General features: G+C 42.8%; 1 protein-coding gene across 1 annotated transcript; it reads left to right on the top strand.

Moving 5' to 3' along the window:
- Positions 1–27,128: 27,128 nt before the first annotated feature.
- On the top strand, positions 27,129–30,208 carry sox11a (SRY-box transcription factor 11a). The gene has a single exon (XM_041061487.1). It carries the CDS (start codon positions 27,297–27,299, stop codon positions 28,389–28,391), a length of 1,095 nt encoding a protein of 364 aa, XP_040917421.1. The 5' UTR covers positions 27,129–27,296; the 3' UTR covers positions 28,392–30,208.
- Positions 30,209–72,089: the final 41,881 nt, after the last annotated feature.

The raw sequence follows: 72,089 nt of genomic DNA on the forward strand, positions 1-72,089 counted from the left end.
AAAAAACTTGTGATTGAATTATCAAATAAATAAATAAATAATATATTTTGCCCTAGGCACTTTAAATTTTTTCCAACTTATCTGAGGACAAAACATTTAGAAAAATACCCTCTTATTTCTGAGAGTGGTCAGAAAACTTTTAATTTTGAACATTTACAATTCCATGACAAATAGGGAAACTCCACGGACTATGCATCGTGTGGCGAGAATTCTTTCCAACACCCTTATGTCATTTATTCCAATACAGCAACATCCCAAACTACAACCTCAAAAATTACCATACTGTTGAGTCAACAGTTTCAGCAGACTGTTTATTGCAGGGGGAATGTAATGTGTTACATTACATTACACCGTACAGGGGTTTCTGTATTTCTGGTCACTGTGTGTGTGTGTGTGTGTGTGTATTTATATAAAACTCAAAGCTTAATAATATCCATTTTTGTCAAGCTGTTGTTTCCCCTGTAGAGAAGGAATAAGAGAATGCCACCTGTGCTGACAGTATTGGTTGACAAGGCAGATTGACAGCAAGAGGGCTGAGTGGTCAGACCATTGGAGGCCGCGGCAGCATGGTCCTCAAGCCTCGGCCAGATGGTAGGCTTCAGGTGTGTGTGTGAGCGTTGCTCAGGGATTTCTGGAAAGGAAGGACAGCATACATCAGTGTCTGTGTATCTCCGAGGAACACTCTACACAGGTAGCTAATGGATACACATCCTCAGACACCCGCGGGCATCCTCGGGCAATGCACTGGCACAGCGCCAGCAGGAATCAAGCCTGTCATCATTCAGGCCACAGGCAGAGACAGGCATAAGGAGAGTGTTTAGTTTTTTATCGTATTTTTTTTTTATTTTTTGACTTTTTTTTTCTCAGTGGTTTGGGAGGAGACAGAAAAGCCGTGCCCAGTCCTAGAAGGACTAAAAATAAATAATAAATAAATAAATAAATAAACCTGGATTTTTTTTTCCAGCCATCATCCACTTCAGGCAGACTCTACACCAGCCCTGAAAACACAAATTATTCCAATTTGCAGGGACAGTCTCGAGCACTGGTGTCTGTTTTGCAAGCTAACCGAGGCCATTCCACTGTGCCTAATTATTGAATCCATTCTGACAAGAGGAGACTTTGTTTTATGTTGTTGTCACCTCATTCCAGGCAACTTGTGACCACAAGGCATTTGAATTGTTATGGTGTTGGTGTCTGTTTTTTTTTTTTTTTTCACTTCTCTAAATCTGATTATAAAGTATGTTTCTTATTCTGCCGAGATTAGCCATCTGGCTGTGGGATGCAGGGAGGGAATCTCTCTGCTTGTTAGTGACTGGCTTTCACAGCTCTCCCTCCGCTGAGCTCAAAGCTTGCTGAGTGACACTGCTGCCCACTCACACAGACAAAAATACCCCGCTAACTGGATGGCATATGTGAGACATTCACCACAGGGTACAGCTCTGTGTGTGCCTGTGTGTGTGTACAACAGAAAGACAGACTGTGGGTGAATGAATAAGAGAGACAGCAGGAAAACAGACAGAAAAGTGCCTTTTTTCCCTCTCCATAGACTAATACCTTGTCTATGGGGGGGGGGGGGGGGGATTAACTCACATGCAGAGAAAACTTGGCTGATGGCTTTCCTAGATAAACTGAACCCCCAAGTGAAAGTCCAGGACATCTTTTCCTCAGAGGGTTTTGTGGGAAAGTGTGAATATTTGTCCAAACACGGTGCTGAAAGCTGTGAGTAGCGAGCACATGTGGGAAAGGTGGGCTGAAATATGTTGGACAAATTGGACTTTGTCAGCTCTGCCTGCTAAGCTCTTCAGATGGTCTAATTGAACCTGACATGACTTTACTTCTGCGGCTTCCTCTTTGGCTCGGCCTCTATTTGTCTTCTCACTCATGTTATAGTCATTAGCCGTGTTCGTCTCATTGTCCTGCTGTGCTGCTAAAACACACATCCACTTAATAAAGCCTTCATTGTGAGTGATACAGTATCACCTCTATGATCAAAAATAAATTGTCTTTTTTACTGGAAAGTGTGAAGCTCTGCTGGAAAGTGTGAAATCTTCACAAATACTGGTGGAGTTAACTAATGCCACAATGAAGAATTCATTTGGCTGTCATCATATTTTGAGTTCCTGAGGCAGGGAGATTTAGTTTTTGCAACTTTCCTTGCCAATCAGAAATCAAAACACAGACTCATTCTTCCTCCAGAGTGTACATAAACAGTATCACAGCCTCAGAATACACACAAAAATGTAGCTGCCACGTCTTTTGTGAAAAGAAAATGCATTATTTAAGGTAAAAAAGAGAGAGAGAGAGAGAGAGAGAGAGAGATACCTTCAAGTAAATCACAATGTCAACAAAATGGTAAAAAGGAAACAGCATTTCAACAGGGGGCGCCACACTGTAAATCCAGACTTAAAATATTGTACGGCTCAGTAAAGTGAGGAAATGCTCAGAGGAGGCAGCTGGTTTATTCAAACACACACACACTTACACACACACACAGGCATTCGGTGCCTGCTAAGAGTTAAAAACAAGTCACCTCTCTGACATTTACGCAGGGCTGCTGCTTCTTTTCAGATGCACTGTGGGATATGACAATACCCGCGGCAGGAGAGGCATTGAAAGGATTTCTGGGGAGACAGGAAGCCTCCACGAACATGGTGCACCTGGACTACCTAAACAACCAGCACAAAAAGACCCACTTGATTGAGTGAATGTGGGAGGACAATGAGCACAATAAAATAAATGGAGTGGTGAAACAATGCCAAATGATGTCACCTGGCAGTCAACTGGACCCCTGCCACAGTGCTGGTTTGGTTGGCCTGAGCTGTCTGATACAAGTCACTTATTCTGTGCCTTGTTTATGCCCCAATTTCCCCCACTACAAAGCACCATTTTCCAAATCTAGTTTTTCTCTTTTTTTTATCTGAAAAGGCTGAAAAGGCACAGTGAGTGAATAGGCTTTAATTCTGGCTGTTTGGATGGCTTACCAATGCAATTTTTCAAAACACACTTCACAGCTACTACTGGTGCCATCAAAGACCCCCAGAGGAACATTAGCATAGAGGAGTGTTTATACTTTGCATCGATAGTCCATTTACTCTGGCAAACATCAAAGAGCAGGATATCAGCTTTGTTGAATGCCATTTACTATGGCATGAGATATTTTGATGAAACAAGCTGAATGTTATCTCCATGTCTCTCCTCCTGAGAGGAAAACTACAAGAGAAATTATAAGGACTGAAGTTATAAAGCAACATAATCAAATAAATAAAAAGGAAGTTGATCTTGACATCACTGGCTGATAAGGATTCACTTTTGCTCATGTGAAAAAAAAAGTACCTGTGTCGGAAAAGGAGCTTAAAATCTCCTCCTCTGTGCACTAAACAGATGCCACATCATGGGACTGACTACATTTGAAGAACATCATTCACAGCCAGCACTGCCTAACATATGCCAAAGCCATACTAACATACTAATCCTCATGCAGCTGCTAATCACTGCAGCCACATTCTCAGCACTTTGCTGTTCTGCGTCCAGGTTGGCTGATTTGATGAGTATCAAATAGCCTGGACCTGAGCTTCCTGTGTTGCCTCTCCATTTGGTTCCCATTTAACCTGTCTCACAGCCAATAAAAGACCTAGTCAATTACAACAAACCGGGAACTTCATATGCAGGAAATAGGCCAATTACATTAAACCCGGAGAGCTCCTGCAGCCAGCGAACTAGGGGTTAAAAGGAAGAAAAGAAAAAAAGGAAATATGTAAAGAGGCAGGGAGTCAAACAGGAACGACGGCAGTTTTGGGTTTCAATCTGCCAGTTAATCTTCAAACAGCAAGCTGGCAGTGTGCTGGTCACTGATAAAGGCCCTGGTCTGTCATCACACAGCCTCACCTCCAGTCAGTCAGCCCTCCTGTCAGGACGTCATCTGGAATCTGGGAAACAGCTAAGGGCAAGGAGAGGAAGGCCACAGAGAGACAGCGGGTGGGTGGATGAGGGGTGGGGGGGCAATTGGTGTTTGTGTGTGTTAGCGTGCATGTGTCTGCTCAGCTCCCTGTCTGCTCACCGTAGTGTTTGTGTCTACGTGAGCCTGCCTGTCTGTATATAAATGTGCTGTTTTTGCTCGCACATGTCTGTGGCACGACCCCTGTCCAGGCCCTCCCTCCCTTTCCTCTCACCTTTCCCGACACACTCACACATATACATACCCACAGCTCAGGTCTGAGTCATAAAATCAAACGCTGATTGTGTGATCATGGGTAATTGTGTGAGGAGAGGCCATAAAGTCTAAAAAGTGGGTGTATTAGTGTTTTGTGGCTGTGTTTTATGGGAAGGTGCGCTTTTACGTCTGGGGATGGCTGTGCTGAAAGGTGAGAAGGGGAGGTATCAAAGAGCTGACTTTGTTGTTTAAAGGCAGTCCCCCCCTGAGGTAGACTGCTGCTGAAAGACAATGTTTACTGTCTGCTGATTGACACTGTAAAGGCACCCAGACGGCACTGAAGAACTAATTGGATATGGCAGAAAGAGTCACCCATCTTGATGTCTATAGAACTTCATTATTAATTTTGACATTGGCTGATTCAAGGTTCACACATTTGATTTGGAGAACTTAATTCACTCTGCAAACATTATTTGAAACATGAATTTACAGCTGATTGACACTTCCAAAGATGCTTAATTTCTCCTCAGTGCTTGATGTAAATTAGAAAAAAAAAAAGACTACATGTTTGCAGATCAATTCTCCAGCCGTGAACTAATATTGCTTTTCTGTCAATTGTACTTTTATGTTGATTTGATACATATGATCTTTATATATCAGGGATCAATACAATCTCTATCACTGTTCAAGTGATCCTGCAATAGTTTATGTTACGTTTATTACTGTAAATAGGAGACGTAGACTCTGTGAGAGGAGAAAAAAAACACTGTTTCTGATTTATAGCCTGTGTGTAATACAAACTGATTACTGATGCTTCTAATTATTACACATAATAATTATGGTCTTTTGTTTTTCTCCCTATAATTTTCTTTTCTTGAGCACCTGAATGGGTTGCTTTCATGTCAGTAGCTTGCTGCTTATACATGTAGCCTATTTGCATTCAGTGAAGATTAGTTGCTTATCTTTGCTCTGTGACCTCCAGCATAAACATTAATTGTGTGATACTTTTAGGAGTACCAATCACGTCTGAGCTCTTCAAAACATGGTGCAGCATGTACAAATGATTTATACTCTCAAACCAAGGTTGCTCAGTGTGTGTTCTGTGTGTAATCTCCCCACTGTATATACACAAATGGACCATTGGCAGGGGGTGGGATAAAGGCTGATTTACTGTGTAAGGTCTTGAAGTGATGCCATGCTGCCACAGGAAGAATGATTGACCTAGAACTTTGAATATTGAGTGGTGTTGGTGTATTCACAGAATGAGTGCATACATGTGTAGTTTTACATGCATGTTCAGCTGTAGCTTAAAAGCTTGAGCCAGTGTACGTATGTGTATTACACATTCATGCATACTGCTACTTACTAACACAAATTAATACCTGTAATATATTTGTTTTAGTGATGTGTGTGTGTGTAAAGACAGTACAGTGCTTTTGGATACTGCTTCCCCTCATGAATACATATTAGTACCATTCTACATACCTGTATGTGTGACACAGACTCTGGCCTTTGCTTCCCTTCCTAAATCACAGACTGTGATCTGCAGTAAGATCAAAGATTACACCGAAACCTTGTGTCCAGTTCCATATCAAAGCATTGGCATAACAGGACACAAACAAATCTCTTTTAATTTTTCTGTGCATCCTGTAGCACAGACCCACAGTTCACTCTGTGATTAGTCGACTGAACGGCCCCTGCATTCAGACAATGTTCTGCGATGTCCTTTTTTCCTTCCTCCATAAGCTCCTAGATCATTTCCAGGCCCTGCATCCAATAATATTTGGTCGAGCATACGTATATGCTGGCATAGGGAGGTGAGTCAGTCAGTCAATCTTTCATTAGGCCTGAGGTGAACAGGGTCACACGCCACTCGTTCATAGCACAAGACAAGCAGCACATCTGCTGTGGGGTTGATGCTTGGAATGATAATGCCTCCTTCTCCTCCTATTTCATCCTTTCTTCCCTTCCCTCTCTCTCTCTTCCTTCTCCCTGCTTTCTATCTGTCTGTCTCTCCCTCCGTCTATCTATCTCCCCCTCTCATCAGGAGGCTACCGCGGAATAGGGCAGCAGCATTGTGTGGGAGGTGATTATGTGTGATCTGCCGACTCAGACTTGACCTTTTCCATGTTATCCCTCAGATTGAAACCAACACTTATGGACTCGCCTCCTCCCATGCTTCCGCTCTGTTAATGCTACTTTTTTTTTTTTTTTGCTCTTGCTTTAATGTTTCATACATATTTCGCACAGAAGAGACTTCTGACCACACGCCTGCAGTAATTGCCCTGCACCAGTAGCATTCCATGGCAGGTTTGTGGTTTGCTCTGTGTGTGCATGAGTGTGTCCGTGAGCACTATTTTAGCAGCTGAGGATTATAATTACAGGTGCGGCCATTTTAAGTGGACTATAAATTTGGTAAATGGTCTTAAATTGTACACTTATGTACTGGGGAGCCAACTGGCTTGAACATGGAAGGACGTCAGGGAAAGTGCATGGCTTTCTAAAGGCAACCTATGTAATCAGTTAATAATATACAGTTCAAATGATATTGTGCAAAACACAACCAACTGTTAAGAACGGAGCTTACTTTCACCTTGGGTTTCTGTGAAACTGACAAAGCAGCATTTACAAGCCAAGTCTGAAGACTGAGTAATTCTGAATTTGTGTTGTTAGCATAATTCAGATGGTTTCCTCAATCTTAACTGCACAGAGCATTGTTCTTGGTGCAGCTCCACCATCCAAAGCAAACGAGACCAACTTGTGTGCAATTTACTCTGTTGTCACGGAGAGATGGTGAACATACCTCTCCCTCTCTCTCTCTCTCTCTTTCTGCGAGCTTTGCTGTCGCAGCAGTTGCTGTCAGTTTGAGCGGTGCCTGCCCCCAAATATAATAGGGTTTTCTTGACTGCCTCCCCAGGGATTGACTGGCGGTGAAGAATTCACCATGGCTCATTTGGAGCAGTGCAGGGACGGGCTTCATAAAACTAGCTCCTCCATGTCTCCAGGCAGGTCTGTGGCATTCCAAAAGAAGGTGTTAGTTTCACTGATAATACTTTCATGGAGAGACAGCACTTAGGTTTACTGTGTTGTCCAATGTCTCCAGCTCTGTCTGTGGCACATGTCACAGGTTTCAAGAATAAGACTGTGGCATGTGGATGAAGGCGCTGTTTCATAGATTGTACTTCATGTAAATGAGGTGTCTATTAGAGGCACTGTAGATTTCAAACACTGATAAATGACTGTCATTGCTGCTTCACTTTTTACCACAGAAGATGTGAAAATAGTGATTCATGGTGAGGTCATGAACTTTACTGGCAAATAAACATTATCACAGATTTACTTACTTAACTTTCTTTTATTCAGGAAATAGTTCTTCAGCCTTCCACATAGTGGAAGTGTCTCACCTGGTGCGATATTCATCAGCGGCCCACTTTCACAGATTCAAACCCACATGTTCAGGCACACAATGTGAACCACATACACACTCACACACACACACACTTCTTAACCACAGGCCAGTATCTGTGGTATGAGGGGTTCTTGTTGCTAGACAGCTGCATGCCTCAGCCTCTTCACAGCGGTCGACTGAGCTCCGAGGAGCTTGACAAAGAGGCTTAAAGTCCTCCCTAAGTCTCCAGCCCCTAGGTCGTCTGCATACCCCGAACCCAGCTCTGGAAAAGGCCTGAATGCAAGTTTAGCAGCTATGGTTACACCCCGGCAGACCCCTGCCGCCGCTCTCGCTTGCATTACCATTTTTTCCCTGGGCTGCTTCAGTCTTATAGCCCAGCAACAGGTTCCTCTGGTGCTCTCCTCTTATTTCATAAAATGATGAAAGAACTGACAGACACACTACTGCTGCTACTGAGGGACTCCAGTTTTACTGCTATGTGTGCGTCTGTGTGCACGAGCATGTAGATCTGTTGTTTCTACATTTCTACCAGGCCGCATACAGACAGTGTTCGACAGTCATGTTAGAGAGTGATCTGAATCTGGATTCTCACTCATTGTGTTTTTAGTTTTCTGTTTTGTTTTGCTGGAGTCTTGCTGGAAGGAGCAGCTTGCTGTGAGGTGTGTTTCTTGGCCGGTTACCTGCTAGTGCCTGTGCCACAGCCTCAGTGAACAGGCTGGAGGGTCTATTATGGATGTGGACAATAAATCATCACCCATATCCACCCTATCTGGGGGCACAGACACAGGAGGGTAGATGAGGGTGAAGGGAGCAGCGTGCATGCAGACATGTAGACCCACACTGTAAAGGCAACACATATAAAGGCAGGAGAAGGACAAATGCAGAGGCAATGAGAAACTACAGCAGGCATTTCAGTAAATGAGGGAAGTATATGTGTGTGTGTGTGTGTGTGTGTGTGTACAAGTGTTCTATACTGAACCAGTTTGTACCTGTGTGTATGTCAGTTGTGAGTGTGTGCGTGTATGGGAGGTGGTATTCAATGTCGGCAGCTGGAAGTACTCAAGCTGCTGCTGCTGCTGCTGCTGCAGAGAGAGAGCGAGGGAGAGAGAGAGGGAGACAGAGAGAGAGAGAGAGAGAGAGAGAATGAAAGAGAAGAGACGCCTGCACAAGAAAGAGAGGCTAAGAGAGGTACCAGCACAGGCTCCCTCTTTACAGGGGCTGAGCTCTTGCAGAGTGAAAGCCCCTATAGAAAGAAAGCAGGGTCATCTCAACAGCGCTGCGGCCTCGCACACACAAACACACCATCGCGCGCACACACCACACATGCTGGAGCAGAACAACACCAGGGCCAGCGTGAGTGCAGTGAGTGCACAGCAGTCCTCCTCAGGAAGCGGGTCTTGTTTAGACTTACAGCTATGTGCAAAGAATAATAAGGACCAGGACAATGTTGGTACAGACATGCAACACTCCCCCGTTAGCCTTTTATGTCTGCAGAATCTCCCTCTTCACTCGGACAGATACTCCCTTTGTGTAATATTGTAGATGAAAGAGGATTAGGCATACCTATGTTATGGTCAGTGCCGAGGCTCCCACCCGGCGATGCCAAAACAGTCAGATGAAAGATCTTGTGGTTTTTGAAACTCACTGCAGGTATTTTGCCATGCTCCTTCTGGAAGTTATTCAAGTTCACATCCTTTCTTTCTCCCTCTTTTCAAACCTCGCTGTCATTCCCTTTTTTTTTCCCTCCCTTTTTTTTTTTTTTTTGGAAAAAGGTAATGAAGGGGAACCGAGTTACTCAGCTTAAGAGCGCCAAGCCTGTGATTTTCACTGTGAAGTGTTAAAAGTTACAGTGCACAGCTGAACTTGTATATTCAAGCATTTGGCAGAGTTACTGCTCCCCAGCTAAGCCACATGTTTCAAAGTTTCAAACTTAACAGCAAAATGAACAGGTGTCTCAGACAAGGTTTCTGTTCTTCTTGGAAATATGTGTTTGTGTATGTGCGTTGTGCGTGTGTAATGTACGGACCTCCTCTTCTTTCTGTCACATTAAAACAGGCCGGCCAGGCTCAGGGCCCCCCCACTCCACGTTTTTTTCCCCTTCCTTTTTACACAGATCTTCACTGTAATGGACACCTCTAGTTTTGTGGGGGGAAATACAGTCCTGTACTTTGTGCTTCTCCCTGACAGAAACATCAGTGAATCAACCCAGCGATTTCAGCGGGTCATTCCGGAAGATTCTGTTACCTTTCAACAAGCAGAGTGGGCCCCCAGGCTGAGGCCAGGGAGAGGCCAGGGAAATATAGGGAGACAGAGAGAAACGAGGGCACAAAGAAACACAGAGACCAAAGCAGAGATGGACAGATTTTGATAAAGTTTGAAAAAGGAAGAAACAACAGCAGAAACAAGGCAGGAGTGTTACTCAGAAAGCTTAAAGAGAGAACGAGAGTGTGGCGGGGTGAGAGGAAAGATCTTGAGACAGAGTGAGGGTGTGAGAGTACTCAACTCAGTAGAAATCCTCGAGTTCATACCGTGTTCCAATCAAAGTCCATTGACCTGGCAGGCCTGTGACAAATTATCCCAGCGGCTCTACATATGACTCAATCAGCATGGCGGATAGTTTTCTGATGAGCAATAGGTCTCCTCGTATATCAGCCAAATCACCCCCTGATGACTGCATCAACACGCAGCCCACACTTCTGTAAGTGGAAGGCAAAAGGAGATCTTGAAATCAACTCTTACAAAGGCACCTGTTGTCTAAAGAGCACCTTTACACCCATGATGCACTTCATTCTTTTGCCACTTCTCCGCAATAGTTCAAGACTAAGGTACATAATGTTCCAGTCGTGAACTTGAACATGTGCAATCTTTCAAGTAGAACATGCACCTTCAACCAGACTACTGGGGACAGTCAGTGCCTGTGTTTCATCTCAACAAGAACATGTACACATTACAGAATTGTGCAGCAGAAAGAATTATCGTATGAAAAAAAAAGAGTAATGGACAAGACAAAAATACCCTGCTCTATAAGCACTAACCCATAAGACATAGCGGCTGCGAGGTTTAGTTTGAACCTCTGTTAGCTGTCTATTACATAATGTCTAGATTGAATGGATATTGGATGCCACCACATCAAGCAGAGCCCCATCTGCGACTGCAGGGTAGGTACACACCAATCACACATGAGAGACAAGCTAGAGGACACCTGATATGCCGCTCAAGGCAAGTGAATGGATTTACTCTCTAGAAGCCAACAGACCCAGCAGAGCTCTGAGCCATGAGTGAACATCTAAAGGCCCACCTCTCCTCTTGTAATTGAAAGTGCACTCACTAGCAGAGCAGCAAGAATGTGTATATATATCTTGCTTGAGAGATTCTCCCGGGAGGGTGTCTATGGGGCGTTTCATTTTAAGTTGCTATCTGTCAAATGGGCAAACTAATCAGAGAGACAGATGAAAGGTGGGGGCCAGAGGAGGGGTCAGCTACTCAGTGATGGCTTCCTCTGATGGCTGGATGACCCCTCACCCCCTGCTAGAGGATCCTGGGTAAGGGCTAAGCCATGTGTGATGATGAAACTCAGACTGCTAGCTCCTGGGGCTGCGTGTTTGAAACTGTATTGATACAAATAATCTTTTGTTTGCTTTAAAAAATTGTTGCGTCGTTGGCTTGTGCCAGTCAAATGTTTAATACATTTTAACCTTAAGTACAGGTGAAGATCAAGCCCAAAAAAAAAAAAAGCATAAACAGAAGCTACACATTTCCATGTTTCCCATTTAGGCTTGTTTGGTGTAATGAATTTTCCATCTGCCTTCAAAGCTGAGATCTAGTCATCCACTTATACATGTATAATTAGACATGTTGCATAAACCAGATTCCTGTGCTCAATGGAGCCTTTCATTGCACACTAATCAGACCAGATACCATCAGACAAAAGCTATATTTACTTGTATCATGTTAGAGCAAGCCCCACTTGAAACAAACTACTCTTACATTTTGGATTAGGTGTCTGTGTACAGCAGCAAACAACAAGAGCCTGGGTCAGGAAGTTCAGCACCATGATATGTTTACTGTCACAGCACCATCTCCACATTGCAGGTCAAATGAACCACCTTATTCATACTACAGCTACAGCTCTGCGGCAGAGGAGCTGTAAAAAGTTAAAAGAAACCCTCCCCCACAGAACCAAAAGCGGATTTTCACTGCCTTTCTTCTCTGTGTGGAAGCAGTATGAACTTAATGCTCAGCAGAGAGGATATTAGACTGTTTATAGTTTATTAATTGTTTCTCAGGGAGTGGCAGTCCAAGCGTGACCTGCTGTTAACTACCATATAAAACATCCACATGTTCACAACATCTGGGGGCTTCTAAGTAAACAATACAGTGAAATATACTTTCAACATATAACATGTTTTTGGCTCAACCAGAAGGCACGTCTGCCTCTGCAGCTGCTTGGCCCTTTTTAACTCCCTTAGTCGTGTCGGCACAAGTCCACTGTCAGGGAGCAGTGCCAAAAACGACCACTGTGTTCAATTATATTTCAGTAATTGTGTATGATACACATTAATCAAATCTAATAATCAGTTTTCAACGGCATATGGTTAGCAGGGCTGCACTGTCAAGTGGAAAATATCTGTAAAATACCTTGGTGTGCGAGTAAGTATTCTGAACTTAAGAATACATTAAGTTAAAACGTCATAATCAAGTTCATAATTACCATAAATATAATTTCAATGGCAGCTGAGGCTTACAGATGCAAACCAGAATAGTAAACAGTTGGATGAGATGTCCGTGTGTGTGTGTGTGTGTGTGTGTGTGTGTGTGTGTGTGTGTGTGTGTGTGTGGCATAACACATAGAGGTGGAATTAAAATCTGATGTCATTAAAGTCTGGCAGAGTATCACATTATTTACATGATGTAACCTTCCTCTGCCAGGATGTGTCACTCAGGACTCCATCTGCTGTGAATACAGCGCAGAACATCACTGTGTTTGTGTGTGTGTGTGTGTGTGTGTGCGTGTGCGTGTGTGTGTGTGTGTGTGTGCATTTGTGTTTGTGCAGTCACCAAGCCACTGCATCTGGGCCTCTGATACGTGACCTAAGTGAAGGCCTAAAGCAGTCAGCTCTTTCCTGTGGGAAGAAGAAGATAGCTAAACAACTGATTATCTGTTCCAGTCACCCACAAATACTACCTCTCTGCCAAGAGAAAGTGGTCCAAGTGTGACAGAAATAACATGCGTGTGTTTGTGTGTGTATGTGCTTGTGTGAGAGATGAGCTGCACTGTTACACATCTTCAATTCATGTTGTCTCATTCTCTCACTTTGTTTGGATCTACTGTAAAGCATAATGAGAACAGATTTTGATATGGTAAATATATTAATGCAGATGGTACAGGTCATATGAATATAACCTCCCTTAACATTTCTGTTAGACTGATTTTGAATTTCAAAGGATGGAACTTCTCTTTTTTTTTTATTTTGCAACTGTGAACAACTTGAGTCCAGAGGCATTTATGAATTGACTGAGACTTCATCTGTTGGAGCTTTGATGTTTTCCTCATTTTTTTTTTCTGTATTATTCTTTCATCCCACTCCTTTTTTTTTAATACCCTCAGCATTTAATGGCTTCATGAATGGGCTACTTCATTGAGAACACCTGTGCAGCAGTTAAAATAAGCAGGCCTATCTAATACTTCTACCATGCCATGTCTATCTTTGAGCTTCTTCTTTTCCAATGTAATCAAACAGGAAGGCACACATTTCCTGCCTTTGGCCCACACGGACTGGAAGTTAACCATCAATATACATGTACACTGCTGAAACTTTTTTTTTCATCTTACCCTCACTGTCTCATACTTACTCACTCTGTCTGTCTCTCATTCTCTCTTTGCGAGGTATGTTTCTGTAAGAATGTATGCTCACTTTCAAAAAAAAAAAAAAAGGTAACAAAGTTTGCTAGAGCTTTGAGCTTTCCCTTGATCTGAATACAAAGCTGTAAGGTTCATGTTGGCTCACGTTTGGTTTCCACTGCAGCTCAAAGAGCTAATTGTGTTCAGCAACATCACAGTGTGACATGATGACTGACTAATGCATTAGCCATCGTTGTGTTTGATAGAGACAAACACACACACACACACGCTTGCAGAATGCCCGGCGCCGCTCAGAACACACCTCACCCCCTTGTGATGTAGCTATGGGAGCCTTGTCGTGGCTGCTCACTTGTTTTGATGGTGGTCGGTGTCACGGCTGGTTCACATGTTGTTTTGATCCCTGCTGTCAGAGCCCAGTGAGCTCACACAGACACAGCTGGCTTGGGTGGAGCCGCCAGGGGTACGCAGGGAGTTGAAGGACATGGATCCTTGCCAACACATTTCATACATAGCGCATATCTTACAAGTGCAGCTGAGAATTAGAGATAGGGGACACTCGCCCCTCACTGCCCACCCTACCATCTGCCCGCCTGGGGCTGGGGGCTCTGTGGCTTAGCTTCCACATTACCAGGCATGACAGCGCTGCCCTCAATCAACCTCTCATGCGCACCTTCTCCTCTCTTTTCTTCTCTTCTCCCTTACAATTTTAATGACAGGAGTATGTTGGTGTGAAACTTGCTTCTCCTTAATGTCAGTGTAAATGAGAGATTACTGCCCTTTAACAGCAGCAAAGAGGGGGGACATTATTTTACTCTCGCCGTCTAATTTGGGTCTTGCTCGGAGGGGACTGCAAGGCCAGCAAAGGTTAGGTCTCGGCAAATGGTGTGTGTGTCTGCAAATGCTGGTAAATGTGTGTCAGTGTGTGGCTGAGTGTCTCAGTGGAGGTTACAGGTCTCCGAGTGGATATAATTAGAAACTTCCGTGCAGCTTTTAGAAAAATAGTCAGCTTCCCCTTGCTTGTTTTCCTTTCACCATTTATCTCTCTTCTCTGGTGACACGATCAGGGAGTTAACCACCATGTCCATCTTTGTGTCTCAACTTGCCCCCGTTTTTCTCTGCTGGTGTAAGTCTCACATCCTGTTCCCCATTAGCCAAATAAAACAGTGGGACTGGATAAAACACATGGAGGGGAATCCCTCGAATCAGCATGCATGAAGCTTCACAGATCCTCTCCTTTCCTAAGAGGAATGAGGAATGAAGGGAGATGAAACAACTGCCGAGCGGTTGTTTAGAAGTCATTTAATTGCTTAAACTTAGATATGTCAACAAAGACAGTCAAACAGCAAGAAATTCTAGCACGCAGTTTGGCACCACTTTTTGCTTAAATTAGTCATTTCCTCAGGTCATGTGTCTGAAGTTGAGTAGTAGTTTGGGAGCAGTCTGTTTTATACATCATCACTGTTCTTTCTAAGATGTGAAGATACTGTACATCAGGTCACTCCTACCAACATGAAAGCCCCTGTGCATTTAGGAATGACAGTTATTAGTAGAAAGCTGTTGGCAGATAACTAAGAGAGACTTCTCCAGTGCCTTTCATCCTCCTACAGTCTGCTATAAATAATGGCAGGTTACTAAGGATAGGCTGAGTGACTCATACAACTTCTCCTTGCTGCCACTGGCCTGCCTCTTCTCTTATAGCTGTCACAGAGGGCTTAGCACACACACACACACATGCATGTATAGCTTCACATTGTTTTATGTTGTCTGAGCCACATGTGAGGGCTGCAACAAGCTACAGAGCAACAGTTAGCTCCTGACACCCGCTGATGTAAAATATCCCCACAGCTTCTTACACAGAAGAGAAAGGATGTTTTCCCTTCTCTACTTAGCTTTGTGTTGCACCTTAATACAGCTAATTAAACATTTTAATCAAGGTTAGCACTCTATTGATCTCAATCCGTGCTAAGGGGGGGGTGGGGGGGTTCGTGTTAACTACACTACACTGATTATTCCTGCTCCGCTAGAGCTGTCACTCACCCTCCCAATGATCCCATCAGCTCTCCCTCCTGCCACTGTCAAAACAGCAGACCAGTTAAAACAATGAGTTGAAGCCATCCCGGACTTATAATTAATCTCTTGTCGACTTCTATTGACATGTCCACTCTTTGATTAAATAATTACCTAAGTGCCATAAGCCTCAGTGATTGAGTCATAATCCTGAATAAGCTGTAACCAACTATGGTAACCTCCTTCGCTACGATTAGCTCATCGTTTGCTCGGCTGCCAGAGCAGCAGCCCCCCCATCTGTTATGCTCTGGTTCTGTGACAGCAGTTTTGGGTTTTGGGTGTTTGTGGAGCCTGGTAACAGGTTCTCATTTGACTCCTGGTACAGTTAGAGTGTGTGCAGGTACAGACACGTGCACACACATATGCCCATGTATGCAAATACATTCACACGCATGTCTGCACATTCTGACAAGTGCATTTTCTCACATTATACTTCTGCGCTAACCCACACACAACAAACCACACACACCACCCTCCACACACACAAACAAACACACTCGCAAACACACACACATGCATGTTTGCCCACCTGCCCACCCAGCACTCCCACAGCTCACACATAAACAGCCTGGCATCTGTCACAGGGGGGTCACACATACGCACACACGCAAACACAAGCACACCCAGGCACACAAACACAGTCCTGTTGTCTGCAGCGAGCGTACCCTTTTGACCCTTTGACAGGTACACGGAGGATCTCAAAGTGAGAGGAGAAGCCTCAGAGCAGGTCTACAAGTCAGAGATGTGCCCTCTCCATAGGTAGCTGTCGAACTGCTCAGGGCTCCAGGGGACGGCAGTGCCTCTCCCAGGAAGCCATAACTCTCCTCTCAGGAAGTGAGGTGTGTCTGGTGCGTTATCTACATCTGTCTGGGTGAGAAGCAGGAGGACAAGAGGTCAGACAAGAATGGGACCACTTACATCATGTTTTATGTATGACGTGTGGCATGTGTTTGAATATTTACATGTGTCTGAAGGTGATGCAAATAGAGAGGAAAAAAGCGAGAGGAAGTTCGGAGAACTGTGCTCCCTTTGTCAACAAAGACTCTCTGTAAACACTTGAGCATGATGCAATTCCAGAGCGGGACTGGTAACACCCACGGCGCATATCATCTATTGATCAGAGCTCCACCTGCATTTATTAAGGTTTTCAAAATCAGTGATCAAGTCCCCATTGAGTATTCAATTAACTGTGTTCTGAAAACTGATTTCCTACTCAGTAAGACTTGGTAAACAGATTTTCAGAAATATTTTAACATTAATATTTTTTTGCATTGGGTCATTTAAGTTTCTTTTCCCCCATTTTATCATATCCTTAAACAACAGCTGTGACCTTCAAATGTGAACACTGATTTCAACACTCAACACTCCTCCTTTCCTCCATACCTATTCCCTCTGGTCCTAGGTATGTTGAATGACCCCTGAAATAACACGTTTGAAGAATATAAATGATCAGCCCCCACAAAGTCAAGTTAAAAGCTCTGGGGGTGATCCATGTGAACTCTTAGAACACTCCCAGGCATATAATTAAAAGGTAGTTTCTAATTTCTATGAGAGTAAATTAGCGCCTCAGCTTCATTGTTAAATCATGGCTGGTGGCACATAGCCTGGGGAGATGGATTGAATGGATCAGAGAGGGCTGGACAGTCACTGGATAATTTTGACAATGGGGTTTGGGGGTATCATCCATCACTCAAGTGCTTACATGAAAGTTTTGACAGGTAGAGGTCATGGCAATGTGGCAGGAGCCAACAGAGATGGATGCCTTTAATTTGGGTAATGAAGAGTTAACCATCTTGGGAGAGCAAGAAGAGCGTTAAATGGGAGAGCCACCCGCCATTAAAAGAAAGTCTTATTTAATTCCTCCAACCCTAATGAAAGACATCGAAACACAATCCTTGATTGACAATGAGGCCCCAGCTGTAATTCCCTGCAGACAGTTCACTTAAGTTCCCTCCCTTGTTAATCTCAAATATAATGAATTGCAAAACTAAGGTTAAATGTGGCAGCGTGAATTCATTATCACTAATACATTAGACCATAAGATGATTTACAGTGCGGTCTCTCTCTTATTTTCATTAACGGTGAATGGCTTTGATTTAGCTGAGATTCCGCTGGCCTGTTCATCCTCACCATCAATCTCACTAGCTTGGTCATTGTCCTCCTTTATATCTGACCTCTTCACTTGAGAATGAAGCAAAGAATGAAAATATGTAGGAGCAGACAACCTGGTGAAAAAATTATTATTCTGCTTTTTAGTGTGAGTACAAGACCCCTCTTTATCGCTTCCTCGGAAATTATATTCATCCTGAGCTGTCATTCAACTTCATCCTTGACCCTGGTCTTATTGTTGCAGGCTTAATGGTGGTGCTTTCGCCAAGATAACAGTTAATGCCCCACTGTCTACCAGCAAGGGCCTGCAAAGACTATCTCGCACTAAAACACCAGGGACCCTATCTGCATACTGAGCTGATAGTTATATGGACATTCAAAATGCATGTACATGTTCCCCTATCATTCATTAACCAACAGAAAGGTATCTGAAATGCATGTTTCTTTCCAAGGTATAATTCTAATGCGTCAACTACAGAGTACATTGAACATGGCATAACATTGCGGGCACTCTGTGGTTTGGGCAACACTCCCTGTCTTTTCATATTAATGCTCGGAGGAATGTCATACATAAATCAGCCTATTAAGGTTACACACCCGCAAGCAACATGGTGTATGCCCAATTTGCCTCACTGCAAATTGCATATATGCATTGACTTCCTGTATCGCCGTTTGCTTTCTGAAATGTGAAATCAGTGTATGTACATTTGCACATATGCATGCAAGTGTCAGTCTTATGGGCGCGAGTAAGCACATGTGCATGCGACCGTGTGCTCAAATCCGCACAACTGTTGTGCATAAATGTGACAAATTGTAACAGTGCAGTAAGTAGAAGCCTCAGCAGCTACAGTGAGTGACAGGAAGGTTATGGGCTCCTAATGACAGGGTTTTAAAGCTATAGCTACTGCTAATTGGGGTGACGTGTCCATCCCGTGTCCCCCTGAAGACATGTCTAGCTACCAGGGATTAGCCATGATTAAGGTACTGGTCTTCCTAGTGCTTTAAGACCTTTCACAGTATTTATCCGCAATGGTCAGATTACTCCAGTGATGGACAGATAGAGATCACAGGGGTTGAGATATATCTAGACAGTTAGTTTGAAGCCTATTAAAGCCACCTTCGATAGTGTGGCTTTGAAAGTTACATATATCACCAGGCGTGATATGAGATGGTGCACTATATCCTGCAGACAGAAAGCCAATGATTTATTTATGCAATCAGCTTGTTATATAGAAGTAGTTCAAAAATAATGCCTCGGGATATTTCACATTTCTTGTTAAAATAAAAATGGAGGCAGCTTTTACACAAAGCACAATTACAGAGTGTAAAATCATTATGTTCTGTTGGCAAACAATTTAGTCTAGCATCACACTAAGTATGCTATAATGGTTCTCCCCAATTAACAAGACACTAATTATGTGTTGCTTCCTCTACAGGTTTATCGAGAGCTCAGTGTTTTATGTGCTGCCCTTTTCTACTTCAAATACGTCTGTGGAAAAAATGCTATATTACTTGCTATTGATATGAAAGCACAATCTCAAGTCTTTATGGCAATAGTTACACTGTTCTTAAGGGGAATAAAAACTCCCGAAGTGAAAAATGAGAAACAAGTTTCCGCCTAAACATGAAGCATGAATATTTATTGAATGTAGATTTTTACGGCTACTTTTCACCAGGAAAACTCTGGGCACCAACTGTGAGCCTCTTAGGTCATTGTACTACTAAACACTGCAATGGTCGCAGCAAACTCATTTCCAAGAAAAACACATTCACATTTAAACTATTTCTGCTAGTCGGGGGGTTAGAAGTGATCAAAAGTGCTAAGCCTTATTCTCTTTTCCCTGTTAGGCCATGTCTGTTCCACAGGAACCTCTCATGTGTTTTCATTTGTGAAGAAGGCTGCGAATTTAAAGGGAGCAGGAAACTCTACCTTGTTAAAATGAATTGTCATGTATGCTTGACAGACACTCATAATGAGATTAGTGTAGGGACGTATCAAAGAGGAAATGTTGGAAATAAGAGAAGAGCTAATCCGCTCACACTTTTATGACTAAATTCATTTTTTTTCTCCGTGGTTTCTTGAAACTTTGCTTTCCTGTTCATTATCTGAATTGTCTTACAGCTCTCATCTTGTAATCCTGAGCTCCTCTACTGACGCTAGAACTCGGTTTAAAAAGACCTCCTGAGACTGGAATAATAAATGCCAGATTTTGTGTTGACGATATCAGATTTATATTCATATTTTATATGCTGATATAAAGCCTGCTTCATTTTGTTTTTTGAAAAGTAAATTACTTCCACACATTAACATAATCAGTAAAGAAAATCATACATACATATTAACATAATCAGTGTCTAATCACGGTGCTATATGCAATCAAGAGTGAGAGGTTGTGACTATTGACACATACAACAATGTCTAACACTTGATTTGAAGTGCTGAATATTTTTACAATAATCAAGAACTTCCAAAAGCCAGATCTTGAACTTGCTCACCAGATAAAGACATGAGAAGACTCTGATGAAAGTGCCAAGCTCTGCCACACCTGAGTTGGTGTGTGACTGTGATTTGACACACTCATTACCAAACCTTCTATTATTGATTTCTAGATAGTTGTTAAACACTATCCCATGCACACAGCTTAGCCTTTCCATATCCCTAAGTCTCCTCCAACGACCTTTACTGTTAAGATAGAGATAGCTCTCGGTGCATACAGAGGGATGTGGAGGATTTGCAAAAGAGGACATTTATGAAAATCTTTCTTGAAGCCTGTCTAAGAAATCCTTAAGAGACATGAAGGAAAGGGCAGTGAGTCGGTATATGGAGAGGACATACTGAGGCTCTGATATGGATGGAATGCAGGGGAAAATACCAGTCTATATGTGCATATGTAATGCAAAGTAAAAAGGAAGTCACAGGACTCTATTGAAGTTTTCCCCTTTTCTGTGGCACCATTGGTGTCTCCAGACATACACTCAGAACATAAATACATTTGAGGAAAAATTTACTTGTGATTCAGTCAGTGTATTAAGGTTGATATTGAAGTGACCTTCTCGATAGACTTTAGTTGGTATTTGAAAGGAGTTCAAATCTACATACAAGACAATACATTGTCTAATACCAGTTCTCGTATTTACGTCAAAATGAATGAGTGAATGTGAATGAATGAGGGCGGAAAAAAAGCTAGAGGCTATTCTGTCTGATTTCAAAATGGTGTGCAACAACACCAGAGCTGGCCCCACAACTGGAAAAAAAAAACTAGAAGTATGTTTTCATTCTGGCCCACATGATTATGATTATGTTTACAAAGTTGTGCAGTGTTTACTTGGGCTGTTTTATCGTCATGCTGGAATGACACATCCTTTACATCTTTTTTTCTTTTTAGACTTGCTGGTTTTTGACTGAATAAAGCTGTTGAGGATACAAATGATATCGCCTTCAGTTTTAGGTGGTTATTTGTCACATTATGTGGTTTGAGGGATTGATTTCCTCCCTCCCACTACATTGATGAAACCCCTGCTGGGGGGTTCCTCTGGGAATTCATCTTGTGCTGATAACTTTGAGCTATCTTATCTGCTCACTGTTCAAACAAGAATGAATGCTCAGATTTGCTTCAGGTGTTTGTCTCTCCATGGGTCCATTTCTTCTTGTTTTTGTTTTCAAGGTTAAGGCCTGATTGATGTGGCTGATTTTCGCAATGCTGTTTTTGTCCAGCCATGTTGAAAGCTTGTGACTAAAACCCTTTCATTCATTTGTTGCAAAAATAAAACACAAGGGACGATTGACATGTAAGCCATGGTATTCTTGCATTAGTATGTATAATATACACTCTTTGTGTTAGATATGATTTCAACAGATCTGATAGAATTAAAGGATAAAAACTTCTTTTCGGAAATTCCCTTTGAAAATTAATTTCTGTGATTGTTCACAAGCATAAAAACGTATCAGATTGTAATGGCAGTAAAGTAAACATGAGCATGCACAGAGCTCAATGTGTGACCGGTGCACTACCTTTTGAGTTAAAGCTGTCATTGTGCGATCTTTATTTTAGTATAAGACACTTTACAGTAATCAATTAACCTCAAACATCAAGAGAAGGAAGGTGAGGAAGCCATCAACAGAAAAATAAAAACCAATAGTCCCTGACTTTAATTCTCAGCTATCCCACCTACTAATTATAAAACCTTAAGGACCTAACACAATGCTGCCTGAGATTTGTCCACGGGGCATGGATTCTCAATTTGTCATGCTGCTTTGAACTGTCACTATTCAACTGGTGGTGCAAAGATCATAAACCAGTAAAACTTCAGAGCACAGGATGCGACTGAGGGTGACTAAGCACAGCGGAGGCCCCTCACCAGTCTTTACACAGACTGGCTTGTAGTCAACACTATCTTATCTCGTGAGGGGGCAAGTCTGGGCTGGCCAGCAGGGAAGCAGAGCAGCAGAGCAGCACAGCTTCAGTGGGAAAAGTCCCACACTTCTTCCAAATAAACTGCTTAGGGAAAACGTGATCAACAGATCTATTTCTCTAAGACTGATGGTGTTTTGGCTTTATGTTTGACTGCAGCAACTAAATTAAATTGATGAACTATTCTACTGCTAAACACCGATTATAAACTCCTCATTTTGTAATTTCTTATGGTAATGATGTGTAGTTTTCATCTAGCTTGTATTAACATGGTGGTAATAACTTTATGTTGGATTGTCATGCATCATGTTTCACAGTTGCACAAATGAAACTTTCCCTTGCTTATTCTGTAGTCTCCACCAGTATGAGAGAGAGCAAGACCTGACCTGCAGCCATACAATCCATCAGCATTAGTCCTACACAGTCTCCAGACTAAACACACTCTCATTACAGTGGCTGTGAGTGCCTCGAGGGCTCTTCCTCCACACAAGTTTATTAACACAAGGCACAATGTACAGTGCAAAACTAGGTACACTGGACTCTTACAGTAAACACCGCTTCGATGCTGCTGGTATATAATTAAAGGATTTAGATGGCCGGAGCTTATGGGGAATGACATGGCAATATGATTACTGTAGAACATACTGTACTGTGTAAGCCAGAGTTTCACCATGATGATGTCATCTCCTTCAGGCTATAGTGGATTCCCGTTGCTTTGTGAGGCAGCGTCTGTAGAGAAGTCTGGGAAGAGAGAGAGAGAGAGAGAGAGAGGGGAAAAGAGAGGAACTGAGACAGGAAACTCTTCACGCTTTCTTACAGAATTCAAACAGTTGTCACCTGTACAGACACTGGCTAAATGTAACCAGCTAATAAAAATCTTATTCACATATCTCACATTCCTGACTGCGATAATTGCCTTAGCCGCACAGTATTTAGTTACAAATTTCCTTGTGTCCTACACCCACACTGGCCCTCTTGGCTTACATTGGCTATGCTCAGACTTTATAGTCTCCCTCGGGGTTTAGCGCATGCTGAAGTGGCTGGGTGAATATTTACTGTTGATGGTGCTGAATTTGGTTATATCATCAGTGGTGGAGGCAGTATGCAGATCCTTCACTTGAAAATAAGGAGTATAATCAGCAAACTGTAATTAAAGTATCAAAATTAATGTGCTGATTGTCCTGAATGCTGAGTGCTATATTATTATATGTACTATATTATAGTATTGGACCAAAATTTGGTCAGTTAAGCTACGTAGCTTGCTGTTTTTGTTAATCTGTGTGAGCAGAAACTTGCTACTTAGTTACTTTCCACCACTGAGAATCCTAAGAAATTCAGCAATGTTACTTTTACTCAGACATCAGTTCTCATTTCCTCTCTTTCTAGCTGTGGTTAATGTGCAACAACACAAAGCTTGTGTGCAGCTTTTGGATTTTGGTGCTACAACATTCAGTGCACCAGATGTATAGTCTGACTTCAGAATAATGGTTGCTCCTTTTAAATAAGTAGAGGGTTGTACGAGTGTACACAAAGTACCAGCATCTATGGCTTCTGATTGTATTTGCGTGTCCCTGTGACAAACATTCCAACACAGTACTCAAGCATCAGCCGTTTACATTCACGACAAGATACTCCAGTCTCAAGTATCCGCTAAGCATCAGACCTTGAGAGACAGAGACCACATCAAGGAGGTCAACAAAGAACCTGACACCCTGGAGATACATTTGCATTGAGTCGAGAATGTAAAACAACAACAAGGCATAAAATGGCCTCAGAGGCACCAAACACTTGTGGTGAAACAACAACCTCCAAACTGCTGTGAGATCCTCCTTGTTGTCAAAGCTCTTCTTATCTTGAAAGACGAGGAAGACAAGTATGATCCTTGAGGAATGAGACCTTAGCGACAGGCAGCCAGTGAGACGAATTCTGCTGCAGCTGACATAGCTCGTTTTAGTATCATCTCACAAGTTAAGACAACAAAATGGGTTGCAGTAACTGGCAACGGACGCACAAACCATAAATCTTCAGATATATAAGCTGATATTAGGTTTCACCTCTAGCCACAGCCTGGATAGAGAGGAGTTTAGGTCTGTATGGAAAGAGACAAGAGTGGATTTACCTTGTACTTGCAAACTGATGGAACTTGTTACATACATGCTCTGCATAGCAGGAGATTACCATTAAGTGACTCTGCTATATGGGCTAGAAAAACACCAATTCATGGCGTGGCAATAAACATTGTAACCTGAGTACACAGGATACTCAAGAATGTGTCTGTCAAGTGAAAAGTTAATTTGCGTTTTTATGTGCTACCAAAACACCCCTCCCCACCCCTCCACCCCCCTTTCCTTTACCCATTGTGAAACCATCAGATAGTGGCTTCCAGAAGTCCACACCTGTCTTAGGGCTATGCAGAGGAGATGGATCCATACATTTTGAGCATCAGATAGCCTCTAGCCAGGGTTAGTATTGATCTAACGCTTCACTGGCCCTTTGTGAGAGCAGCAGCTGCTTTGGGGGGCTTTTAGATAAGCAATGCAAAGGGAATTGTTTCTCCTGAAACCCTCTTTCAATGTTTGTACATGAAAACCATCACTTAATTCAACACTCCATCGCTCTGGAATAAAATGTCCTCTCCCTTGACATGTAAAATAAGCATTAAAACATCTGCCTTTGGGGTATTGGAAAGCGTATGGTATTAGAAATCACACAGTGATAATGCAGCTCTCTGGATTTTCACTGTTTAATCATATGTAATCTCTAGAGTGAAAATGAAATGAAAACACAACATGTTCCAGTATCCCACAACTCTCTCTCTCTCTCCTCTTCACTCTGATCACCAGTCACTGAGTGAGGCAGTCAGGGTGGGGCGGGGGTGGGGGGCGTATATTACTGGTGCATCTGTGTGAGGCTGGCATGGCGATGAGACCCTCCCTAAGATGACTCATAGGCTGTATGGGCTGACACCAGCACCTCATTCACAGCCAATAATGAGCCATGCTAATGAGCAGGACAGCCACCCTGCATGCTCATCATTAAGCAGTCTTGTGATTCATGTCCAGTATGAACCCATCATATAAAGAGATAAGGCTGGCTGGAGCGGGCTGGGATGAGATATGAATAGACAAGGGACAAATAGTAAGAAAGGTTCAAGCACTGTGCTGCAGGTAGCTCTATGACTTTATATGATATGACTGATCAATATTTTTTAAATGTTTTTATTGAGGGATAAGTACATTTTAAGCAAATTAGGACACAAAATACACAGTGATTCAGCTTGTGTCTACCCATTTGGAATTTTCAAGAATTACACTCAGATATGCAGTGAATATGTACTTGCAAATTGTACCTAGATGTGATACCATGCTATCAGTTCATTTAAAATAATCTTTTACCCACGTCTGCACTGATCAGAAGATCAAATACCACTCAGATGAATCCATCCTGAAAAAAAAAACACTGACAGTAAAACATGCATGTGCATGCGCCAACCTCCTGAGACTCCTGCTCCGACACATATATCTGATAAGGCTTAATCAGCACAGGGTGGTCATGATAAAGCATTTCAGCCCTATCTCTGTCTGAGAGAGACACAGACAGAGGGTTGCCTCTCTTCTCCAAGGATGGAAAGGCAAGAGCCCCTCTATCTCTCAGCATTTCTCTCCCTTAGACTGCCTCAGTCTCCTTAGCTTTGTCTTCTTTCCCACTGTGTGCCTCTTTTTCTTTTTCCTTCTCCCTGCTATCCTCTCTTTGCCTTTCTAGCTGCCTCTCTCTGTATCAGTAGAGACACTTCTTAAGCCCCAGCTGGGGAAAATACGGTGGCTGGGTGGGGGGAGGGTTTCAAAAGGGTAAGTGATTGCCCTCTAGGGGACGAAGCAGAGAGAAAAAAGCAGGACGCCTTATCGCCCCAGCCTCCAATAGCACTGCTGGCTACCACCCAGAGCCGGCGGGGAGGAGGGCGGAGGGGGTGCAGGAGACGCCAGCTAGATGCTACACTGCCTCTTGACACAGCAAACTCAGCAGGGAGCCTTCCATCCATGCCTGGCTCTATGGGCTCAACTCAGGGCTGCACAGCCAAATGTTGCCATCTGAATGAGTGTTGCTGCTTTGCATACATGCTTTATACTGTACCAAATGGAAATCATAGCATGTGCTTGAACTTACTTTTTGATTCTGAATTTTAAGTGAGAAATCTTTTTTTTTTTTTTTTTTACATAGTAGTGTTATCATAATTACTTAAATTACTTGTGTGTGTGTGTGTGTGTGTGTGTGTGTGTGTGTGTGTGTGTGTGTGTGTGTGTGTGTGTGCATTAATGTTTCCTTAAAGAAAAATCCTTATCAGTGAAGGTATATGGGATGGTGCTGATGTGTTTTGGGAGCTCGCACACTATAAACAAGCGCTAAAAAGCAGAATGTACTACTGACCTATTTCCCTCATTCAAATGCGGATATGGAAACAAACAGGAAAGAAACCATGCCAAACAAAAAAAAAGAAAAAAAAAATATAACACTTGGCTACTCAGAGTTAAGTGTGAAATGCATGAGGTTATACTAAAGTTAATGATAGCATCGAGTCTTCCTCTAAAGCCATTACCAGCTGCTAAAATGTATCCTTCTACGGCAGGCAGTCAGGCAGGCGGGCGCACCGACGCATCCAGGCGCCTGCAACAGTGTCCAAGCGCCACCTTCAGTATCCAACCTAAGGCAGGAGGGGGCGAAAAAAAAAAAAAGCAAATAATAACACAGCCTACATCTTTTCCTCCAGACACATCTGCAAAACGAGTAGATGTCTGCCTGGAGAAAAACCTCTCCTGTTACGTGTTTTGTTTCTTCACTCTTAAAATAAGAAAATATACTTTAGTCTTATGTGCGCTTTGGTGTATGATGTTCATCTCAGGAGCGCATAGCGCTAACTGTGTGTTTAATATGCCTGTCTCGCCCGGCGTGTTGCCCCAGACACTGTGTACCACAAATCCCCACCTCCACTCCAATGAGAGCTCGGGAGGGAGGAATAAAAGGGTTAAGGGGAGTCTTGGATGGAGTCTGCAGGGCGGAGTGGAAGGGACGTGATTGGATGGCTGTGCGTGACGCAGGCGAAAAAAGAGAAGCGATAACTAGTTAAGAAGGCAGTTTGTAACTCTGGAAAAAGAGTGCAGAGCTTGAGACACACATTACGCAGAGGACGTGTACAAACCGGCGCAAACACAGAGAGCTGAGAGGTCTTGGCAGTGTGGGGCTGTTAGACACTGCAGCGTCCGGACACAAAGTGACTTGGAACAGAGGACAATGGTGCAGCACACAGACAACAGCGAGACGGACGGGAGCATGTCCAGGGAGGCTACCGATTCGGAGGAGAGTGAATTTATGGCATGCAGCCCCGTAGCGATAAACCCGGACTGGTGCAAGACAGCCACCGGTCACATCAAGAGACCCATGAATGCTTTTATGGTCTGGTCCAAAATCGAGAGGAGAAAGATCATGGAGCAGTCGCCGGACATGCACAACGCAGAGATTTCCAAGCGCCTAGGGAAGAGATGGAAGATGCTCAAGGACAGCGAAAAGATCCCGTTTATCAGAGAAGCCGAGAGGCTGCGGTTAAAACACATGGCTGACTACCCCGACTACAAGTACAGACCCAAGAAAAAACCAAAGCTCGACAGTTCAAAATCATCAGCACCGTCTCCGGAGAAGTGCGGTAAAATAACAAAGACTCCCAGCAAGAAGTGTTCAAAGATAAAGACTAAGAGCGGCTCCAAGTCCTCTCACGGCTACGGAGAGGACTGTGTGTTTCCCAGCTTAAAAGTTACAAAGACTGTGAAAAGTGAGCTCACCGATGAGGACGACGATGACGACTACGAAGAGGACTACCGGATGGGGATTAAGCCGGGGGACGAGGAGCGCCTGAGGCCGTACAATGTAGCCAAAGTTCCCGCGAGCCCAACTTTGAGCTCCTCGGCCGAGTCCGAGGGCACGAGCATGTACGAAGAAGTGCGGAACAACAACAGACTGTTTTACAATATCAAAAACATTACCAAGCAGAGCACATTGCACGCTGCTTCCGTCTCACCAGCATCCTCCAGGTCGGTCTCCACATCCTCCTCCTCCTCCTCCAGCAGCAGCTCCTCTTCCGGCGAGGACGCGGACGATTTGCTGTTTGACTTTAGTTTAAATTTCGCCCCCAGCGCCCCAGGCTCGGAGCTGGGCAACCCCAATTCAGGAAACCTCTCCCTGTCTCTTGTGGATAAGGACCTGGACTCTTTCAGCGAGGGCAGCCTGGGCTCTCACTTTGAATTCCCAGACTATTGCACGCCAGAACTCAGTGAGATGATTGCCGGGGACTGGCTGGAGGCGAACTTTTCCGACCTGGTCTTCACATACTGAATTGAGAAAAAAAAAGTTCCTTTAGTAATAACAGAGAAGGGAGAAATGAAATTATATATGTGTCCTGGTCAAGTTGTCCCTAGCCCTGCCTCCTGTGGGTTTTCAGAAGGGTCCTGGAGGGAGGTTGAGGACCAGGAGGCGAGGTGAGGTTTGAGGAATGAGATGCTTATGAAGCTGGTAGCAAAAAAAAGAGAGAGGAAAAAAAGAAAGAAAAAAGCAAAGTCTGCAGACGTTTTTTTCTGGCAGCATGACAGGGTTTTATGGATTTTTTCCCCCGTAGGTCTGCATTTACTGTTCAGCTTAAACGGACCACAAAGGGAAAAATACGTGAACTTCTATGCATCTTATCCTCTTAAAAACAAAAAACTGCAGGGAGCTGAAAACGGACTGTGGACTGACTCAAAGCAAATCTGTGAACTGACAATTGTTCAGGATGTTACTTTACAACGGTTTATGTAATTTCTAAATGCCGCAAATGTTTGTTTGTTTTTTTTGTAACTGATTCCGTTTACCTCCTGGTTTGGAAAATTAAGCAGCCTAAACCTCTGCAGAATACAGGTGTGGAGGAAACATTTTGATACATAACAGACCTCATCTTTTTAAAAGAAAAGTAAGATATTTTCAGGCATATTTTTGTACAGTTAAAAGGGAATGTTCTTACTGTGCTTTCAGTGAGTTTCAGGCACTTCTTCCCTTTATCATTTGTTTTTAGCATGCAAGGGAGTCCTGGTTTTAAGGATTAAGTTAAATTAAAACTTGCATCAAAAATGCCTTGTGATTTTAAACTAGGTTTTGTACAGTTGTAGAGCAGATTTGTTGAGTATTTGTAGACGATACAATGGCATCATGGGGAACACATACCTCAGAGCTGGAACTAGTTTCAAGATTGTATATGTACTGTAATATAGTAAAGTTAGGAGTTTATGTATATCATACTCGTGATATGTGGATGGGTCCCAATCGCAGGTGTGAAACTGGATTTTGGTATTTTTTATGGCACATACTGTTTTTCCCCCCTCTCATTTTTTTGTGCAATATATACTCTTAAGATACAGACCATCAACAATTGTAGCAAGTGATGGAAAAACAGACTTGTGCACTGTCAACATCATTTCATGTTATGATGCTGAAGCCTGTCCAGGCAGAAAAATAAACAAATCAGCTGGAACTGATACAAAACAATTTAATATGGCCTCATGGTGTGATGCATACTACAGAAACAGATGAATATCACAATTTGAATGTTATTTGACACATAAGATTGGGTAATGGGAACACCTGACACCAAAACAGTACGAATCTGACTGAAAATTGGGCAAGAAAAAGAGTTCTGCAAAAGGGCATAGTCTGATAGAGTGGTGGTCTGGCATTAGTTTAACAAGCAAGCAAAAAAGAACATTCCATAGTCCTGTTTCATGAAATGAAACTTTATTTTAAAACTGAAGACTGCCTTCTTTTTTTAAAACATTAACCATAAACCTGTATTTTTTATTTCTTGCACTTAAAAAAGCAGATATTGTTTATTTTTATGTGGGTCGTACATATGAAGTCTGTTTGATAAAAGGTTTTGGAATATGACCTAATTATATGCCAAGACATTTTGTTGGAAGTTCTAGGCAGTAGTTACTTCACATTCCAAGTGTGAATCTGTCTTTGACTCATCTTTTAATAAATAAGTACCTACCACCATCGACTGTCCTTTCAGTTTGTGAATATATGTACACAAATGTGTTATTTGTTGCGTTTGAAAAGGATGTGATGACAGAATGATGCCTATTTTGTATATAGGCGGATACTCTGAAATGGATGGGCTCAAACTAACATGTGAATTCACATTTAATAAAAAGGAAAAAAGGAAAACTTGTAAACTGCAGTGTTGAGGTGCTTTACTGTTTCGAATGTGCCGTTTGTCGCTGAACTTTCTTTCCCCAACAGCCCTCTAAAAATGGACACTGCAGCTTTAAGAAATTGAATTGCCCGCTTGCGTGCGCTGAGCGATGTGATTGGTGGGCTTGGTGGTCCCCTTGGAGACGGAGCTGGAAACAGGAGCCGCTCCTCTCAGTGTGTGGGAGCTCTCAGTCTGTCTGGCTTCCATTCAGAAAAGTAGCACTCTGTCCAGCACAGAACGGCTTGAGAGCTGTGCGAACAGAGGGCTGAAAAAAAATATCTAAATGTGACATATGTTCAGTCAGGGATAAACAATGGCATGTATTCCAAGCAGATACTGTTTAATCTCTGGGAAATATGGGGGGACTTTTACGGAAACATAATTCATATGTGAAAGTAAACTCAAAAAGGGCCAGAGTCCACTAATCCTTCATAATGTCAGTAGTACATGTGTATATGGGGATCAGGGGTAGTAGGTCAGAGTGATCAGTGAAGATGGTTTAAAATAATTGGTTGGTGGTTGTCAGTTGCAGTCCTTGAGTACCACAGCTCTTCTTACCACTTAATGCCTGATTTTCACCTGGGATTTCGGATAAATAAAAGCAAATTGCTGGACAGAAAACCAGCAGGGATGCAGATGATGAGGACTAAATAAATCTAAAGACAAACATAAACAGAAGTGAGTAAAATCAGACGATATATGTCTCGCATAGACTAATATAATTGTGCTACTGCTTGATTGTGCATCACTAAAGCTGATCGTGTTGTGGCTCAGACTGATACAGTAGCTACAGTCATAACTGTTGCCACCGGATCAGTACGTTAGTCCTCGATGTGGCAGTTGTTCATTAGAAAGATGAACAACAATAGTGCAAAACATCTCAGGCATATATGATGCCGTATAAAATACAACTTGTGTAAAAACATGAAGTAAAGTGGCTACAGCTTCACAGTGCTGGACAGCTGCCTCCTGTATACCTCCAGAGGACCACAGATGCAGCCTTTTGTCTCCTCTGAGGTCTGGTTAGAGAGACCCACCTTTAACAGATCATATATAAAGAAGCACAGGCCTTGGCCACTGAGAGATTTGTGTTCATTACAGCAATAGAATCTAATGATGAATATTTTCTATGCATGACTGCACAGGTACAAGCCCCCCCATTAAGTCAGTTTGCAAATCTGTAATAAAACATTTATCTAGCTATTACTTTACCTGACCTATTGGTCAAAGTTGCTAATGGGTTTTAGGGCTATTCCCAATAGAATCTCAACATTGATTTTGTGTTCCTCTGAAATATCTGCTCAGGGCTAATGCCACTGGTACATGTTGAAATGAAATTAGTGACCCGTTGAAATTTCCTTCTATTTCCTCCTTAAATAAATAAATGGAAATCTAGAATGCTCAGGAGACGCTGAGTGAGACACTGTCCTCCCAGGAATCCAAGCGGTGGGTGGATATTGTGGCGACAAAAGAAAGTAATTTCCAATCCCGCGAGCGTTTAAATCATTCATGTAACCCTGGATGTCACAGTCAAACGCTGTACGTGACACCTATACAAAGACCCCTGCCACAGAACTGAGGGCTTGGAGGTTTATCTCCCAATTTGCAAGTTGCTTAAAGTGGACATCTAAAATATGTCAGTGTCGTCTCAGTGCTCAAAGATAAAATTCCTCTGTGACCGGTCTCTGTCTCAGCGTACTGATGTTAAATCCAGTCATAATGCCTGTTACGATTTCCTCACATCTTTTTTTTCCCTTTTTTTTCTCCGCGGTGACTCTCACCCAGTGAGCTCAGATGCATTACATCACTGCTTTGCTTATGCCGCTGCGCAGTAAGATTCCATGTTGTGTCATCGTTGATCCACATGTGCTCTTCTTCTCCCCATGGGAGACTGTCTAATATTGCTGTGGGAATACTGATATATGCTCTCCATGCTGGAGGTTTCATAATAACAATAACAACGGCGTGTGCCTAAATTTAAACCTGTTTACTGTCTGTTAATTGACGAGGAGGCAGGATTTATGGTATCTGCTCCAGATTTGCTGTCTGAGATCAGGATGGTGTTGACACCACTCCTGTCCAAGCAGAGCCCCTCTCCTGCTCTGTTATACAAGCGTGTCATGCTGTTCGACACTGCCAGTGCTTTACAGATCCTGCAAGCTGTGTGACAGAGTATTGAAATGACACACCAGCAGTTGGTCCCCTGTGCAACAGAGAGTCCTGTGATATGATCCAAACAGGTAAAAAGCTATTTGGACCATAAATATCATTTATTATCTTATGAATCCAGATGAGAAAACTACATGTTTATTTCCGGGATGCCTGTTTACCATGAAATCTCAGATATAATGACATTATATGTCGTCATTCCTAATGTTGTGCGGTTTTCTTGCTGATAGTCAGGGAGAATTTGTCTGTAAAATTGCCTGCCTGAGCAACAGTCCAGTCGCTGTGTCCTCTGCTCCAGTCTTGGCCTGGGGCGACTCCTGCTGCTGTTGATGGCTATCCATTTGCTCTGCCCTCCCTGAGTATGGGAGGGAGGCAGAGAGGGAGCATCGGCTCCATCTGCTGCACTGATATTTACTATCCCTTCACATTTGTGAGAAGGGGGGTGGCAAAGGCCCAATTCCCTCATGGTGTTTTAGCACTCTGGCAGATACACACATGTGCGCACACATACACTGGAAGGGAGTGAATGAGAAAGAGAGAGAGAAAGAGATAAGAGGCAAATGGATAGAGCGGAAAAAAGTGCTGTTCATATGAACCAGAGTTAAACTTCAGATTTAACTTGATGTGGCCTGGATACAAAACAGGCAGTGTAACGGATAATAAGTGTGTAGCTGGAAGCAAGTAACCCGCACGGTCTGCTGCTGCCTAATTTTCCATTCACAACTTCATTGCAGGTTTTCATTATTTAGCAAAGGCAATGAGACATTGAAAAGAAGTTTGGGGGGAGCTGCTGCACTGAAAGCAGACACAGCAGGTTGTCGTGAGCAGTTTAAGCCGGCAGTGCTATAGTCTTGTCGACACAGAAACAAACAGTTCAATCACTCCTCCCCGAATCTGTTCTGACACGTGGTAAGATCTCATTGGGAGAAGGTCACTTTTTTTTGTGGGGAGCTGCTGGAGGTCGCACATCACTCATGTGAATTATCTCTTGAGAGGGCAGGAACTCGGTTTCACACCTGCTCCTCTTTTCAAAACAAACTCTGAGAATTATATTAATTGAATGGAGTCTCCTGGATGACATTTTGCAGATTTGGAGTTCAATGTGTGCTGGGCAAACATTCCGTATGCACCACTCAATGTGTGAGAGAAAATAAATTGAGCTTTTTTTTTTTCCCTCCCGTTTCAAAAATGCCACAATAATGGGCTCAGTGTAATTAGAGCCAACTTGTAATGACATCTAGCTCTGTTTAGAGTGCAATCACACAAGTTGGTTGGCCTGATTGCGGTCAGTTTAGGATTTACACAACCTTGTTTGGAATTAATTGTGACTCTGTGCTAGATATTTATCTTAGAGCTTTACAGCAGCTGCGGGAGCCCCTTGCACTTTCCAAAAAGAAAAAGGTCATGAGCCCACTATAGTGGTCCAGCGATGTCATAACATATGCAGCGTGTTTGTGGTAAATTGAAATCATGTTTAAATCCAGATTAGAATGTATGAGTGTGTTTTTTTTTTTATTAAATTACATGGATTTGGTTTAGTTTTTATCGCTTTAGATAATTCAGTAGTCCATATGTATTTCTACATGGTTGTTGACCAGATAATGTTGTTGCCCTTTAATCAAATGGAGTGGATATTAGTGTATTATTAGAGCTCAATGCTCTCTTATTGCATGTGTGTTTCTGCTGAGGAAAGTCTGTTTGGCCCTCTGCCCAGATGCATGGATTTAAAACCACAGCAGTACCCCCTCCCCCATTTTTGGAGTTGGGGATTCTGTGTTTGTGTGTGTGTGTGTGTGGCTGTTTGTCTGTGGGTTTATATAATTTCTAGTTTGTTGTTTGGCTGATGAGATGCATAAACTTAAAGTAAACTTCAGCGTAGTCCTTAACACTTTTACTGACAAATAAGTAATTCAGATGAGTGCACAGTTTGTGATCATGGCACATACAACATAGTGGTGTACTTGTGAAAAAAGCCAGTAAAGGAAAGGTGCCCTACTCTTCTGCAACTCTTCAGTTTAATGATACCAGCAACAGACATTCATGACCCCCTACTTACTCACCCCAGGATTAAGTCAGGCAGTAATCTAGATTCAAAACTGCAGCTCAAGGGGAGCCCATGCAATTTCCCCCTAAAGCTAGAGCAGAGCCAGCAGTTGGTCATTCATATGCATCTGAAATCTAATACTCTGCTGCTGTGCCCCTCAGTGGCCCCACCTTTCCTGACTCACCAGTGAACCTCACGCACTCTGACCATTATACACCCCGTGCTTCCTCCCACTCTCTCTCTATCTTTCTTGCCCTCCCCCTCTCTCCTTCTATTTGCATGTTACCCAGGTTACACTGTCAGGGTACCCCCTCACAGTTAGACTCGACGCAGGGTCTCATTTGATAGTCTTTGCTGCTTCAGTAAATAATTAGCACACTGAATCCTCTGGGGCCCTATACAGGAAGCATGGCTTGCTTACCAGGGGGGCTAAGGTTCTAACGATGCTATCCTGCAAGGTTTTTGATAGCAGGCCCCCTACCTTCTCCTCAACACAGCCAAAGTGAAAAATAAAAAAATAAAACGCACCCTACACAATTAATTTTGAATGTGAATGTAGATGAAGTTAAAGAGACTTGATTTACATTCTGAGACTAAAGACTTTTTAAGCATTAGCCTGTAATAACATGCACTGTGTGACTTCAAAGTTTGTGCTTATGAGAAAAACTGATGAGAGGAATATTCTTGAAAGCAGATGTTTTTAGGTATTTTGTAGAATTTAATGAGATTATGTTCTTCGATCAGCCAAAGTCTTATGTTTACATGCATTTCTAATCATCGAGATAATGACAAATCTTGTAACAAATTACCCTAATATATTGTGTAATGTATCATATGTTCAGTTTTATCTATAAAACAGTTATTCCAAATCATAATTTTGCAGCTCCATTTTCCTGAACTAAATTGTCATTGTGGTAAAGCAGTGCATATTTTACTAAACTAGAAGCATCAAACAATTGCCAGATGGATGCTTGACCTCACTGATTAGCAAAGGAGACACTCACACAAAGTAATACCCTCTCAGGAATGCATCTATAAAATGACAACTCCTGCCAAAAAGTCCATTAACTACATGTAGATTTTATTGGTTAGGTCCAACTATAGATCCAGAGACAACTTCAGATGTTATTATAAGAGATGAAGAGACCAAATGAAAATGTGCCAGGACCCGAGTGGGACTTAAAAAACCTCCCTCCCCCCATGCCCTCCAGTGCATGTTGAACCCCCCAAAAAAGGGCAAAACGAATCACAATGTTGAATAATTCATATGTATGCGGATGAACAATTCATATGCATCATACTGAATCTATATCCATTATGAAGAAATGTTATATTTATGAAAAATACAGCACACCAAAAGCTACACCTTAAAGACTGTCAAGGAGCAAGCAAGTAAATCAGTGTTTCTGGGAGTTATGCACACAGATGGCAGCTCCCATCTCCTCCTAACGGGATTCGTATAGGTTGGTTTTATAGGCTCCCCAGCGTTCCCATCAGGACACAGACTTTCAGGCCTAGACCAAAGGAACATGTGGCCTGGTCAAGGCGACAAGCAAGATGGTGTAGAAACACATTTTACGAGCTACTGGCACAAATGCAGCACACGCAGCCTCTGTGGGAGGCTCTGGTTGGTTGTAGATTGTTTGTAGCCGATGGTGACTGGAGCTATAGTGTCTGAAGAGATGTGACATGTAGCCCCACTCCTCACCACTGATACACACAAACAGTGTTGCCTGACACACAGACACACACAGACACACACACACACACACACACACACACAAACCATAGTCTTCTCTCTCTCCTTCTCTCCTGGCTGGTCAGAGTTATTCGTTTTGTTGAGCACCTCAGCCGCCAGCAGAGAAATGCTGTCACTGGGTCATTACAAATACCCACAGGCGGTTGAGAATGTCCTCACAGATACAGGAGACAAACGTGGGCCTGCATGCCGCTGCCTGAGTGCTGCTGTTTGATGGTGTTCTGAATGACCTACATTTCCCTTCTTCAGATATTTCATACCAGACCTGATGAAAACATGGTTCACTAATCCAAGATCCTGCAGAATAGAGTTGTTTTGTCTCATACATTAGATGAATGCAATACAGAAAAACAAGAAGACCAAGTCTATTTAATAGTGCACTCTAGTTTAGTTCTACGTAGTGTTTGTTAGACAGTTCAGAGCATATTTTTAGCTGTATCACAAATGAGTTTCTCTGAATATGAATTGAAGTTAAAGTCCAGATTGTAAAATAAAATATTGTTAACTTTAATCTCATATTTAATTTTATAACAGTGGAATCTCTTATAGATCTGTTTCTGACCATAAATTAGTAAGTAAAGTAAATAAATATATAAATAAACTACTTTGGATCCACTGTTGAGAAGCCCTGTGGAGGGCAGTGACTAACAAGAGAAGGTCCTGTTGTACTGAGCATCTCTCTGAGGTAAATGTGTATCCCTTTCGTGCACACCTCATGTATAACATATATTGAATACAGGCTTAGTCTGTATTTAATCATTCACCCCAGAATCTTGGCCAAAATACTAGGTCATTGCTGTTCACACAAGAACCAGGCTTGCAACTGTACTCCCTGCCTGTTGTGTCTGTGTGTGGCTCACCTCCGTGGCAGGATGGTTATACACTATTTTTATGGAGTGATGAGATGAGGGACACTACTGTGATCAAAAGACGGCTGCTCATTGATTTTCAAAACCACACATTATGCTGCAAATATATATCAAAGGGAAAAGCCTACATGGCCTCTGTAATATGCTCAGCATGATTTAAACATGCTAAGGCCATGTTTAAGCCTCAAGCTAACACATTTTAACTCTGAATAACAAGGTGTTACTGCCTTCATGCCTGCATATGGGAGGATCTGAGGTTAAAAATAAATAAATAAATAATAATAATAATAAATTGGCTATAGAGGGAGAGCAAGAGTAATGCAAGAAATTGTGCCACAGTGATTTGGTGAATTATTAAAGTTGCATTTACAGATTTCTTAATTTGTAAAGGTAATCCACTAATTAGCACGAGGACCAGCTGGCTGGTACAGTATAACACTGAAATACATAATCCCACTTCCAGTATTACTGTGAGCTGCAAGTTCCCTCCTCAATAAAAAAGCTCACTAATAATCCCATTAGGTCTTACTACAGAAACTATACTCTACTCATCTTTTAAGCGCCAGCCTCAACCGTGTAATTGCTGTGCATTTAAAGCAATTTGGTCAGTGGCGACAGAAACCTGCTTACTGCTGAAAAGTTAATGACACTGAAAACCAATACTATACCCCAACCACTTAGCCCTACAGTTTGACAGAATGTGTCGTTACACAGTTCCCTACTCACAAATGCATGGATTTTACATTTCCCGTGTTTGCATGCAAAAAAAAAAAAGAGAGAAAATGTTTGCCAGTTATGTCAGGTCTGGAAGTCATGGATTATTAGTCTGCAGGAGCCAAACGGATTGTGGAGACTTGTTGTCCATGAAGGTTATACCAGTAAAGAGTTGACACTGAGTGGCAGCAAAGATGTGTTCGAATTGTGTTTAAAGAGAGATACAAGGCATCAAAGTGATTGAATGGTCACAATAACAGATTTAGTTGTTTTCGTCCAATTTCAATCAGGCAGCCGGCTTGTTCCTGTCATGACAGAGTCCGCAAGCACACTGGAATTGCGTGACTGATATCTCATACACTAGATTTCTCACTTCAGCGCACCCTAGAATCCAACCTGCCCAACCCTACCACCCACACACACACACAGCCCCCCACCCCTGTTCCTGCAACTCTCATCCCCAACCCCCACCTCATCCATCCAAACTAAACCACCTTTATGGCCATGTTTCTGTAAAGTCCGCTGCCTTGATTTGCTTTGGCATTCCTGTCCTTATTCATCCAGTGGGGCTGTGAGCTGGAATAATTAAGAGAACGCCATAAGGCCCCTGCCTCCTGACAAGTGATCAACAAACAATGATTTATGAGGCCATCTTGTATCAGGGGATGACCATTGATTTAGACACACAAAGAAAATACACACACACACACACACACACACACATATGCATGAACACACACACAACTTCTGACACAGATGACCATACGCATAAATCACATCCAATGTCTCTACATTTTCAGGTGCCGTTGTTTTGTGCTGACCTATTCTATTTACCCGTCACTCACTTTAATAAACACCAAAACTCATAAGCCCACAGCTTGATATGGATTTGACGAGTGATCTGACTGGCAACATTGTGCACTGTTTAAAATCCCCTGAATGCTTGAACGAACCTTCTGCAAATCAATTTTGTCGCTCTTTTACTTCATAGATGCTGATTCCACATATTTTCTCGCTCTTGTTTTAAGTATTGATTGTCACAGAGGCCTGGAAGAAACTCAACAACGATGCAATGCCTGTGTCTTACTGTTTGAAATGAGTCTAGTATATCACTTTAGCCGTTCTGTTGTTTTGGTATGCCTAGGTAAGGTTTCTTGACAGACAACTTGCATACTGTGTTTTATTACCCCGCCAGCTGCAGGGTCATTATACATCGCTCTTCCTGTGAAATCGTAGGATCATATTTCTGTGTGTAGTGGAGAGCGGCAGCTTCAGATACTGATTAATGAGTAATGAAATGGCTTTTAGTTATTACAGGATGAAAATATTAATATGAGAGATGCTGAGTGAGAAGAAGGACGCCTTTATTATGTTACCAGTCTGTTCTGTCATCTCATAGATCTGTCATAGGTTCGCAGCGTCAAAGAGATTAAGAAGCCATATTGGTCATCAAACACTAAGTGATCCTGGTCCTATTAGAACGCTCACATGCTGTCATCATCATATAGGAGTCCTTTTAGCTCTCAATAAATCTCTGTGTATTACATTTTGTTCTTATTATGTGCTGCCGTGGGCAAAATTTCCAAAATAGTTTACCTGATAGTTAATAACAAATACATTGAACTGATACTAATTCAATCATTTGGTGTTAACAGACATAGTAGTGGGAAATGATTATTGTTTTCTACATGTATAAGACACATGTTAAGTGCCTTAGAGACATTAGACAATGTGGGGATGAACTCAGCATTATTGTCTTTCCTTACCACAGATTGATCGTCACTGCAGTGAGGTCGATATGTGTCCAAACATGACGTTAATAAGGTGACTGGACTGACTGTCTATACCGCAATACCACAGAGCATGATGGTGCAGAAGTGTACAAATACATGTGAGAGAGTTCACAAGAGAGTGATAGAGATGGTCTACGGGCCAAATGGTATCTCTCGTCCTTCCTCCTCCTTCTTCTCTGTTGTGGGATGATAAGAATGGTCACCATTATGGTCCTTGCAATTATACTGTTGTTAGTGATTGTTGTTGGTCAGAGGCAGCAGATCAAAAGGAGTGGATCCATATTGATTAACTGCCATTGTAAGGGAATGACCAAGTTGAGCTCTCACACAGTGGCAGAACCTGTGCTCTGTATACAGTGATTGACTCCTCGTCTGCTTTAACTTGCATTGTGGCAGCGGAATAATTGAGCATGCGGCATGAATCCCGTATTAGAGATTCATGTGTCTCACCCCACCTCTTCCTCTCTGTGCTCCCTTCAGCTGGCAGATGATTGAAAGGCCTCTGGTGTCTCTCTGCTCTACGTGGATAAGCAGTTGTCATAGGAAACATCAATACTTGAATGGATAGACAGTTTTATCCATTGATTAAACACTGAGTGAATGCACGAGTACTCACCCTTGCAGAGAGCGGCGGCCATGCCAGTAACTACCCCTCCTCCATTTTTGTGATTTAGGGTACATTTGTGCAATGATCTCTAAGTGCGGTGTCATTCCCTTACCTCGCCATATTTGCAAGAGCGTAATCGATAACATCATTTGAGCTCCACTACATGTGGATGGAGAATCGCGGCAGAAGGAAAGGCAATGTTTTATACTGTTGCATAAGGTCAAGCGCATGTTTCTCTTGCTCAGAGAACTGGTTTTGAAATAGCCCCATCAACATTGATGAAGCAATGACAAATGGGAATTATGGTTTGACAGGTCAAAAATTGCCACTTGGAAAATTCTAATCAATCACAATTTCCCTCATTTTACAGTGTAAGGTCAGCTGTAGTGTTGGTCATGGGTTAGGCTTTTCAGCAGACTTAATTGTATACTTTTTCATTTGATATATTTATTTTTAATCAGATTATACTCCATTGCTCCAAATGAAAAAAACTTACAGATGATCTCATTCGTAGTTACTTCCATTATTAATCCAGCATAAACTTAAAAATCTTGTGATTGTGTTGCCTGTATTCATGCCACATTTACTGACTGACTGACTGACTGACACTTGGGTCTCCTGCAGCGCCTGGTCAAATAGGACTCTTATTATGGTAGGGATCTCATTCAGATGGTCATTAGACAATCAAATGAGAATAATGTGCCTGGATCTCAATTACGAGGAAGCCAATTCTCCTGGTGCACTGATGGCCTTTCAGAGAAGCCCTAAGCCTTACCAGGTGTGTTGCTCTTACACTGATTGCTCATTTGTGCCCAGGAGATCGCACTATGAGTGAATGCCCTTTATGACAGCAGAGGAAAATGCCAGTGGGAAAAGTATTGTGCATGAATATGGAGAGGAAAGGGTAAAACAAGCACAATTGTTTCCTGGATTTCATTCATGGCTTTCGTCACTGGGAGACAGCCAGTAAACACTCATTATTTCACAGTTGCTGTCAGTGTAGGATTCTATATTATCTGAAGTTATATCTTATATGATGTGTGGGTTGTTTGTTTAAAGAATTTTATTTTCATCTATGCCCTGTTAAACATGCTCTTCTCTAACTTCACTGATATGCTACTGTAAGGAAAAGGTGACTTAAAAGCCACACATGCCCTCTAACAGTCTGAAGCATGTTGTTTTCAAGGGCGTCCATTTGCTCGGTCCTAGGCCAAAACAGCAGTGGCCGTTGCCCTCAGCATTAACCCCCGCTGGCTCCTAGAGGTTAAAACCCCTCTTTTGATTTACAACAGCCAGTGGACACAGCAGCCATTAAAAAGATGTAAATTTGGGCTGTTTGTAGAGAGAAAGGTGCATGAACCCAGTGACAGACCACCCACTCTCTCTCCCTCAAACAACACTCTCCATGGCTGTGGCTCACAAATCAGTGGGGAGCTTTCATTTGGGGAAGGTCACAGACCTTTTTATCACCTCCTTAAGACACCCATTGGAGCCATCTCTCATGTTGCACAACTGGATGGTGCAAGGTTATTGGACTGTTTTGTTTGTTGCCTCAAAACAGTGAGAAGTGGAAAAAACAAATAAAATGTGAATTTCAAATTCTGTCAAACCACCCTTGCACATTGAAGGTAACAACCTGTACTTATATTGAAATTATTTCACGTCACAAATTAATTGTGTGTTTATTTTTACCTACCAAACAGCGCCCACACAAGGTCTGAACATCTTTGACATCTGCCTTTTGGCTCAAGGCTGATGGATGGATTAAATGTCACCCATGCCCTGGGTGTTTCCACAAGTTTCCGTATGGGTGTTGTTGTATACGCTCTTGCGTTGTTTGCTTCCGTCAGATGTTAGTGTTGTGTCTGTCAGTCTTGCCTCTTGCCTCTGCCTCTCTTGTCCTGACGTGCTCTGCTGCGTCCTGCGGCATTTGGCACCCTCTCAAGTCCCCTCCTCTTTTGCTACACACACACACATCCACAATTAGCTAAGATAAGCTGGGGTTTTGTGACTTCCTGCAGATTCCTCTTCAGATAAGGGAGAACAATTTAAAAGCCCTGCACAGACAGAGACATGAGCACAAAAGAGCCTCTCTGGAAGCCCACAGAAAAATACTACACATACACAAGCGAGAGCTGCCAGGCTCTTGTCTGTCGACGTGATGATTGGCCTCAGCATCATCCTGTCATAGTATATTACTTTTGGTTTTTGCACACCTCAATAGCACTCTTTGCTGAAACTCATTTATCACATAGCAGGGGATGGACACCATCATATCACAGGGGACGTTTCAGAAAGTGTGACAATCTACTGTTTTGGAAGGGATTACACAGTGCTTACTTCAGTCTCTGCAGCAGAAATGATCACTGTAGGATATAGAAGTCTATTGGAGGGTTAGTATGTGATTAAACTTGAAATGTGATCACACTGCCTCGTCTAAACATTTTTCTTTGACAGTATCATTTCTGTTTCACAACTCACCTTAGCTATGCATAGTTTTGAGAACATTATCATACTGGGATTTGCTGAGACCAGCCTTGTGATGGTAGTTCCTGACTGCTGCCAGTGGAAATGCTGTGAACTGGACTTTTTCTTTGAAGTGATATTGTGAACCAGGACAGCAGCTCTAGGAATAAAAATGGAAATTTGTCACAGGAAGCCTTCAGTTTTGTAAACTGAATGCAATTTTTACGCTGCAGGAACAGCATTTGAGTTCTCCCTGTTGAGATTTTGGAGACCTCAGCAAATTGTAGTATCTTGGAGCGCCTCTGCGTGTATGTGTTCATATGTGTAGACCACTGAGCAGTCTACACCTGAGATAATGGCTGGATGAGATAGAGCAATCAACTCATCTTAAAAAAAAAAAAGAACTCAGTTAAGTACCTCTCTCTCACAAGAACTTAAAGTAGCTCTGATTCCAGTGAAGAGGAGTCTGTCCCTCTTGTGTGCATATTACTGCATCTCATCTTGCTTATTGCTGCCTAGAGTACTATGACAACAGAAGTGTGAATCTCTCCAGCCCTGCTAACAATACTGTGCTACTGGCTGAGCTCCGAAACATGCACAAAGGGCTAATCATCTCTAGCACTAAGCATTTTCTTACACATACACATTTTCTCTACAGTTCTCAGAGCTGTCAGGAGTAAAGAGATAAAGAATGGGCAGGAGAAAAAAAAGCCATGGTGGGAGAAGTGTCTGCCACCACGGCGTCATTAACACCCAGTGGTGCTGGAGTAAGGCAGGGAGAGCAGACGGGGCCTCCAAGCACTAGAAGTGAAATTGCAAACCCAAGGTTCCTGATACAACCTGTTATTATTTTTGACACAAGCCATTTACAATAGCTATGAAGGTGGCAATGGAAAATGTAATATTGATTGTATGCCCTCAAGGCTTTGCTCCCCTGACTTCTAAACGTCACATGTCTCACATTTGTTGGGTGTGATGATATGTTTCTCTTTTTTTATTTTGTTTTGTTTTCTCCACTTCCACAAATCCTATTTTAGGGGCTTTGTTGATAGTTTATTTGATGAGGTAATTACATTGGTAGATTGAGAGGGCAAGGTGATGTTTTGAGAAAATAATAGAAAGCTGCGCAACTACGCCAATGCAATATGATATCCGTCTGATGTGACAGGTGTTAATATACCCAATGGCAATCTGTATTTCATCTCTTTTTCATGAGGGTGCTTACTGAATTACTTCCAAATGACATTTATGAAACATTAAGCGACTGTTGCACCATGGGATTGCAGTGGCTCATTCCGGCATTATTAAGATACGCCCGAACATACAGTACAACAAAGATATAAAGGGGGAAAAAAAATCTAGTTTCTCTTAAACACAGACGTGTGATATCCTTCGACAGATTTAACAGTGTTTGTACAGACACGTCGGCTCTGAGCTTCAAATGTAGGCATTAGAAAGTAGAGGAAGCTATTAAGCACAGTGACTAACTAAACAAACTGCGGAACAACTGGGAAGATAGCTGGTCTTTGGAGTACGCTGTCTCTGTCTGTCTGTGACAGAAACCTGTCAAAACCAAAACAAACATGTTTAACAAGGCCCTCAAAGGACTGGAGACAATTGTGCAAGCCTGTGTGAGGTGCAGCGGAAGTCTCAGTATCTGGGGAGATTGCAGGGGTTATCTGCCAATGTGGTAATTAGACTAGGGCTTCTCTCTCTGGTAAGTGTGACAACTTTCCGCTTGTTTCTAAAATGAATGCATGACCTGCACGGCACCCCTCCATGTAGCAAACCACTGATTGCTGTGTTAAAAGCTATCTTTGTGAAAAGTGCTGTCTAAGAGCTCTTTTTCTCCGGTGGTAGGTGCCATAACGAACACATCGTTATGGACTTGCATGATGATTTAGATGACCCCATAAAATTTCCCTAAAAAGAAAATATAGCAGGGGCAAAACCTTTGTGTTGTCAAGTGTTCTTCATATTTGAATCTGTGCTTAACTGTTTAAAATTCAGCTTTTTAAAAGCATTAAAAATTCTCAGCTAAACCTCAGATAGAGAAATTCTTTAACTATATTATCCTCATTAATAAATCACGCATGTAGACCAACCAAACTGTTGCTGTCAGTGTTACCATTAGAACATGCCATGTGGAGCTAGTTCATATTAGCATTGTCATCATTTGTCTAGCTAATAGCACCTCTCATTCTCCTATGTACAGTTAGCCTGACATGGTTTTATCTCTGTCATCACATTAGGTTGAGTGGAGGAAAATCACTCTTAATGACACTGAGATTATTGGCTTTGTGTTTTGGTTTACCAGTAAATGCTAGCCATGCCAATGGGATTTCCCCCACATAAGCCTTCACTATCAGTTTACAATAACAGTTGCATTCTGCTGTTATCCACAAGGATATCAAAGCACAATACAACAAGTCTGTGCTGTTTCACTCAGTGACATTGTCAAGCAATAGTCCTGAAAAAGACAGACTACATCCTGTGAAGGTTCACTGAACAGTGATATTACTGTTGCAAAGAAATGTATGAACACAGTTAACACTGTTGTTCACTGTTGACTAATCAGTCAATAATTACTCTGGCTTTAAAACCTAACTTCCTATTGTAATCTCTGTAGGAATGCTTTCCCACCTTTCCTTTTTTTCTTTTGATGCTGTTTATCAATTAAGTAGCACAGATGATACCTGCAAAAAAGCTACTCATTTTCCAGAACATTCCTCAAAGTCAAGAACAAAGGACAAGAATTCAGTGCTAAAACTCCAAAAAAGTCTCCAAACTGGATGCTCTCAATCCACTGTGATCTGTTGCTGAATAGATCCTGTCATCCATGTAACTGCTGCATCTAACCCGTGCAAGCTGGAGAAACATTAAAGCAACAATAAAATACCAAAAAAAAAGCATTTGTTTTGGAACATCAAAACGTTTATTGTTCTGAGAAAACTAGCTTGCATGTTTTAAATGTGTAGCATTTGAATGAATGCAGAGCGGCAATACTGAGTTGTGAGAACTGTGATAAGTGTATCCATTACGACTCAGGAGTCTACAGTGCAAGTAGCATCTAGTCTGCAATAACTGGCATCCAGATACTCCCTTAGGCCACTAACACGTGTATGCTGGTGAATCAAATTTCCATTAGGCAGCCTATACTGGGGAACAGAGATTGTTATCGCAAAACTGGTCACCAGTATCAAAAACAGAAGGACATGACATAATAAGCCAACATTAATGTAACTTTGCCAAACATTAAAGAAGACATGATAAGTGTTTTATTGGTCAGTGACATGGTTTGCAGATTGCAGGGTGCCATCAACCAGCATTTTGTTGGTGACCAAACAGCCCCATCAACCCTAGAAAAGTCATAGATAAACTTTCACAGTCAAAGATAAAAATAAAAACTGTGAAAACATAATCAGAAGTAATAAAAATTAAGTACAAATAATTTCAAACAAGTGTTTGAAATGCTACATTAATATTTGATGCATAATATAACTAAACTCTTTAAAAGCCCCAGTGAAAACATTAAACTACCATAAGAAAGTTGAACTCTAACTTCAGTGCTCTCCATCACTGTTTATTTGTGATAATTAGACGACACTGTAAACTATGCCAGAGATCTGTAAAGCTTTGGATGCTAAAGGAGATCGATTAAAGTCATAGATTATTTAATGCCCCTTTAAAATTATTGAACTCTTGCAAAGGCAAGCTCATGATTCATGCCCCTTACTAAAATGAGGATGACTGTCTGTTAGGAAGGAATGGCTCTTAAATATTGGAAGAAGTGTTTGAAACATTGCTGAGTATTTAGAGTTCCTCTGCTTTCATGTGAAGTTGATGTGAAGTTCAGCCCCTGTTCTCGCTCGTCTCCCTGTCCTCATCAGTGTCTCCACTGTCATAGATGATGTCTGTTTCACGGACAGAGAGAATCACATTTGCGCCGAGGCTTCCCATGGCGAGTGGGGCCAAGAAGTTTTGATGAAAACTTGAGAAAGGCTGTGAAAGAAGAGAAGATCAAATCAGCAGCTCTATCGGCCCTCGTAAGTGCTGATCCCCCCTGAGAGAGCTTGTGGGATCACAATACTTCCCATAAAACAGCGGGAGCTTGGCCAGCCATCTGAAAAGGACCTGCCTCTCACTGGAGTAAGGGAGTACTGAACTGGAGAAGGAAAAAGAAAGGTTCCTCATATACACAGGTTGAATGAGGGTCTTAGTGGTCAAACCTATAGAACTGGAGCAGCAATGGTGGAGTAGGAGGTGGTATGTGGGAATTGAAGAAGAAGGAGGGGGGCTTGTTGGTCATTATATGAAGCCTAAGTACAACACCAGCCCCTCATTCTCGCACTCCTGAAGGTTCACGTCCCTGCTGTGTTAACCACAGGCCTCCTATGGATTCTCTTAAATCAGACAGGAATAAGAGGCACGGCTGTGTTCTCCCACTGCCTCGCATTTACCTGAGGCTTACCCTTTTGACCTCCCCTCTGCATGTCTCTCAAAGGAACGAATTATATTCCTGATTAAGTTTGTATGTCTTTATCGTAAAATGTTGTTGACTAATTTGGAAAAAAAAGAAAGCTGTTTATACGCTCCTTTTTTCTGTATATTACAAGGTTTAGTAAATTGCCCTACCAGAGGTGGGATATTTACCATGCCGTTTCATAGCACATTTTACAGCCTCTTTTTAGGCAGTGTGTATTTGGGTTTTTAAAGAATGTAGTTATGGGCAAGAGGTAATTCCCTACTCATTCCCTGCAGTGAGATAAAAACATCAGGTAAAAACATCATTGCACAATGCAGCATTCTAAAACTTGCACTCACAACCCAGAACTAAGTGGGGAAAATGACTGAGCAAATGAATCATTTCAAGTTGTATAGCCGTTACCTGGTTGAAGCGACATATCAGTATGAATGCATGGAATAAATATGTCGCTGCTTTATGAAGTGTGAAATGGACCAATGCAAAGGCTCTCCCTGTGTTGCTCTGTCTGTTGCTCATTGTGGAGGTGACTCCACATTTATGGGCATTTACACCCCCGATTCTCGACAGTTTGGAAACCCAAATTTATGGGTCCACCAGCACTTAGGTTTTTACTAGTAAAAAATATTTCAGTAGTTGGTTCATTCTGATAAATTGTTGTTTAGCTCCCTCCTTGGGGTTAAAGCAAAACCAAAATGCCATTTCCATCCAGATGATGCAATGGGATAATGATGAACACATTAACGAAGTGGCTGGGTTATTTACAGAGCTTATGCCTGTGTCCAGGGGTTGCAATTAAAATGGTTCACACACACAACTCCGAGTCCTAACGACCTAACAATCCCAGACACTTACCAAAAATTGCTCATTATCTGTTTTGCTGGCTGGGTGTGTTTGTCATCAGCGGAGTGACTTGCTCTGAGTAATGCCTCCTGTTGAAGGAATACAGTAAATGCTAATTAACAAGAAACAGAAAATGTTCTGTTTTATATGCTACAATAGAAATTAACAAGCGCTATTCGTTCTGCATTTGTTGTTTCCTGTATGAAGAATGTCACAAAAGTGTGCCTGTTAAATATCCATACAGTTATGTGTGCGTTCTAGGCTTTCTTATTCCCTTGCTAAAATTTATTATCATCCTTGGTGCATCAGGAGCCATTTTTCATTTAGTAGGGTACTTACAATTACTGTCAATTCCCTCATTTTGATTTTGGTCTTCTTCATTTTGTTCTAAATTTTAATTTTTTTTTTTTTCTCCAAAAGCAAGTTTGTCATTCATATTCCGTTTATACCAGCAGCCTCTTTCTGGTCCTCTCTCTTTACCATTTGTCCAGTTCTTCTACCCCATTAAGAGCATGGTTGCCAAAGGCCAGGACCCTGTGTCCATTGATTGTGTAGGATCAAGTCACATCATGGGTGACCTTTGATCCCAGAGTCCACTCTGGCTCTTGGCCTTAGTGTGCAGCTGTGGTGAGAGTTGGCATTCCTCCCCTGTAGGTCAGAACACCATTAGCCTTCACTGTAAAGAATGCAACACCATTTGTAATGACTGAACAACTGACAATGCCAATCCATATGAGAAACAAGTAACCGATGACCTCTTTCTGTTTTGTTTTGGGTTTTTTTCTAAATGGCAAAGCTTCAGTGGTCTGGAAAAATGTCATTTGCTTCAGTCCCCACCAGTTAAATCTCCTCTTATTAATCTTAAAAGTTGCGTTACGCATTTTAAATCTCAAATTATGAAACTGATAAATTGTCACAGGACCATTAAATGTCAAACAATGTGCATCTTTATGCATGTAAATGCATCATTCATGGTAAATTCACATGATAAATGATTGTTAAAGTTTCACAAAGACTTACGATCTCTGTTGTTGCACTACGTAATGGGATTTTAATGACTCTGATAGCCAAAACACATGTCCCAACTAGGCTGCTGCATGTAGGTTCAAACATGGTCAGCATGACCAGCACACATATGGCACTCTTCCTTCACATCGTCTGAATCTTACTCTCTGGAGTTGGGCTGGAGTCCAAACCTTTTTTCTTTTTTTATCTAGGCTCTCATCATCCCTTTCTTTGCTCAAGTCCTTTTCTTTTTTTTCTCTGTTTACTTCTAACTTCCTCCGTCTTTGCCTTGTGTTGGGTGCACAGAACTACCCTGATATACTGCTGTTTTCACCAAGCTCTTATGAGTGGTGAAAAGACCAGAGACATCTCTAAGCCTTCTGGGACCCCACAGCCACAAGTGTCTGCAGGGCTGGCTATGCTGGAGTCTGTTTTGTTAAAGCCCGAGAAAGAGAAAGACCTCATAGTTTCTCAAATCCTTTGAAATTCTGTTTTTGTGATTGATTCACAGACCAATTCAGTAAACCCAGAGGAGCAAAGCCCTGCTCATATGCTCCAGGGAAGATCATAGTTTTTGAAGCCGATGGTATTTGCGTTTTATGGAGGCAAACTGTGAGATGTGTTGATTTGTCCTGGGCATCCATTGCTCCACAGGCCTTCAGATGAAGACGTTGGCTCGCTCTGAACTCCTTGCCAATTTGTCTCACTGAGGGACAGGCAGTCTTACTGTTTTCCCCTCTTGTCTTCCTCACCAATCCTCTATCTAAACTTGCCCCCCTGGCCCACCGCCCCTCTTAGCTCCTTTCCTCCTCTTTCCCTTTTCATTTTTCCCACATCTTCTTACAGACTTTCCATTATCCTCACCTTTAGTTTCCCTCTCTTTCTCTCTTCTTCTGCCCTCCAAGTAAAGTGTAGCCTGCACAAATTTATCAGACCTGACACTGAGAAAAAAAACTTGGACCTCCTTTGCTATCAATGTCTAATTCTTTTTCATTTGTTACCAGTGCAGATGGCTGTCAGACACTGCAATCCCAAACACTTTGTTCAGCTGGGATATGTCTTTGATCTCTTTTGACTAATGGTAATGGCTTGTTTTTGTCTGGAGGGATCTTGTCTAGCTATGTCAAACAGGGATTTCATCAGGGCAGGACATGTGTCTTTTTTTTTTTTTTTTTTTTTTGGTATTGTTATACATACAGAAACTTGCTTAGTTGAGTGCTGAGAGGAAGAACGTTATAGAGACAGTGACAAGATGCATGGCCACTTTTCGTAGCTTATCAGTGATCAATGTTTGAGCTGCTAATCCCTTGTGCACTTACAACACACATATCTCAGTGAGTGACTTGATGCGTACAAGCCTGAGAACACTTCCACTTCACTGTAGTTAGTCAGAGAGAGAGCGTAAGAGAGTGGGTAGATGGAGTGCATTTAACCCTGTACACTCTACTAGAGCAAAACTTTTTTTTAAAAAGTGCAATTTTCTAAGTATTACTCCACTTTTTTTTAAAAGTTGATCACACTTTACTGTTGTTACAGCTTTTGGAGTGCTGGAGTTGCACACTACACTGACTTTGCTGCTAGCTCCTCCAACCCATGAAAGCGAATGCACCTGTGATAAATACTCCCTGCTATTATCACTCATTGAATCAATTAATTAAATCTTCCTAAAACATTTATGCCACTCGTTACCACACCGATCCCAGAACGGGGAGATGGATTACAGGTGCTTCCTGTACGCAGCAGGAAAAAAAAAAAAGACGACTGATTAAAGTGTCAGATGTTTTCTTCCAAACCTCCGCCCCTCATCCCTCCATTCTAATCCTCCTCTTGGAGGCTCCCACACCAGTTTGTTCGTACACTTGACAGACCCTTTTCCAGTCTAAAAGAGGCCACAGGGGGACATTCCCATGTACAACCTCTCCGCAGCCAATGTGAGATGGTAGTGTGGGGTGCGGTGAAAAAAACAAATAACTCTTGCTAAGTTATTTCTTCGCGAAGGGAGCGGAGAGACAGCTGACGGGGACGTGTTTAGACAGTTGCGCGCGGGCAGGGCATTCCTCACCCTCTACTGACACACACATACACACACACACATTTGTACATGTGCTTTAGTCTATTTGGATACTGCCACACATTTAAACAAATATACAGACACAAAATATTGGGCAGGGATCTTGACTCATCCATTACCCCCCATAAACATGTGCACACACATACTGAGTGACATTCCATTTCCTCTGCCAACATGCCAAGGCTTTGCGCACACACTTAGGCGCATGTGCATGAGCTTGCACACACACACAAACACACACTAAGACTAACATACAAACACATGTGAGCTTGATTAGAAAGCTGCGGTTGGTTGACAAATGGCACGGTGTTCATATTTTGCCTCCGGCATGGCGGCGGTAATGATTCCATAATTGTCCTGAGCGCTCAACACTCACTTCCAATCAGCATCCAGAACAACTCTGCAGCTGGCTACACACGTCTCTGGAACCTGAAAAGACACACACTTAGACACACACACTCACATAAAAAAAAAAAAAAAGATTCAGTTGCAACTGTGGTTAATAAGAGTCATGAGAAGAATGTTGTTCATTTCAGTGTGTTCATAGTTCTCATCTTTTTCTCAGGCGTTTGCTATGTGATTCTTTCTGTTATTATACCAAGAAAAATGTTGCTGAGGGTGAGATGGATCTGATACACTGAACAAGGCAGCTGTGTGCCATTGCAGTCATACCTGCAGACTAAGTTAGAACAGCTTGAAAGATAGGGATCATTGAAGTTTGCTGCCTGTGTTCATACTCATATCTTGTTGTTCCCACTTTGGTACATTTGGACATATAATCATGGAAAGTGACAGTGACTATGTTATCTGTGAACAGACTTGGACTCAGGATGCTGTGAGCCTGAATGGGGGCAGTATGATGCTTCCTATTCCTGTTTGCCTGGGCTGAACATCCATAACCCACATGTTACATGTATGATCCCTTCTGCATACATAGCAAGGACCTTATCTGGGTCACAGTGTAGAGACTCATGCTGAATCTCTCTCTCTGCACTAAGTAGGAAGAAAATATTCAAACAAGCAATCAATTTGCCATGATATCACTCAGCGCCTGCTATGGCAAAACATCTTGTCCAAATCATAGCGCTATTACTGTGGATAGTGGGGTTAGAGATTCTCTGAGAAAGATTCATCCTTGTACCCCATGCAGACTTTAATTAGTGATGAATTAAGCCTCTGGTCTCAGCTTGCTGGAACATGGTCCCTCTTGAAGGTTAGCTCTGCTCGAATACTTTAGGACTGACTTCTCTGAAAGTCTGCCAAGAATGTCAGAAATCCTAGTTGCGTGGGAGCGCCTTGCTGCGTTCCTCCTGGGTTGGTTGGTTGCCTCCTCCGCTCTGTGTTTCTGCTATTAGCAGTGCCCTCTGCAGGATGCCTGGACCGCATGTGATGATGTAAGCACATTTCTCCTGTGCTGTGCAACTGCCTGTGGCTATGAAGTGATGCAGGGCAGACAGTCAGACAGTCAGAAATCCTTTTCTCTCTCGTCTCCCTTTCCCTCCTGCTAAACACAGAACCGCTGATTGCTTCAACCTTTATAAGGTTAACAGATAAAAAAGCTATATCAGGTGTTGCCTCTGTAAAAACTGATACATCCATAAAACACTGCTCACTTAGAGGCACTGTTTACACTGTCTAAGCATTTGCTTAGACGTCATTTGTTGTGGGAGAGGATATAACATCATCACCATCTGAAGCTGGTGTGTCACAGGAAGACAGTCTGACCAGACTGTAGCCACGTGTTATTATGGCTTTAAGCAGTAGCAAGCTGCCTACGGTGAGCCAGAAGAACTGACAGCACATGTCACAGAGATACTGAATGTACAGATTCTCTGCCTGTGTGAATAAAAAAAAAATGCAGAATACGTCACTGACACTGAATGCAAACTGAAATGTGGAGGATATTCCAGAGTTGTGTGTGTGTGTGTGACAGATGATGGTGTGGGCTGGTTAGCTGGTCTATCTGTACTACGCTGCTAAGCAAAGCCTTCAAGGTCTGCTGGTTGGTTTGGAGGAGGTCTATATAAGGCTGCTTAGGAAGGCCTTCAGGGTCCTCTGCGTTAATTAACTAATTACTTTGCTAATTGGACACATTCAATGTGCCCCCCTCCCCCTTTCCCAACCTCTTCTCCGCTATCTGTTCTGAAGCCTGGTAGCAGCCTCTGACAGATCAACATGGCTGAGCTTCCCTCCAACCCAGTCACCTCTGGAGTGGGGTTGGGGGGGGAGTATTTTGAAATTCAAAACATTCCTGGCAGAAACAAAAGCTTCTTCCAGTTCAACTTATTGATCACGGGTTGATGTCATAAATTTCAGTTATTGATTTGAGTTACTGTATCGACCTATATGTCTTAGACTGAAAGTGGAGTAATATAAACACTGTCTGATTCTCAAGTGAAAGGATTGGCAGTTGTCATACAGAGTATGTAGGGTGTGTTTGCTTTCCCAGACACAGATTAAGCTTAGTTGGAGAGTAATATGTTATCTTCAATGGAGGCTCTCCATCATAGGGAATATGAGACAGGATTTAGTTTAATCTGTGCTTGACCTGTGGAAATTTTATGGTCAGTGTGCTTTGTAGTTGTATACATTGTAACTTCAAAACTGTGATTTATCAATGTGTGTTTGTTTTTGTTTGTTTTGTTTTTTCCAGATTGATTATTAGATGATTATTTGGATTGTAAAATAAATAGTTTCTGATGGCAAATCTTTAGTTACATGTGTACCATGGGCTTGCAATGGAGGTGATAGTGGATATTTTTTCACCTGTTAATAGGTGAGAGAATCTTGGTGTGTATTTGTGTGTGTGTGATCATTTTGAGAGTGTATCTTCTCTCCCTTTAGCCTGCTCTTTTCTCCTGTTTTTTTTTTCTGTGCTCTTTTCTTCCCCTCTCTCTTCCATTACCGTCCTCCTTCCCATTTCTCACCTCTTCCTCATATCTTTCCAATTTATTTTGTCAGCTCTCTCTCCTTTCCCATTTCTACTGCTGTTCCCACTTTTCCTTCACTCCTGCTTCTCCCTCTCTCACCCTTTCTTTTCTTCCTCAACCCCCTTCCCCTCTCACCCTCCTTTGGAACAGGGAGTTCTGGGTTGGGCGAAAGCAGCAGCTGCAGAAGGAGCAGCTGCTCTATGTGTGGGTGTGCGTACGTGTGTGTGTGTGTGTGTGTGTGTGTGTGTACATGCCACAGCTTGTCCCCTCCACCAGGCTGCTTGGGCAGGGTTGGTCCCAGCAGGGTACCACAGCCCTGCCAACACCCCACCAACCAACCAGGCGCATGTGTGCTGATAGACACAAATTGCGAACACGCACACATACACACGTGCACAAACGCCACTTACGGACATAAGAAACATATGCACAGCCACACACAACACAATTTCACACACACATTCATATTCAAATACACTCCTATTCAATGAGAAAACCAGTGAATCATTCAGTTATGAGCCTTTGCGAAATGTATGGAAATATACGCTCAGAACTTCTATGAGTCATCCATCCCCTTATGGAGTTTGTGACAGACAGAATGCAATTTAGAAATATTCTGTGTATGATGTAAAGGGATGAAGAATGAGGCAGGTGTTTTTTATGAATAAAAAAAAAAAAAAAGAATGTGCGGTTTGTAACAGGACGTTCTGGAGTCCTTTCACACTACAGGCTTTAAGCTTTAGTGCCCAGGGCAATGTTAAGCTGAACTCTCTCTGTGTCTGAAGGTGAAGGGGGATCATCACATTTCATAGTCAATGGATAGTCCTCAGAGGCTTTCATCCTGTACAGAGGCGATTTCCATTCGCCCTCCCAGTGCATGAACCCCCCCCCCCCCCCCCCCCACACACACACACACACCCCTCATCATCAAATTATAGGCATTTTTAAACCATTCTCAAGTTGCTGTTGTCTTTGTTTGGCTGCTCTAATAAGAGACAGGCCTGAGGCTATGATTTTTCTCAGGTAAACAAACAAAGCTATAGGCTAATGTTTGCTTTAGATGGCCGCTATGCTGTCTGTATAAGGGGCCTGGTTGGATATGACTTCAACTGGGGAGAAAAAAGGGTATGAAGGAGCTGGAGAAAAATAAAGCAAGAGAGATAGGAAAAGAGAGGGGAAGAAAGAAGCAAAGGAAGAAGGAAAGAAAGAAAGAATGACAAAAAAAGAAAGAATGAATGAAAGAAAAAGAAAGAAATTAATGACAGCGAGACAGACACAGACAGAAAGCGAGAAGGGTAGCGAGAAGAAAGAGATTGGTGCTATCATCCAGTTAGCGGCTGGTGCTGAGGGAATACTGTCCTGTCATCGGAGCCAGCCATGCAGAAGGGGAAGCAAGCTCTTCTATTGCACCTTGGCGTCTGTCTGCGTCTGTGCAGCACCATCTTATTGCCTTGTCGCAGCTTACTTCGTCTGACCACGCTTCCCCACTCTCCCGGCACCCTCAGCTTATTTTTTTTCCTTTTAACTCTCTCTGCTCTCTTTTCATTTATCCCTCATATATCTGTTCTCTTTTCCGATTTCCTACCCTGTCTGAAGAACATCCATCTCCCGTCCCTGCACTTCATTTATTTTTTTCCTTCCTGTCTGCGCAACCTCACATACCCCAGTTAATTTTCCCGACTTTCTATCTCTCTCCCTCCTTCTCGTCATGCTCCAACGCTCATGTGGGAACTCCGACATTATGCCTGTGGTGTTGTGGCCTTGGCCTGGGGGTCAGTTCTTAGGGCCCAGAGGGGTGCTGCTCCTCCTGCCTCCGCAAACTGGGGGTACTGGGCAGTGTGCTGGACTGGAAGGATGAACAGCTGGAGGGTTGGAGGCCAGTGGGGGCCAGCAGAGGCCACAGAGGTCAGAGCCATTCAAAACCTTGGCTCCCAGCTCAAAGGTACGGGGTGAAAGAGGATCATGCTTCTAGAGGAGAAAAAGAGCTCTTGTTTCCCCATGGCTCACAAAGGACACAGCCACGCAGTCAGCCAAGCAGGCTCTCCCAAACAACAACCCCATCCTTCTCTTGTCATGTGATTATATTTTGTGTTTCTATGCACGGCAACAGGAATTATTACATTTGTGCTGCAGCATAGTGATAATATATGATGTTTATTTTTAATAAACCAAGCTGTGTCTGTACACATCTCTGGAGCTGTTGCTAGCGATATATAACATGTGGCTGTAGAGTGTTCATCTTTCACATTTATGATGCTCATATAGAAGGGGAAGAAGTCAATAACTTTCAGGGCCTAGTGCAGAGCCACTAAGCCATTCCCTGGTCTTGTGGTATCGAAAAAGCAACTTTTTTTGATTAGTAAACACTGGAGCATGCCCTTCAGGGTACTTCCCGGGACTGGGAGGGACGTAAAGGTTAATCTTCAGTTTATTGCCACCAGCAGTCAGACAGATAGTATCTTTTAAAATTCCTCGTCAGGCGCTATTGATCCACTGACGTCAGAAGCCCCCAGACATGACATTTCTTGTTTCCCATGCTGCCTTGGACCATTACATGACCATCTATGTTTACTATTCAAGAAGACCTTCAGCACCGTTCTGTGGAATCTGGCTAAATACTCCACAACATGGCTAATAAACTAACCTCTTTAGATTTTGAGTAGTTGTACCAGCTTAAAAACTTTTGTTTACAATTAATTTTATTCCACATAACATCTTCAGCCACGTCAGTGATTGGTGTTATAAGGCATCTTATTGCATCCCCATTGCAATAAGCCGTTATTCTGCGATATCGGGCCTATTAATCTGAGTATGTATTTTATTTGAGGAAGACAATAGACAATAGGGTCAGTGACTGCCGAATGCTCTGCTTCTCCTCTTCTCTCGCGCTCCACTCTGCGTCTTCTTTAGATGCTGGCCAGTGAAGGGAAATCTATATGGTGCAAGAGGCCAATTTAGGTGGCTCCAACAGTGTGGATTTGAGGAGTGAGCAGCCAGGGTAAACATAGTGAATAACGACGCCACTCTCTAAATGATCTCAGCACAAGGAGATGTGTTTTTTTTTATCAGCTATATTCCTGAGATGTGTGTGATATATGGGGGAGAGGAGCTCAAGGAAGTTTTCCTCTGTTGCTTGCTGCTTCATGCTTGTGTTATTTACTAAAGTCATTAAAGTACCCATGTACTTGTACCTGTGAGTCAGTGAGTGTCAAAGCCTGTACATACAACCTTGTGAACTTTCCATTTACGGCTTTTTTTTTTTTTTAAGGGTCTGTCCGATGAGCGAAAACATTCCCAGAGTGTTTGTTTTTGTTTACTGTGCACAATTTGAACAAAATTCCCCTTTTAAGCCTTTTCTTGTCCAGGATACAGCACTTCTGAGCCTGCAACTCATTCCTATTTAAGATATGGTGTATCAGGCTTAGTGGGCTGCAATTAATTCACTGCCTCCAGGGCCTCTCTGGCTTTGTATGAGAGGTCAGTCTGGGTCAGGCCAGATTTTTTTCTGAGAGTAAGCAGCACTAGGTTTGTGTTGGATCAGATGAGACTGGGCTAATTCTCTCCAGCAGCTGGTCCTTTTCACTCACTGTTTACCCTCAAATGCAAAATCTGCTTCTTTGCCCTGCCTGCCTATAAAGAAATCTCTTTACACTTCAACTGACCAAATTTAACAATCCTCTTAATTAAAAGCAGAACTGATGCTTTCTTTTTTTTTTCAGGGTGTATTGATTCAGTCAGGGGCATTTGGTCTGAAGTAAGCAAAAGCTTTAGATTGGACTAGGTCGAATCTAAATTGAGTTGTGTCATGTATCTTCAAGCCAAGCCACCTCTTTGGTTTCTAAGCCCCATCATTATCTCTGGTGTCCCTTGTTTCGCCTCCCCCCTCATTGGCAGATTTAGCTGAAGCTGAGCAGCTTCTCTGGTCATTTGGTTACTTGCTTGGTGGGTCAGCCAGTTCTCTGTGCTTTCTGTGGCCACCACCTCCGCATCTGGGAGTTGTTTGCCGAATGCTGTGTCATCAGAGCTTTGCTGTCTTGCCCCAGAGCAAGCTAAGTCTAAACACTGCACTTTGTGGCTGAAAGGCCATCTGTCACGGGGAGGGAATCCGGCTTCTCCTCCAAAAAGCATAAACAGGGGCGGGCTGTTAAGCCGTGGCGCAGCTCACTGTCATGGAAATGCCCCATCTGAGTAAGGCTCAGGCCCTAATCCTGCACCCTCCCATCTTCACAGCTGCTTTTTAGGGCTCCATGGCTGCCTGTGCATACTCACTGCCTGCTTAGCTGACAGAGGGGCCTTATGAATAACATTCAATCAGAGATGGCTGTTTGGCTGGTTAGATGGTGGTTTACAGTATGTGTGTGTATGCTAAGCCTGCCATCAAACCTAGCCTGCCCTGACTTAATGGGTTTACCCGCAGGTAGATAAGTGATGTATCTAAATGTATATACAGAGATTTATCTGATGATATTACCAGACGGGATCAACTTTAGAATTATTACACGTGCAGGTGCAAATTTAGAGGACATGGCTATACGTTTGCATACAGACCAATCGCTTGATGTCATCATCTTGTTTACATAGTTACACAGGTATTTGTATTTGTTATTTGAAGTTTTCCAGTCTTAACAGCAAACGGTCAAATCTTGATCATCTATAGCCTTGGTACAGGAGGTCTGGAGTGTTTATGATAAGTCGACTGAACCCCAAAACAGCTACTGAAGAGGAGCTGCTGGGAGAGGGACTGAGAGCAGGAGATCCTGACATTTCATACGTGATTGTAGAGATTTACGTGAGGTAATTATTGGAGCTATGTCTGCCAACCCAGAGAAGATCAATTCTTTCAATCAATTCCACTTTTAAGAGGATAGGCCAGATTACCAGGACTGAGGGCCGATGGGGACGAGGGGCCCATAATGCTCTTAATAGGTCACTAAAATGTGTGTTAGAACCTCTGGTTGTAGTCAGTGGAGGATTCGCTTTACCCTCCCTTTTCCTTTCTCTCACTCCTGCCCAACCCCCCACCCCCCCACCCCCCTTCCCCCCTTCTTCTCTCCCTGCCCCTTAGTTCCAAAATAAATTAATTGTTAAAGCAGACTCCCTATTATTGAAAAATTTAGAGGGTGATATTTGTCTTTAGTAACTTTATTGGCATGTTTGCAAACAATCAATAATTTCTTTTACAATTCATTTTAAATCAATATTTGCACAGATCCAATTTTCCATTATTTTGGTCAAGGCCAGATAATGGACTTGTGCATGCCATGAAACAAAAATGCAATGTCTGTGTCCAGTTATCCCTCTACAAGTAATTTGTTGAACCTTTTTTTTTTTTTATTATTGAATAACAGAATTACTGTGAATAGCTCTCTAAGGGGAATATCTGCTTTCTATTAGTCTTGACTGTCTGGAGGTTTAAAAGTCAAAGTGCAGGGGTTACATAGAAAAAAACTTATTTTAATTATTTTTCAAAATGTGCACTCCGTCTGAGAATGGCACAAAAACATTTTTTTAAAATTACCTTAATTGTTAAGAGATTTGTGCAGTGACATAAAGGGCAGGAGTGTCCAGTCTCTGTGGCTTGCATCAGATAAGGGTGAGGAGTAGTGGCAGGATAGATGTGCAAGCTAGCCTAAACCCAGTCAGTGTTTATTTAGACATACCAGCAGGCTAGAAAGTCAACAGTGGGAAGGACAGGGAATGCGCACAAGCACCAGAGAAACCTGAGACCAGAGACCAAAGCTGGTGTCAAGCTTCTCAGGATGGGATTTCTGGCCTGAGATCAGTTTTTGTGTGTCACCTCAATGGGAGCAAATCTGCAGAGAATTGGAACCGATTACTGATCTCAGTTCAGCAGCCCTGCTCTGAAAGAAATGGTAAACACAGACCCTGACCATAGTAGTCTGTCCAGTGTTTGTAGCACTCACTGGGGAGGAAGGTCACCGGGGGCCCTGTCAACAGTGGAAGCTACAATTCACCTCAAGCCTTGTGTGAGCAACAAAAGAAGGAAAGAAAACACAGCTAAAGGGGTGAACACATGAGGCAACCCTAACCCACCCCCCCACCACACCTACACCCCACCCAATATAATCTATCACAGCTCTAAACCCATGAACACGACCCTGCTCAGTGCTGTGGTAGTTTAGGGATCATATTGATGAACATTTGGATTCAACTCTATTTATGATTGAGTTTATATGTGAGTTTATATGTACCCATTGATTGTATATGTGTGAGGCTAGAGCCTTTAAAATGTTTGTTTTGTTTTTTTTTTGCTATTTGCTGTTAAATCCAGTATTAGTGCCTAAACTCATTAATGCAGCTTTGGATGCAGAAAACAGTGAAACATAATTATGTGTGGGAACTTTCTGTAAAACGCTAAATGAGCATTTCATTCATCTCACAACAGCATTTAGTGCCTGTAGGCCTTTACCGTACCACCATACAATTAACTGGCTCAGGATTTAGTGCCTGGCCCGAATGCTGCCGAGAGCACTTCCTTTAGCAGCGGTTATACTTTCAGACATGTTAATCACAGATCCTGATGACTCTGCCATACATTTGGTATAGGACTTCTGTCTGGATACTGCTCTGCATGGCTTTAAATCACCTCTGAGGCTTTCTGGTGATTTTTTGGAAAGTTCCAGTGATCATGGAGCTGGCTGCCTATGATGCAAAGTTGGAAGCACCCCACTCCTCTTTCTCCCCCCACCACATGAAGGTGAATTATTTTTGAACATGTTTTTTTTTTCCTCTTCTAATGGTTGATTATATATGAGTGAAGGCAGCCCGGATGATGATGATTTTTTTTTTTCTGTGAGTTTGATTCCTTTTTTTATTCCTTTTTATTTTTACCCTCTCTCCCCCACTCTACAGTCACCGGCACATACCTCTGAGACATCTGCAGAAAGGTTGGCATTAGCATGTGAAAGGGTTCATGCAGACAATGCTATGCATTATGTATTCACAGCATTTGTATGAAATGCAGCCGCTGTCATTCTTGCTAGCCTGTAATCTACTGGCAATATTTCAGGCAGAGCAGGGAGAACAATCTAAAGAAGACACATAGGCTACTACTATACCATACACTGCTTACATGAAAAACTCACCGTGTCCTCCATTCCAAGAAACATCAAATGCATGGAAGTGTCGGATCTGTCAGAACTAGCTGAGCTAACTGTCTGGTAGCAAGACACACTAGCAAGTGGCCTGTGTTAATGAGGAGAAGGTTGTTTTTCTTCGTACCCAGAGGCAACACAGGGAAGCAGTAAACAGAGCATTTGATCCCTGAGACTTGTTGTCTAGTTGTCACTTTACAAAATCAGCCACACTTTTTTCAGCACCATCCCCTATATGAGTGTGCGTGTGTCCTGGATTGTTAGGCGGTCTATGGTGAACGTGAAAGATAAAGACACAAAAGGCTCTCTTTGTGAGACAAACAGTGGAAATTACTGGAAAAGTTCCAAACACTTATAACATATATCATCTCCTCATGATATAGCTGAATAGAGACCTTATACTGCTCCTCCATTTAACAAGTATCTGACATATCTCCAGACACAAACTTGGACAGCGCCGTGTGTAAAGTTATGGTGCATAAAAATATCATTCTATTAGGATATTTACTGCTTTTGGATAGCTTAACCATTGGCACCAGCTTGTTATCCGAAGTAACTCTTCGTAAAGCATATGATTAATGAACTGTTTATATACTCTCACTGGACTAACTTCTCCTGTTTCTACTTCCTGCTTGGTTATGGTATATTATATGAAATACTTGGCAACAACAAACAAAATACCCTTTGCAGTAACAGCTGAGCATTTTGCCTGAATCATCCTGAGAATCACATGGTTGTTTCTGTAAAGTTTTGCAGATGGTTACAGAGTCTTAAAGTCCCTGAGCTTGTCTGTGTTCTCTGGCTGCCTGTCATCAACCCATCACGTGTCACAGTAAACTTAGCTTTCAGGGGCGGTAGCGGCCATGGGCTGCCACAGCTGCCGCTGCTGCTTCTGCTTCTGCTGCTGCTTGAGCCGAGCAACAGCGGTGTTTACCCAGACACAGACTGAGACAGGGTGGGCCGAAGTGAAACACACAACCCCTAATTGCCATCTCGTTTCGTGCCTTATCCCATTCCGTGACGCACACACAGTTTATCTGGTGCACCAGCTATGGACTGCGAATAGATCTGTCAGCCCTTGCTCCACTTCTTTCATTGTTTCTTTCTTTCTTTGCCTTTTCAGTTTGAGGCATTTTCTTCTTAGAAGCAATGATGGACGGTTTTTCACCCTTGGATTTTAGTGTCACAGCTAAATGTGTGTTTGCATGGCTATTAGTGAGGCCCACTGAGGGATGAGCTGCACACTCTCCTGACCCCTACACAGTCAGTGACAGAGCATTTTCTGTCTCTGTCTCTCTCTCTTTCTCTCTCTCTTTCTCTCTCTCTTTCTCTCTTTGTTATATGGTATAAGTTGTTCCAAACTAACCAACATGTTATTGACAGCTTTTCCTTTTTGCATGCAATTTATGTTTACACAAGGCTGAAAATACCATGGAATGCATCATTAAGTCAAAACTATAATTATAAGCTGTGTGTTCATTGTAATTTGAAAAGTGAGAAACTTTCTGAAGTGCCAAGCAGGGAGCGCGTCAGTTATATCGTGGATGCTTAGTGAGCTGAACATGCATGCGAGACGCATGGCGTGCAGGTCTAATGTCTCTCCTAGGACCCCCTTCCCCACCCTCATTACCAGAGAGCTGCTTAATGACAACGTCAATATTGATCACAGCTCAGCGAAGCACTGGAGGATGTGTGGTTAGTGGGCCAAGCAGGGGGAGGACATACAATGATTTTCTTTTTTTAAAACTTTCCCTATCCCTCATTCATTCCATTTTGCATCCTGGAGAAAAGCTCAGACTCAGCAGTATCCAGTCCTTACCTTCCTATATTTCCATCTCCCTTACATCTCTTTCAATTTGTCTCCATTGCCCCCCCCCCCCCCCCCTCCCTGTCGTTTTGCGTGCTAGTTTTGCCATCTTTACCGACTGTGAGGGTTCAGCATGGGTGTGAATGTGCCCTGTTTTGTCAGCCTGGGGCCTATGCAATCTTTAGTCAGCAGATAATTGCACAGTTGTGTGGAGTAAACATGGGTTAGAGAAGCAAAGAGAGCGAAGAGTTCAATTTATAATCTGTTAGGAGGAAAGTGTCCCATATAGAAGCAAGCTGAACTGATTACATTATCGCACATGTAGTTCTGCAGCAAACAGACTTTTCTCTTCACTCAAGTCCACAAATGTACTACCCTTCCACCAAAGATAATGCACCTGCGTGTTGATCAACAAGTATTGATTATGTCTCTTGCTAATTGGGCCCAAGTTAATTACTAGCAATTAAAATCATGAATGATACATTAGCGCAGATGCAGCGGACATTGCAGTGGGGGCATGCACAGACACTCACGTACGTAAACATGCATGCATTCCAATAACACCTATAAAATGCACTCACACTAACAGAAATAATTGAATTCTAACATCAAACTGTGTAAACTCCCAGCACCAGTGAGATATTATTTAATTTACATCACTTTAAGTACAAACAGCTTCAACTGAAATGAGGAGGCAGTGACAAAGAGAGAAAGAGAGAAGAAAAGGGGCGACTCGAGTTCATTCCTGGGAAAACCTGGTTTTACCTGAAGATATCTGGTGCCTAGGATCTTCTCCTCCAAAGCCTCGCTGCTGGGCTGATAAGCTCTGCTGCCTCCCCAAGCCCAGGTCGCATTCCTTTTGATCAGGCCTGAAGTTCAGCCGAGCGTGGCTTTCACCTTTTAGCCCCGCTGTCCTTAAGCTGGTCGGTGGCTGCCTCTGCACCCATACTGCAACAACAAGAGGAAATGAAGGAAGTTTCGTCGACTGGCACCTTATCTGGTCAGGGTCAGTGCAGTGATCCCCGCAAATTAGCCCCGGACCTGAGTGAGTGTGTGTGTCTGCTTCCCTGCTGCTCCACAGCCTCCAACAGTTGACAAAACGGTCAGGATTTTGTGGTCAAACATCAAAGCCATCAGATGAAGAGTAAAGATGCTTTTTTTTTCTTTCTTTCTTTCTTTCTTTATACAGCATGTGCTTGCAGTTGGTTAGATAATTAAAATTTTTGGAGCAGGAATGCAGTACACCATTAAAGTTCATGAACTCCAGCATCTGTGGATCGTGTGGTTTGAAATCTTCTTTTTCTTAAAAGAGACTTGATGATTCACTGTCTAAATGCTATATAGTACCACTGTGCATAGGAAATGGTTTAATGTCTGAGCTTTCCAAGATTGCATCATGTGTCACTTTGCCTTGCAGTTAACAATAAAATTGAATCTCCATGTCCAGACAGGATTCAGTGGCTCAGAATGAGTTCAAAAAAATGTACTTATTCCTTGCACAGCATCAGACCAAGGAAATTCAATACAGGCTGTGACAATATGAATGTCTGTCCCAGAAATCCCTTTTAATGTGTCTATAGGTTCAAAAAGCTTCTACATGCAGGGTCAATGAATCTGCATTCCACAGCTTCTAAATGACACTGGCACTGCTTGGGAAATTGGATTCATTACTCTGGCCACTGATAGAACGATTACCCCATGACTGATACTCGTCCCCACTCTTTCATTCCTTTTCTCTTTGATGCCCAGCATTTCTCTTTGTTCTCTCCGTTTCTCTCTATTACTCCACTTCCTTAATGTGAATTTGTCTCAAAACACAAGTGATAAATATATAGATTTTAGAGAAAGAAATGGTTGCTTTTACAGATTCCCACTCTCGATGCCCTTTTCCATTTTCCCTTTTCACTTTTTTTCTCTCTCCACAGACTGAATAATCTCTTCAGCGTGAGAGAGTGTAGTTTTTATTTTGCCACTGTTGATCAACGAACTGTGCTGAGATGATGTGAAAGACGAAGCGCTATGAAAAGAGCTGCGCTTTTCCCCTCTTCACAGGGCTATTCTTGGCTAATTAAAGATTCATGTAAAGCAATGTGGCAACTTTGACAGATCAGTTGCAGACGTCTGAGTGATGCTGTAATGCCTTTTCAAAGCTCCTTTTGCTGTGGATTTTCTTGCGAGTGAGGCCTGTAAAGAAGGGAAACTCCGACCCCAACAAACAGAGCCGAGTTACAGATGATTGATGTGTCTCAGAAAAAAATCTATCCCATAATTTCACCTTTTCACCTTGGAGATGCTTCCTCCTAAGACCCATATTAAAGCTTAATTCTGCCAACGAGGAGCAGGCGGTGTTTTAAAGAGAAGAACACATGTCTGTGAGGCCTGTTCCTCCTTATCTAGCAGCTTCAGCCTCAGCCAAAGATAGATGTCTGCCATGCCAGCATGTTTATTTTCCTTGCCGATTAGCTTCGATTAAAAGCAGACCATGTTGTCTCACTCCTCCTATTTGTGCATTTGTGTGTCTGCTTGTGCATGTGTATATATAAAGAGTCCTCCGATCCTCCCTGTGTGGGTGTGTGGGTGTTCATGTGAGAGTCTCCGTTATTTCATCTCCACTAGGCTGCACATGATAATTAAGCCATGGGGGGCTGGGAGAGGGAAGGTGGGTTACAGCTTACAGCTTTGAGTAATTCTGTGCCCCCCCCTCCCACAACTGCCACCCCCCAACCCTCCTCTGTCTCCTTACAGCCTACCTTAACCCTCCCCTCCTGCCCCACACCCCCCACTCCCCTCCACCTCAGCTCCAATCCCACCTCGGGCTGTGGGAATTTTCTTTAGTCACACTCGGCTTGCCAGGTAAACAAGCCTGAATGGAGGCGACGCGAGCAGAGTCCATGGGAGCAAATAAAACAGGGGAGGATGTAAATGGATTTATCACTGAGCCCTCTCACCCGCCTGCAACACCCTCACCCCCCACATCCTCCACCCGCGCTCTTTTCTCCCGAGCGAGGTGGCACTCTGCTAACTTGGCAGTCTCTTTAACGAGTCAATTGCAGACCTCTGGAACTCAGGTGCTTGGAGAGCTCCGAATCGGCGAAGTGGGGACTTTTTCTTTAAATATATTTTCCATTCGCTCTTGTCCGCAAAGGAATTTTTTTTTTTCGCTCTCTTATTGCCTCTCTCTGTCTCTCTCCATCACTCTCAGTCTCTTTGCCACAGAAACAGCAGTGGTAATTCTCAGAGGCAGCTGTGTCAACTCTGTCTTCAGTTCGACTGTGAATGATAACAGTGCACTACCTGTAAGCCCTTCAGCTCCAGCAGACACACATTCCCGCTCCTCTCCTCCCTAAATTATCTGCCACTAATCCAGATCAGAAAGTTAAAAAGCAGGTCAAGCGTGAAAGCCTTATGCTGAGTAATGAGAGAGAGACCCGTGTCAGTGCGTCTGTACATGTGTGAACTCATGAGTGTGTACGTGTTCGCAGGACAGAAACCTACCAAAGCCATCCAAGGCCTCGTTTTCAAAGGAGTCTTTCAATCTGAGGGCAGGAAGAACAGACTTAAACCAAGACCACCATAAACAGACTCTTCTGTTTTGTAACAAGCCCAGTCTGCCAAAAACAGCTCCCGAGGTTTCCATGCACTGTGAAGGGGAAATATGGATTCAATAGGAATACAGTACAAGGGTCGGGAAGGAGGAGAAAAAAAGGAGAAGAGACAGAGAACCAAATTTACGTCCCCCTGTTGACAGCATTCAGGTGTGTGCAAAAGCAGAAAATCTATTCCAATCGATCCGGAAGAGCCAGGCTGAGGCAGAGAGATTGGGTTGTACACTGCTCCTGCTCCTCAAGGGAGCCTTGATCACGGTTATAGCCCCCTGTGTTAATTAAGGTGCTTTGACATTTCAGCATTAGCCTGGTCTCTCATCTTGGCACTCTGGCAAATCTTTTCCAGGCTCCTGAGAGCTTGTGTTGGGAGGGATGAAAGGGTGTTACGGTACTGTTGTTAGGAAGGAGATAGGGTGGATGTGCGGTCCTTGATGATGCGCTACCCGCGGGGAGTGTTCCATCCACCTGTCTCTGGCTGATCCTGTGTGTATGTGTGCATGTGTGCACCTCTGCAGTGTGTTGCGACGGAGACTGCTGCTAATCGATTGATCTTACGAGGAAGCATTATCCGTCCTAATCCCGGGTTGTCATTAACACCCACAGTGTCATTTGTTACGTATTGATCTATTGACCCATTGATTGGATGGTATACAAATGATAACAAACACATTGAAAAGTAGAGAATGAAAGTCAAGGAGAGCGACAGGAATTAATGAGGTCTGACTTTTCCTTCCTTGAGTAGTTTCTTTTGCTTGTTGGAAAGGGCTATACACTATAGTGTACTGTATTGTAAGTGCAACTGGAAATCAAAGGTTCCGGTCCGGTCCCGGAAAATATTCACTGCACATGTAGGCACCAAAAATCTGCGGTCACACATTCATCTTCATCACCTGCACAATAAAAGAGGTGGGTATTAAAGTGTCTGTCAATAGTTTTAGTGATATGTGCTCTCTCTGTCTCTAGCCCCCTCTCTGTGTGCACCTCTTCTAACTCCAGGAGTCCATTCCTGTATTGAGAGCATGTGTTTGTTATGCTAACGCTGCAGCAGCTTGTCGTTGAGAGTGCCAGATGCATTAAGGCTGAGCGCAGGAAGAGTGGAAAACAGACACGGTTTCAGACATTGCCGGGAGCTTTGGCTTTGCCAGCTATGCCTGTTTCCTTTCTTTAAACAACCACTGACATACAGGATGGAGGAAAATACACTTCCTCTCAGATGATAAGTTCTATATACCATTTAAGAATTTAAACTCCAATATGCACATTATTGAGTATTGTGCATTACAAAGCTATAAATAGTTTCAGGAGGCGTTTTTTTTTTTTCCAGAGACATGATGTCATGATGTCAGTGTAATGTCATTTGAGTCAAAAAAACATTATTGCTAGAATATCCTTTTAAAAGTGGAACTCACAATGAGTTGGCACATGTGGACTGGTCTGAGATATGTTTGCTTGGTGCATGTGATTTCAAGAGAAAGCTGGTTTCTTTCCAAAGCAGGAGGCATATATGGTTTCTAGCAGCTCAAACGTTGTTTTATTTACATGTTAGCACAAAGCACGGTTAAGTAGAAAATCACTGTGATTATTTTACCCCCCTAAGAGTTCAGTATGCCCTTAACAAAAAAACAAAAAACAAATTTAGAACCTTGATTCTTAAGCGTGTCAACAGCAGCAGAATTGCACAATCAAAGTTTAGTCAAGGCTGAGAGGTAAACAGAAAGCGGCAAGCTGACGTTCAACCACTGAACATTTAGACAGCTTATAGTGGTGTTAAGATGTTAAAATCTTCATGTGTTTCTGTTCTCTTCCTTTCATGAGTGCATTTGTTGAATTTTGATATTCTGACTTTGAAAGCACTTTGGCTTGATTGCTGCTCCTTGCTGCATGCGAGCAATGCCGACACTGGATGGGAGGTCAGGGTGCTGTGATGGCAGTCTCCCTGTAAACTAACAGCCCCTCCGTGGGTTACTTGGTGTTCACATTCATCACTGATGAAGTCCCAACATAAGGCCCTTTCACACTTCTGCACTGCACTGTACCATGTCGTGCCAGCATGGATTGGCTAGCCTTTCCATCACACTGCAAAATCCCTGAAAGCAAGCCACGCTTCCTCCACAGAATGTCTGAAGCTATGTGGCTTAAACGTGATCTTAGGAGTAAGCGGGGTCGAGTAATTTATGGGGTAAGAAAACAGTCAAGGCCCTAATGAAGGTTCACACAGTAGGAGTCCTGATTTAGGATCACCAACCACTGGTTCAGCACTCTTTTTCTTGACTCTTAGAATTCAGAGCTTGCAAAACGTATAGGCTAAGATATATAGTCTACAGATCCATGCTGGGCACAATATGGAGTCATTTAAGTGTGTGAGTCACCTAATAGCAAATGTATTTGATTCTGTCCTACACTTGTGAACTTTACAGACCAGCCAGCTGCAGCTGGCCTTTGAAATTGTCAAGGCTTTCTTCTAGACTTTGGTATTGTATCTGCCCTGTAATAAATGGCTGAAATTAATTCCCATAAGAGTCTCGAGTAATCTTTTGAAATGAAAGAACATCAGAAGATTATTCACCTCGACAGAGGGGCAGACTCACTCTGGGATATCCGCTGAAGAAAAGACTGGAAACACAGTAAAGTATTTATTCCTGAGAGCCAGAGTGTGGAGAGGAGTACACGGTACACTGGCCAGTGCACCCCAGTTTAAGACAAACCCCTTGTGCAGAGAGGTTTGTGAGCTCACTGCAAGTTGCTCTCACTTTCGTGTCCACCACTGCACTGCTCCCTTTCCCCCTGTATCCTCAGCTGAACGCATTTCATTCAGCTCGAATTGGTCAGCCCGAGGCAAACCCAGCACTGGCATGACAGGAAAACATGGACGTTCTGCGTGCTGTAAATTTCACATCTGCTCTTGCCACCAGTGCAGAGGCCTGGATGTCAGCCGACGTCCCGACATGGCCCAAGACTCTCTCATGACTTCCCACAACTGGGAAAGAGCAGAAACACCATTCCATAGCCCCAAGGTTTTAGCACAAGCTTTATGAGTTTACACAGGTGGAGGTCCTGGACTCCAGCCCCGTTTGTGTGCACAGGGTATTAAATATTTACAGCAGTTTAGATACCCTGCCTTTGGAAAATACAGTTCAGAAAGACATTTAGAGAAAGAAGACGAACATAGTAATAACTGTCATTAGTCAGTTATTTGCTTCCAGTTTGAAGTTTGCTTCCAGAATGGGGGCTCTGCCTAGGTATATGGTCTGTTAAATTAGCGGAGAATGCTGACTGTCTATCTGTACCATAATGTGGACTGAATACTCCAAGTACCCTTCTGCACTGAAATTAAAGCCACATCAAAATTGCTTTGACATGCATTCTTATGGTAATGACAGTTTCCCCCCCTTCTGTTCATTTAGATGGCCATCTTAATGACTGTCAGCCCTGTAAGTGTAGCAGCAGCATCCAATAAGGTTTCATTTAGAACCCACCACCATTCAGAGTGAATGAGGGGGAACAAGGGGCCCTAGATGAGGAGTGGAGCGCTGGTCTGGTTCTTCATCAGCTCCTCGTGGCTGCTGGGCTGGTAATTACACACATTATAAGTCATTAACGCAGTCTGCCACAGTGCCTGAGACAGGCCTCGGTGCAGAGGGGGACGGTTGATGGGGGTGGGGGTGTTGTATGCATTGGGGTTAGGGACATGAAGACATATAAACGCTCTGCACTGAAAGTTGTGCCTAGACAGTGATGCCTCAGAAAGCCAGACACTCATACAATTTGTAATACAACAAACCATAGCTGTAAAAAAAATCACTGGCCCCATTGAGTAGGAGGTCTGTCTTTATATCTGTTGTGGTTTCTCCCTCTCTTTTTCTCTTTCTTGCACTTTCCCTTGTTTTTAAATCTCTATTTTGCCCCATTTTGCTTTTTTGTTTTCCCTTCCCTATCTCCCACCTTTATCTCTCCTGAGCGCACTCTGTCATATGGGTTCCCCCATGACAGTGTGTTCCCTCCCCCTCTTTGTATTCCTCAGCTTCTTCTCTCTCTACATCATGTGCCATAGTCTCTCTTTCTTCTCTTTACCCCCCCCCCCCCTCTCTCTCGCTCGCTCTTTGTGTATATCTTCTGGGCTCGCCTGAGATGCAAATGACACAAGAAAGTGATAAAAGTTGCATGTTGGCACTACCATAATTAAATATTAAAGACTCTCATTTTTTCCCTTCTTTTTTTTTTTCCAGGAGAAGGGATGCCTGTGGATATTGCTTTCACATTACAGCAGCGAGAGAGAGAAATTTATGAGGGACTTAATTTAGAATCCCAAGCTTTCATAATGCTTTTTTACCCATAGATTATATCATACGAGATGATGAAAAAAACTGTTTATGGGGAAGCCGTGTTAATTGTAAATAGGTGATAAACTGTGTTGACAAGGGAAGTGTCATTATTGCTCTGTACAAACTTTCTGGAACAGAATCATTAACTCTACAAACCACAGTAGGTGAGTGTGTAAGTAGTGACACATGCCAAACTTTGTTCTGTCTCTTGTAAAATATGTTTTGGTTTTGGTTTGTTAAAAAGTCTTATAATTTGACTAATATCACATAAACCTATTTTTTTCAGTTGTTGTTGGGCTGTTACATCATCGTTACATACGTTATTCTAATGCAAAGTGTGACCCACTTTCTTCAGTTGTATTGTTCCTGGGCTTAGCCCCACCAACCCTGTTTTCTATTCAGTACGTCAAAATGAGGATAAAAAAAAATCATTGTGTTCGTGAGTGTGTTCATCTCAGTATCCCTCTCCCTTGCTCTTTTGCAAACACACTGAGTATTTATGTGTCAGTGTGTGTTTGCATCATCTGTGGGCTTGGTATTTCTTAGCAGTGCCCCAGTAAGTGTGTGTCATGACTGCATCTCTACATGTGGTATGGGCCTTTCTGCTGTGCTCATCCAGGCACAGCTAAAAAAAGAGATGAGGAGGAGGAGGAGGAGGAAGGAGGGGGAGGAGGAAGAGGAGTAGAGGGAGGAGGAAGAAGGGGCTTGTTGCTTTTAATTGAATTGTAAATGCGAGTGGAGGGGGAACAGGGCTGCTCCTAGCTGGGACAGACAACAGATGGAAGGCAGGGCCTGCCCTGCAGGGCGAGAGGGGTGAGAGGGGAGATGGGTGGGTGGAGGGCAGATAGATGGATGGATGGGGGAAGGGAGAGGCAAAAGGGCCTGGTGCATGAAAATGACCAGGGTCTGTGGCCTCTGTGGAGTCTATGATTTCTCTCTCTGCCTCTCTTTCTCTCTCTCAATTTGTCTTTTTATCTCTATTGCTTCTCCCTCTATCTCTCTGCCCCTTAGAAAACAGAGTTTGGCTTGCAAAATGTAAGACCTGATATCCAGCTACTAATCAATAGTGGTAGCAACACAGCAGTCAGTTGAGTTAAATGAGCTCTCCCTGCTACTCTAGCCTGTTTGGCAAATACATAGATTATACTCTCAAGTCAAATAGAAATAAATAAAACTGAGTAGAACACTGGACTATGTGGTGTCCTGGT

The sequence above is a fragment of the Toxotes jaculatrix genome, chromosome 17 (assembly GCF_017976425.1).
Source record: "Toxotes jaculatrix isolate fToxJac2 chromosome 17, fToxJac2.pri, whole genome shotgun sequence".
NCBI classification, from domain to species: domain Eukaryota; kingdom Metazoa; phylum Chordata; class Actinopteri; family Toxotidae; genus Toxotes; species Toxotes jaculatrix.

Coding starts and splice junctions, on each gene's coding strand:
- sox11a (XM_041061487.1), top strand. CDS start 27,297: ATGGTGCAGCACACAGACAACAGCGAGACGGACGGGAGCATGTCCAGG.